This window comes from Anastrepha obliqua, chromosome 3 (genome assembly GCF_027943255.1).
Source record: "Anastrepha obliqua isolate idAnaObli1 chromosome 3, idAnaObli1_1.0, whole genome shotgun sequence".
NCBI lineage: Eukaryota > Metazoa > Arthropoda > Insecta > Diptera > Tephritidae > Anastrepha > Anastrepha obliqua.
The window spans coordinates 45,065,965-45,119,625 of record NC_072894.1 but is presented as its reverse complement, the minus strand read 5'-3'; the positions used below and the strand labels follow the sequence as shown (position 1 = coordinate 45,119,625).

General features: G+C 36.1%; 2 protein-coding genes across 2 annotated transcripts; both read left to right on the top strand.

Annotated features, from left to right (window-relative positions):
* Nucleotides 1-29,416: 29,416 nt before the first annotated feature.
* Nucleotides 29,417-40,986, top strand: LOC129242402 (uncharacterized). Its single transcript, XM_054879025.1, has 4 exons — nucleotides 29,417-29,675; nucleotides 37,916-37,987; nucleotides 38,078-40,240; nucleotides 40,349-40,986. Exons 1-4 carry the CDS (start codon nucleotides 29,673-29,675, stop codon nucleotides 40,505-40,507), a joined length of 2,397 nt encoding a protein of 798 aa, XP_054735000.1. The 5' UTR covers nucleotides 29,417-29,672; the 3' UTR covers nucleotides 40,508-40,986.
* Nucleotides 40,987-46,039: 5,053 nt separating this feature from the next.
* LOC129242401 (uncharacterized) lies at nucleotides 46,040-52,816 on the top strand. Its single transcript, XM_054879024.1, has 2 exons — nucleotides 46,040-46,171; nucleotides 50,504-52,816. The coding sequence occupies exons 1-2, from the start codon at nucleotides 46,040-46,042 to the stop codon at nucleotides 52,814-52,816; spliced, it is 2,445 nt and encodes an 814-aa protein (XP_054734999.1).
* The last annotated feature ends 845 nt before the right edge of the window (nucleotides 52,817-53,661 follow it).

Here is a 53,661-nt window from a genome sequence, read left to right as displayed (position 1 = left end):
CAGGAAAAAACGCTATATTTTTGTATATAGCTAAGACTATGTGATTGCGTGAGAAACCAGTTGATAAATTTAGAATTTTTATAATAGACTTTATAGGTGATTTAAATTTCTAATAAGTTTATTCGATCGGTTCGTTGCTTTTTTGTTTTTTGCTCAAACCTGACGTTTATTTTTTAATGCCTAAAATTTATATGCTTCGATTAAAAGTTTATAATTTTCATATACGAGCTGGTTTGTGGTGACTTTACTTTTTATAGCCTAAGAAGACATTGTATCGCGTATTATTTTATTTTTTTTACACATATTTTTCAAATACGAAAAAAATTATCTGTTGAGGTTTTAAATTGAATTTTAACCTGTCTTAGTCGATAAACAGAACCAGTCTAATGAACAGGATTTACATTTTTTTTTTAGAAAATTTAATAGGTGCAAGTTTCGTTTTAAAGATTAAAAGAGGGAATAAAAATAAATGTTCTTAGTACATCATACTGTAGTTTATTACAAAGCATAAACATTTCCATGACTCTTACGATTTCATTATGTGATTGGCTCGGATAGTTTTGAGGGCACTATTTCAAAACTGAAACTCGGCGGCTAAATTTTCCAATGTCTGATTTTTTCTTGTACCAGACGACCTTCTTCTTACTGGTTTTTAATACGATTCCGAACTCAGTGCGCAAAATACTGATTTGTTGATGGGATGTGCATTATAATGGACCAGCCTTTTGAAACCAATGGCTACCAAAACTCACGTTTCCTCTCTCACAAAGCAGCATCTCCCAAATACGTATAATTCTTTGTGTATGCACTGGATTAATTCAAAACAAATTCAGTAAAATATCTTTATATTTTGAATGGATATATGCGGTTCAGCTTATATTTTTTCAGCTGAAAATCGAAATAAAATTGTTCGGAACCTATTCAAGCAATTAGTTAGCAAAATATAATTCACACATTTTTTTCGCAGCAGAATAAAAACCAATTTTTGTTTTTAATTGTTTCTATAATCGCTTGTCCGGCAAATGGTCTTTGAAAAATCCTTCAAGCTCAAGATCTTTTCTGAAGCGTTCATGCCACTCGTAAACGACTGTTTTGTTTAAAGTATTTCAAAGATTTCTCAACATTTCCAAGGTTTTGGCGTCAGTGTATCCATTTTTAACGCAAAGTTTAATGCAAACTCGACGTTGCAAATTCAAATTAATTTTTAAAACTGTAGAAAATCGAAATCACGTGCAAAGGTAGAATTCGAATTTTGGTATGAATGCTGACCACAGATCTTGCAATCTAACAAAAAAAAAAAAACAGATCAAACGTTTTACTTTTTGCAATAGCTAAGAAAATACTTTTGCCATTAGTTCTTCCACGTGACAGGAGTCCCAAAGCTGTCTAGCTGTCTGCTTTCTTGTATTGGGTACGGCTTGTGGATGGTTTTGACCAGTTTATAAATATACCATATTTCAGAGGAGCACCTATTTGATGGCGATAAAATAAATTTGAATGAATAATAAATATTTTTGGCAAAATTTAATTCATTGTTTACCAGTGTTAAATTAATTTGCTTGATTTTGTCTATTCGTAAAAATTTAACAGTTTTGCTTGTTTCGAATTTGAAAGTAGTTATGCGCTAACATTTGATTGGATAGTATTATGAAGAGAAAACAATACAAGAATCGCATACACTTTAAATAATATATCTGTTAAAAAAAATCTTTTAAGTATTACTTAAATAAGAAAAACGGGATAGTGTGGAGGAGGTATTATCTCACTTCTTCCTCTCAGATGCTATATTGATCATCAACATTTTATAAAGTAAAAGAAAAGAAGCCATATGCAGAAGCTGGTACAAATGACAAGTAGCAAATGGCAAGCACGATTCGTTCGTTGTGTCATATGTAATACAAACATGTCGAAGCCTGCGAGCAGCACTGGGGTTGTTGCGTTGGAGCATGCGCACCGTAGGCGAGCACGGTTCGTTCAAAATTATTAAGCGGTTAAAACAAAATACTTTTAAAAAGCAAACTACTTTTCATTCTATTCCGTTATTGAGCCAGCCTTTTTTCTGACAGAATTGAAAGAAGTAGAGGATTAGTACATATGCTCCCAAATATTATTATCACAGCATTCCATTTAAAATTGTTGAAAATGTTTTTAACCTAAGAGTTAAGGGATATCACTATGGAACACTGGTGTTATGAGGCATAACGTTTGCCATTTCGTCCTAAAAAATGTCTAAGCTTATTTCAAATGCAGTGTATGGCAGATGTTATGTATTTATTGTCCTTTTTTATAGTAGGCTGTAGAACGTTTGTTACTTTTGCTTTTGGTATTGCACAATGTAAATATAGTTGTTCTTCTTTTTTTCATTTTTGTTTTTCTCTTTACTTTCTTCTTCTTCTTTTTCTTTTTCTATTTTGTTTTCCACTATTGTTTACTTTTTTTCTTTTATTTTCAGCTTTGAGTATCTATTTTTGTTTTCCCTGTTTTCTTCATGGGGTTTTTCCTTATTTATATTTGTATTCTTATTTCTATTCCTATTCCTATTCCTCTTTCCTTTTACACTTTTATTTTTCTTGTTTTCTGTCCCTTCGGTTTATTTTTGTGTGTGTTTTTTTTTGTTTTTGTCTTGTGCTTTTTTCTTATTTTTGTTTGGTTGTTTTTGTTTTTATTTGTATTCTTCGTAATTTATATTTTGTTTAATACTTTTATTTTTTATATTTATATTTTCATTTTTTGTTTTGCATTTTGTTTTCTGTTTATTTTTTAGTGCATCTATTTTTTTATATTTTCTTCTTGCGTTTTTTTCTTATTTTTTTAATTTTAGTTTTTCTTTTATTTTTATTCTTATTCTTAGGTTTTTGTTTATCTAGTGATCTTCTCGTCTATGTCGTTCTATCCAGTGATCTTATTTGTCTAGCTTCTAAGCCCGGACATTTACAGAGAAAATGATCAACAGTCTCCTTTTCTGCTTTTGCAGTGGGGGTTAAATGGTAACCCTAGCCTTTACGCGTGGATGTCGATAGTCCAGTGTCCGGTAAACACAGATATGCGTTTGGAAATTGAATGGCGAGGAGACCAAAGGACTCTTTGGGTCCTTCGTATATTCTACTGGGGCCAAAGGGTTTTCGAAATAGCACACGAAGAAATGGAGCTCCATCTTTTCTGCACTTTCCTGAGAAATAATTTATGCAGTTGCCCTTTAACAACTGTCAGGAGGGTGCCCGGGTAGGAGGTCTGTGAGGTCAATTCAGTCCCCTGGCAAGCTCATCAGCAATTTCATTTCCCCCTGTGTTCCTACGTCCTGGAACCCAGGTTAAAAAATGTTAGCTGCACACCCAAGAGATTTAATATCCTCCTTACAGGAGTTTACTAATTTCGTTTTGTACCATGGTGTCGTCAGAGCCTTGATCGCGGCTTGTGCTCCTACATTCCCTAAGTATTTTGCATGCCTGCAGCATCGCAATGACTTCTGCCTGAAAAACATGAGCAGTATTCGGCAGTTTAAAGGAGATATATGAATTGGATGATTTAGAGAAAACCCCTCCTCCGACTTCAGTTCCGATCTTGGAACCGTCAGCGAAGACAGAGGTTCAAGCTTCGGTGCAGATTTTCCCGTCGATCCAATCTTGGAAAGTTTGTCCTAGCACGACCCTCAAATTCTAGTTTGCGGATAGAGAGGTCTGTTCGAAGTTCAGAGAAATACGGTGTTAACTGCCCGAAAATTCTACCATATCCCTGGAGTGATTGCCTTAAGGGGCTAAAAAACCCAAGTCGATAGGAAGTAAGTGCAACAAGACATTCAGGGCAGCGCTGGGGCAAGTTTTACATGCTCCGGTGATGCCAATGCATCCAGTCCAGTTTAGTGATATTAGAGCCCTTCCGAAGAGCTGCCGACCAAAACAGCGTTAAAATTGGCAAAACCACTGCATTGTACATCCACAGAACGGCCTGTGGCTTGAGTTCCCATTTTTTTACCGAACATAGATTTGCATGAGTAGAAGACTATACTGGCACCATGGACGTATGATACTACCTTAACCTTACCCTTAGCATTATCAGATCTTCGCCAATAGCAAGTAGGGGCGAAAGGATATCCCTTGTGAACGAATCTAATGACTTAAGCCCCTATTGTGACCGCACTAACTTCCCTGCAAGGATATGTACATATATCTATTTCGATTTCATTTTCTACTTTTATTTATTTCATTTTGTGCTTTTTTTTAATTTTAATTTTTTTTTTTTTTTTGTTTGTATCTATTTTTTCCTTTTTTTGTGTTTTTTACTCTCATAGTTTTCTTTTATTTGCTTTAGCGACATACTTCACCTTACAATTATTTATCATTTTATAGGGACTTTCCAGCGTAGTATTATGGCTATACTTTCCTAATTTGCTTTGATGCCAATTATTACAACCTCCCACCTAAATATTCCAAGAACTAATAGACCACTGAAATTATTTAGTAATTTTGAGTAGATATGCCCATCAAATACTCCTATAAATGATGTACTAGTATATTACAACTCAAACTTTAGTGATTTACCTAAGCTTATATTACCTTTTGAGAACAAAAAAGAAAGAAACAAACAATCAAATTCTAGTCATTAATTTGAATTTTAGTGTTGGTAAATCCAATTACCGTTAACATAATTACGAGATATAAAATTGATCATAAAATACCCAATGATTCTTTCGTAGTTTCTCCAATAAATATATGTAAATAAATAAATACATACATACATATAAGAGTACTATATATGTATGCACACACATTTATTAGCACTTGAAGGCGTGCTCATCACAATTTGACTCAAGAGCGCACTTCGCATCTAATTCGACAGCACTTTAACTTCGTGTTCAACAGCACTTCGGATGCAGGTTAATTGTTAAATCATCTTAATTGAACCGACAACACTTTGAGGCGCATTTGTGCGAAGGCAAAGCGGCGTTGACACGCCGAATTGGCTTACTCTCGAACCACTTAAATAAATTCGTTAACACAATATTTGTTAATTCGAATTTGCAATTTCCCAGCAGGGAAATTTCGCTGTTTCGAGTTGTTACACTTATATGTATTTCTTGTGAACGTAACAATTTATTGAATGTTAATTTTTATCAAGGAAAATTCATCTTCGAACATTCAATATTTCGACATACGAGTATATTAGCTATGATCCCGTTCCCTTATCTACAATAGAAGACTAGAAAAAAATCAGAACAGAGGGCATTTTTTTTTGGTGAGGCCTTGAAGTTGCACAAGGGTTAGTGATAAGAGTACAAAACGAAAAATAGTTTTATGATAAACTTCACGTAAGTTATTTTTTCTTTAACTTTATTGTGGGAATAAATCTGGTTTTACAACAATTTACAGATTAAAAATGCATACAACCTAACATATCTATATCTATTAATATCTGTACTATATTATACTGTATATCTGTACTATAAATCATGCATGGGTTGAGCGTGAAGCCCAACATTCTCGCCATTGTTGGCTTTTCTATAATTGATATTTTTGCCAGCCGTTGGTCAGCATTTCTCTGCACATGGTTATATCATTATTTCCGCCTCTGTCTGCACCATCTGATACCATCTTGTATGTCGCATATTTGTTATATATATCAATTCATTGTGCATCAAGTCCCGTCGATTGAAGCTTGTTATAGCGCGGAGTGTGTGTATTTCGATTCTTGATACTGCCTGCTCGGTTGTTTTCATATTCGCTCTCATCTCAATAGCATAAACGTTTATCAGTATAGGTCTCACGTATGTTTTCTATGTTCTGACTTTGTCTTTGGTGCTTTGTTTGTTTTTTTGCAGGTATCAAATGAAAAAGAAAATTCTTTGCAAATTGAAAAAAATCGTACCTTTAATTATTTCATGAGAAAAAAAGACAAACAAGTACAAGCTCTCTTCGAAGTTTACTCGTATGAAAAAAAGATTCACTTTGTCGTCAATATTTTTATAGTTCAAGAGTCTGTCAAGAATACTGACTGCTTTTCTCTGTTTAAAAGAAGAAAAATATTTTCCCCAAGACTAGTTCATGATTTTCTGATTATTTAACCTTAAAAAAAAATCTGAATTGCTATAGGAAAACGATGTAAAGTTAGAGTTTAGAAGTTCGTAGAATTTTATATATCACACCAAAATTAAAATTTAGTCGTACCGTATAATCAACAACAAAAAAAACAATAAATGTACATATGCCCCTAATTCTATGCAGCTCTGATTTTTCTGCTGGGTACGTTTGCGGTTATGCGCGGAGTAACAAAAATCAAATGACCTTTACATTTTTTGTTGAAATTAAAATTTGTATTATACAAAAATAAAAACAAGTATTGAAAATAACAACAAGATCGTCAAACATAACAACACCTTTAATGTATTTTATACATATATTTTTCCCACACCCTAAATGACCAACATAAATAAGCACAGGCTCGCACATACACACACATATAGTATGCTTACATATTTATTTATATAGGGTGAAATGTCACGTTTCAAAACGCTATATTTGTTTTTTTATTCTTTTCGGCATACAGCTGATCAGAGATATCAATTCTAACATTTGTTTGAATCTGAACCTCAATACCTTGTGAAGTTGACTTTTCCTCTTCAAAGTAAGTGCTTTTATTTTGGACGGCATACTGTTGTTCTCGTGTTGGCAAGTCTCTGGTACCATATTGCTTCCTCTTGTTTGCATAGTTCATCGAAACTGCGACAAGCAGTATCTCTTGCGGTCAATAATCTCTTTAACTTGGTTGCTCCGTAGTTGTTTTCTGAAATTATATTACGGGGATTCGAAAGGCAGTCGAGTACTTTTCGTGAAATTACTTTTTCGTGACCCTTACGGTGTATTTGGGGTCATTACCCTTTCCATAGGAGGACCTCACTCAGATAGTGGACCACAAGGCGATACTGGTTCAAAATGTGCGCTACGCAAATTACCGTCCATTTGAACCAAATCTGAATTAGATACCAAACATAAGGCAAGGCCGTTTAAAATAAAAATAAATTATCATCAACTAGCTGACGTCAAGGGCTTATCAGATGTACAGGTGTGAGCTAAATTGCAGTTCAGCTGATTCACCCTGTAAATGTACATACGTATACAGTTAACCGTTTAATTGCATGCAAGTTTCGGCTAATCTTTAGTTTATTGCGTTTTATACCCGAGCGCACTTGCGGCAAAGGGTATTATAATTTTAATCACAAAACGGTTGTATGTAACAACTTAAGGGGGACAGCTTCTCCAGTACTTTAAAATTTTCCATTTTTTTGTCCTTTAAAAATTTATTTACAATCTAAAGAATATTTTTTCAATGTCTTAAGTTTAATAGAAAATCTAGAAAGTCCGTATAAAATCACTGAAGTGATGAGCGTCGAACGAAAACTTTAATCGCGTTTATCTCGAAATACGTTTTTTCCGAATAAAACTCAAAAAGTAATCAAAATATCACCTTAAAATTTTACAGGGATATTCTTCAATGTATTGATCTTTGCATGTATCTAACATTTTTGATACTAATTATCACTAAAAATATTGTTTTGATCAATTTGGATTAAAAAAAGAGTGTTTTTTTCCTTTCACTTGAAATTTTAATTTTTTTCGTTAAAAATATTGTAGGTAAGTGCAAATCGGAATAACTTATTTTAATAAAAAATTTTTGTCTGATTGATGTCAGTTGATTGCAGAAGGCTGTACATTCCACGGCGCAAATTAAAGGAGCCACGTTTGAGCAGCTGTAACGCCGCCATTTCGTTTTTTTCAACAAATTTTTTATATATTCATTTAAGCATGAATATTAATATGCAATTTTTTTAAGACAGTAGATAAATTCTCATAATGATGACAGCAGTCTGTTTGGTTTGGGCCGAATTTATCACTTCCTTACTTGTTTTGCCAAACTTTAATGCGCGTTTTACTTTACTGAGTCGGTTAGTTCATTTATAAATTTTTTTTTTACATTTTTATATATCAATCAAAAAAGTTGTTAATTTTGTTGTTGAAATCAAGAGTTAATTTTTTATACTTACAGTGCCGGTCGGTCATGAGTTCGATTTCTTGCTTGTCAATATTGATGTTCCTTTTAAGTATTTGACGAATAATATCGAGCGGTTTAAAGTAAGGAGGTTGCCAGTTCAGTGATTTTAGAGAACAGTTTTTGGTAGGGCATGTAGGGGTTTGCTGTTTAAACCACACTTGCGATTTCCAATTGCTCCAACAATTTGAACGTTAATTCAAGAATTTTAGCCACTGTCAAATGCTCTTGCACGGTGCATTGCAAATTTTTCACTAATTTTTTGCTTGTGCTTCAGTCTAAAAGGTTACAATAATATTCAGAATTTATTGCTTACGCCAAACAAAATTCCTTTCGTATCCTAAAAAACTGATACCAACACCTTTTTGGCCGATTTTCGGACACGAACTCGTTTCGGATCCTAAGAATCAGGTTCACACCATGCTTAAGCCTATTGCTTTGATTTGAGGTCATGGTGATATACCCAAGTCTCATCTCGAGTGATGAATCAATGCACAAAATTAATTTTATCCTTTCGAAAACGCTCTAAATATTGCTTAGAAAGTCGTATTCGAATGTGTCCATTGTTGGCGAATGCGGCACTCATTGTGCACACAGCTTTCTGAAACCCAATAAAAAAAAAAAAAAAAAAAAATAATTGGCGCGTGCACTTCTGCTAGGTGTTTGGCCGAGCTCCTCCTCCTATTTGTGGTGTGCGTCTTGATGTTGTTCCACAAATGGATTTTGCAGTCGAAATATTGCTTACACTGCCCAGTAAAATGCCTAGGGCTTCCGCTAAATGTCTTTCAGACGGTTTTCCAAAACCATATCCTGTATTTTTTCTACGCTTTCTGTTTTGTTGCTGTTTAAAATTTCAATCCCTGCACGATACTTGATTTCTTAATTGTAGAAAATATTGTGGCACGTCAAAACTAAACGGCTTGCAAACAAAGAGTGAATTGACAGATTGAAATAAAACTTCACATACGTTCATATCAAGAGTGTGCCAATTTACCAAAGAAAATTTAGACTAGTAGCAACGCCCTCTTATCGAACCGCAAATTTATACAGCAACTAGAGAGCAAAATTTCAAACACATTCCGATTTATATTCGGCGAAGGACTGCCACTTCAGCAGCATTTCCCAAATTTTTATTGGGAATGCTTTGCTGTTATAATAAGAACAACAAGAAATCAATATTGAGTGCCTTGCTATTCTTTAGATCATATTTTAAATTTCTATATCCATAAATATTTTAAGTTTTTAAACTTATGTTTGCTGCTTGTTGTTAAATGAGAAATTTTAAAATGGAAAGGAAAAAGAATTTTGTACGTACCTAAATATTATTTGTTCTGTTTGTTTTATGGGGTACTGAAATTACTATAGAATTTTTTTTAAAGTGTTTTTTAAGTGGGTATTTTGAATGTAATTCTGAAATCAACAATTACCGCTAATATGGGCATTCTTAATATAAGTACGAATCTCCGCAAAATATTTTCGGATTTGTTCTCTGATGAAATCTTGTGTAAAAATTTGAAAGATCTGAAAATATATATGTATTTACGCTTGAGGAAATATAGAAGGTTTGCGCATATTGCGGTTTTTGTCATTGATATAGCATAAACCATTCTTCCTCATACAAATTCGGGGTATGCTTCTGAAGTGTCATTTCTTGTCGGATATATAATATTACCGCCACTCGGTTCTCAGCCAAATTGACAGAATCAGCTGTTGAGCTGACGCAACTGAAGGGCCTTATTTATATTTTTTTTGTTTACAAACTACTTTTTACCGTTTATTCTCTTTCCCCTACCATCCTCCTTTACATTAATCAAACTTAATTTTAATTTTTGGTTACAAATGCTAGATGTCAAAACCCCTTCTTTTTGTACTCTCATCCACCTTATATTTGAGGACAGTAAAACTAATTAGCTGTTATTTTGAAAAAAATTTAATGTAATTTCACGCATTTTTTAGACAACATTAACTTATAACATCCATTATCTTGTGTCCCCATTGCTTTGTACGAAGGAACAGAGTCTCGCATTGCTAATCCAGGGTTTCACTACTGTATTTAGCGTCGATAAAGGAAGCGGAATTCACTCGAAAGTGAATAAAGAAGTATTGTGCCATGTAATCTCCTTTGTTGCTCAGAACCCCTAAAATCATAACAGTGGCCGGAAATTTCGTGTCCATGACAACATAAACCTCTGTAGGATTCGAACATAGTAATCTATGATTCTGGTAGTTTCTGCAACTGGTCTTTGGCCTTGGTCACAATTTTTTCATCGGAAAGAAACCATAACATCTCCGGCAATTCAGGGAGTTGAATTTTGTTTAGAAAGCGTTTGATAACAGAACTTACTGTTCTCGTTTTTGCTCCGACGATTTATTCTGAAGATCTTCATGGACAACTCAACGGACCATCAGAAACCCCTAAGACCCTCCCTCGCAAGGCCTCTCATTGATTTTGAAGGGTTCCCGACAGGGGTCTTCGACAGATCGGACCGGGCCAGAACGCTCATTGAGTTTTTTGAGTTATGCAACTTCGCTACTTGATGCTTTCAATTCACGGCGAACCTTGTGAATGTTTGAATGGGCACACTTAAGAAAATTAGAGATTTCTGAAGAGGTGTGATTTGCGCATTTAGCGACATGTCTTAAGTTGTAGTCGTCGATGCCTCCTACAGCCATATATGCTTGTTCTCAAATACCGTATGCACCCTATATATGCCTTTAATTTAGTTATGTATGGTATCCGGCGAAGTTACGTATATTTTTTTGTCATATGTTAGTTTTAAGTCTATTCAAATCTTATGAAAAGTTTGTTTAAAAATTGCAATATTTATGACTATTGTCAGAAAATACCTGGCATGTTTATTAACTATCTAAAATAAATGGTTTGGAAATGCGCAAGATGGCACTGCGGGCGATATATTCCAAAAAATTACATTTCTAGCTCAATTGTGTTCATATTCAGATATCAGAGGGTGATACACAAAATTACAATAGAATAGAGCAGAGCTCATTCTCACTTGGGCACGATGTGTGTTCGAGAAAGGGGAGCGTTGAGGGTGTTCAAATAATAAACCTTTTTGGATCAACCAAAACTGTAACGCCAAGAAGCAAGAGTGACTGAATACAAGATTGAGGCATTCCCGACCCTTGAAATCAGTACAGAAAATAAACACAGAAGAAACGAAAGTAAATGGAAAGCCAGGAATGAAAGAATACGTGAGATAAAGCATGGAAAAAACTGAACTTGCCGTCTTTATTATCAGTCGTACTTTCATAATTTAACTCGAAATGATTATCAGTCGTACTAACACATCATTTTTATTATTTTGTTTAATTTAAATATAAAAATATTCACGACTGATTTAAATTTTTTCTATACTTACCCTATGATCAGAAAGTACTGGGAATGTTTAAATAAAACAAAATAGAGTTCAATTTCAGGCAAATTTATTTTATCTCCTTCAAAATATGACCCGTCTGAAGCAACACTCATGTGTCAACTTTTAACCCAGTCCTCCATGCACCCCTGGTAGGTCGACGAAGGGATAGTCTTCAACTCCTCCGATGGTATTAACTTGGTGTTTGGTCGAATAATCCAGCACAATTTGGGCTCGGTGCGATGGCGCGTTATCATCATGCAAAATCCAAGAATTGTTTGCCCACATTTCCAGCCATTTGCGACGTACAGCATCTCTTAAACGCTTTAAAACGGATAACTGATATTCTTTATGGACTGTCTGGCCTGAAAACATAAGAAAAAAATATGGACCGGTTCCCACGTGCGCGGTTCGTTTAAATTAAACATTCCCGGTACTTTTTGATTATAGCGCACGCCAATCAATTATCAAATTCGCCAACAACAAAGTACCGGGTTGAGGAGAGCTCACCTTTATATTTTCTGGAAGTATAAATTTATGTGTAAATTCAACAGATGATCTTCATGTTAATGAAGCAAAAGACGAAGCTTCATGTAAAGGATCTTCACATTCAAATCAGTAACATCGTCATGAGTTATTCAACTGTTTTAAAGTTGGATATTATTTCTTCTTCACAAGGGTTTATCTTTGCTACTTTGTTTTGGGCATGTTATTAGTGATTTTAATGTGACTCTTAACTGTTTGGATGGTTAATTGCTACAACTATGGCTACTAGCTTTGGAAATGCTGCTATTGTTAACAGAAGCCATGGACGCCAAGTGCGTTAAATAAACAAATCTAGTTTGTTTTCTGCGTATACTCGCATACTGTCTTTTAATTGGTTTCTGAGCGATTTATGCCAGGTATGTATGTAGGTATGTAAATGAAATGAATCTGAAAACTAGTAAGAGCTCTGGTTGGAACGAATCAAAAGTGTGCATTTTAGCTAATAAAAATACAAATGATAGCATAATTTTAACAAAATAATTAACTATAGAAATAAATTAAATATTACGAAAGTCGCTCTAGTTATTTCTTCGCGCTAAAAACAATTTCCGGTTTATTTCAATAAAAATCTAATAATCAGGCAAGGATTAGTATTTAAAAATTTGAATAGGGGTTTTTATATTATTTCGCTTTTGGGTATCGTTTTCATAAATATATTCATCGGTAGGGAAACTGCATAATAAAATGTTTTGTTTTTGGTATAGACGCTCTCTTCAAAAACTCCATTTATGAAAGTGCATTCTTCTTCTTGATTGGCGCGGTAGCCGCTTTCGCGATTTTGACCGAGTTTAACAACGTTTCTTTCTCGTGCTAACTGCCGCCAGTTGGACATACCAAGTGAATCCAAGTTCTTCTGCACCTGATCTTTCTAACGTAGAGGAAGTTTTTCCTTTCCTCTGCTACCACCAGCTGGTACCACAGCAAAAACTTTCAGAGCCGGAGCGTTTCTATCCATTCGGACGACATGATTCAGCCAACGCTATGTCTATGTCGTGGAAGACTCATTCAGCTCATTATTCCTTCGACTGCGATATTCTCCATTGCCAATGTGCAAAGGTTCAAAAATCATTGACTCATAGAATATACCTTGATCATTATAACACAAAAAATTACGTGATAAGGCTGAACCCTGAAAAAGATCTGTAAATATTGTATTATCTATTAAAATCCAGCGACTGAAATCATTACGTTTTCAATAAAAAAAATTGATATTTAATCATGTTTTCAGATTTCAAAATTTGCGATCCATATTATTAATACATTTTTTGGTTTTCTTGAACTAAACCGAAAATCGAGTAATATTTGTTGATTAAAAACAGAACTTATTGTTTTTTCAACTGATTAATTTTTACCCTCGCATAATCCAAGCTAGGCATTCTACACTAATATTCCATCAAGGCAAGTGTGGGTAACATGTACCATTGCAAAGGTTCAAAGGGGACAAAGCCTGGTAAGCCCGTTCACGGATAGCTCGATGTATGACGGAAATGTTGACGGTGAAACATTCTGCAAGGAACTCCCCATCAGACTCAAGATGAGGCTACCAGACCACTACAGTGTGTGGTAGCGGCAATCAAAGAGGCAGGTGATTCGCTGCTCACTTGTTTTATAACAGGGAAGTAAATATTTAGTGCGGAAATCAAGGCCATGGGTTCGATCGCGTCACTTTTGAATTCTTTGATATTAAGAGGGAGAGAATATGAATCTCCTTAACAACTTGCGGTCTCCTCGTGAAAAGGTGGGCTTCGCCTGTCAACTCAGCGGATCGGAAAGTTCTTCAAAAGTTAACGAAATCTCAGCTCTCAGATTTCGTGTGTGTCATTGCAGGGCACTGTCCGCGAAGTATGCATGCTGTGAGACTCGACCTCACTTCCAGTCTTTTATCCATATCTGCACCTACTTCTTAGCTGTTCTGCTCTCGTAGGGATAAGAGTCATTCCTTGCTATGCCTGCAGATGTAGCAGGCCTTTATATTAAACACCTGATGAACTTTATCAGCAGCATGATAATAGATGAATAACAACTACAATACAGGCATAGTTCGGTCTGCACGCATGATGAAAATAAGTAACCTTAATTTTTGATGAAAAATTTAAAACTCAGCGAATAATGATTCTGATAAAAAACTATCAACTCACCAACTCACTATTGCAAAGTGGAAAATAGGTTTCTCTTCTGAGCGATTAAAAAAATCGAAAAGTTATTCTAAGTAATATAATATAAGTAGATATAACTTTAATATTTTTAAATCGTAAAGGATTTATAAAGAGCCTCAAAAAGTATGCGCGTACACATATTCGAAACTGTTCTACGATACCTGGAAGCTTTGGATTTTCTTCATTGATAATTTGAAAATAATCATTGTTTAGTGTTCTTCGGATCTTTGAGAATATCTAAACATTTTTATCTGAAGTGTCTTTACAAATGGCCAGTAGGTCTACTAAATTTGTAATATTCTCAAGACATATTGGACCTGGTCTATCTCACGAACAACCCCATGTAAAGTATCTTAGTGGAAGTCATAAAATTGATCATATAAATACGACATTTTATGATTGGCTTGGAGAGGCATCACCACTTTTTATGGAATCCTATGTATTCCCTCCTCTTTCATTTGCTCTCAGCAGTCCGTCAATCAATCAATGTATTTAAGTTGTGCACAATTCAGGTTAATTTGACCTTTTCAACTTTATGGCTGCCAAGTATGTATAAAAGCGGTTCTTTTTTCTGCAATTTTCTTCCTATTATATACGTAGACGTACATAAACTGCAAGTATCTAACGCTCTGTTGCCACTTCTTCACTTCACCTATGCCGAACAAGTGATTTGTAAATATTTTGGCTCACCTTCGCAGCGCTGTCGAAATTAACACTTCAAACCACGACGGACATCGATCAGCAAGTTGTTGCAGCAATGCTCAGCATGATTTGGCAAATAGTTTTAAATAAAAAATTTCGTTTTCTGGAAATGATGGATACTTAGCGTATGATGTTTCTTATGATGCAGTTGTAAGTAAAAGTTTTTTACTTGCCTTTTTGCTTTTGCAGTATTTTCCACATGTGCCCACATACAGTTGCTGACATAGCCATCTGGACAGGCAGACATAAAAAGAGTTATACAGGCATGTTCTGCAAATCGTTTTCGCATTTTCCGTTTTCAAATCGTTTGACATGTCCTGTAAATCGTTCCGTTTTCGTTTTTTTTTCGAACATCAGCAAATCGTTTTGTCACTCTGTTCTGGAAATCGAAATCGTTAAAATTTTCCAGTTAAATTTTCGGCATCTTAAACGTTAGCGGTTTGTGGCATTCTTATAAACTGTTTGTTGAAATAAATTTATCAAAATGTGAGTATTTACTCAAAATAACTGCATATATTTATGTAAATAAAAGTGTTTATTTAAAATATTTAAAACTTATTCAAAAACTTTTAGGGGACAACACAATAACTCCAAGCAAGAGCTAATTTTAGTCGAGTTTATGGAATCTCATCCAGATTTGGCGAAGAATTTTTCGAAGGGCGACAGAGTTGCTGTTGAGGAAAAGTGGAAAGAGCTAACGACGCTGCTAAATGCAGAAGGGCCGCCCCAAAAATATGTTAATGGATGGAAAAAAGTAAGTATTTAGTCAAATATTAAAATAAATATTTTTGAGTTGTCTTTTTTCAAGATATGGTCCGACTGGAAGGGGTACATTCGGAAAAAGGTTGCCCATAACAATCTAGAATCGAGGGCAACAGGAGGTGGACCCTTTAATAAGCATGTACTGAGGAGCAACGAAGAATGTGTTGCAAGAACTTGTGGAATTTTTGTAAGTAAGGAAGCGGTGGCTACCCCGAGAGCTGCAAAAGGGCCACGAGTGTCAACGCAGGACAGCCTTCAGACGTGTATGGCAACGCAATCTACTTGTATGGGGAAAATATCCACTACTGTTTCGAACTTAAATTCGAATTTAAATGAAATCGGACGAATTACAGAACACCCAAAACAAAATCGTACGAATTGCCATTTCGGATCCGAATTGAAATCGCGCGATTTTGAGAACAAGAAAAGAACACAACAATTGGCAATTGTTTGGCCAGGAAAATATTTACGTCCTAGATATACTGGGTTGTTAAAATGCTTTGAAATGACAAGAAAGAACATGCCAACAACGTAGAATTACCAAAAACATCTTCACTGGGCTAGAGTCGGTAAGATTATATGGCTGTTACTAGAGAGGAGGGCTTAAACAACGTGGAATGACATTTGGATTGGATTGGAATAGTAGCCATTTAGATTTAGTTTTTCGATTTTCAGGGGGTTTGACAGGTCCAAGCACTCAGCCAGGAAGACAATTAGACCCATTACACTACACCTGGATAGATTATAGTGAAAGAAATGTAGAGACACGATAGATATTATATGAATGGTAAGCTGAAAATTGGTTCCAGGTCATTGATGAATCTTAATAGGCCCGGAAGAGGAAGAGTATGCACTTTATCCACACTCAGTTCATCGCACCCCAATATCCAAAGCCTCATTTTAAAAACGCCCGACCGCTGCAGAGAAAATGCTTTGCAGTGTCCTCATTTTCACGGCAGGATAGACATATTGGGTCGTCAATGATTCCCATGGCAGCCATATGCTAATCAAAGGCGTTGTACCTTGTGATTACACTCGCCAGTATTCTCAGGTCCTTCCTACTAAGTTTTAGGAAAAAGGTCGCTAGTTTCCTGTTTGGTTGTTTCATAAAGCACCTGGCTACTCTGCTGGAGCCCAATTTAGACCAACGTCTTTTATGGGTAGACTTCATGAAGTCGTCAATCCATAGTTGAATCGATGAGGAATTGACACCTAGAAAGGATTCAGGGCCTATTGGCATGTTTGTAATACTACAATGTTCATACGCCCAAATAAGCCAAATTTTGTTTTGTTTTGCCACACTGTTCAGTTTTGTCTTACATTCACCGACTAATTTCGAAGTGCAGCGTAGGCTACAAGCTTGGTATTCAAATAAACGTGGTAGTGAAGTATCAGCATGCGATCAAGGAAGATGCTAGACATCTACGCCTTGTGATGATTCACCGATAAATCGCAATCAGCAGACCATTTGAAAGCCAATTTATAGGTGAACGTGTATGGGTTCATGCGGAGTTCCCCTTTCCAATAGAGTAAACAATTCAATCCTTACTTACGCTCCAAATAACATTACAGCTTTAGGTACATTTTCAATATTCAGTTAAAAAATTAAACCCAGGATTCTTACTTTGGCCCTATAGAATTTCGGAAGGAGTACTGCATAAATTTATTTTACTTAGGACCGCATAAGATCTGTTATCAAATCTAATGTTGGTTTAACCCTGCTAAGAGAAGCTGCCGAAAATATCAGTAGATTATCTAATGTTACTAAGATGTTACAATGTAATAATATATATAAGCCGGAAAAAGCTCAAAAGAGATAATTAAGCGATTTCGCTATAAAACACAAAAAAAAACATAAGTTTACGGCAGTACCAAAGCTTTTCGAGAGACTACTTGTTCACAAAGCACGAAATCTGTGTACTTCTGCGAACCCGGCTGCAGTCGTTTGATTGTTTCGTATTGGTCGTGTTTGAAGCACAGGTTAGGGTATAACCTCATAACACTAAGATTACTTTTAAATTAGGACGTCAGTGCTCTCATTTTACCAAGTGGCGTGCAAATGCTATTATTTCTATAGATCAATCAGCTTTATTTTTAAGTTCCATATTCCGGATTTACCACCACCAAAGCCGAGCGAGTTGGTTTGTGTCTACCATTAGAAAGGGCACGGGTTCGAAACCAAGGGCATGAAATATCAAATGAGAGGAAGAATTGTTTATAATAGCGGTCGCTCCTCGTCAGCAATTGCAAACTTCCAAGTGTATATCTGCCATTAAAAAGCACCTCATAAAAACCCTTTACCATTCGGAGGCGACTTAAAACTGTGGGTTCCTACATTTATGGAGGAATATCAAGACGCGCACCACAAATTGGAGGAGGATCTATGCTATGCCCAAAAAAGGGAGTAAGCGCTGGGCGTACATCACCGACTTTATGCAATTTTTTGGTTTTTGTTAAGTAAATTGTTTTTTATTAACTACTCGTATTTGAGATCAGTATTAGCTAAATGAATAAATTATGTATATAAAACAATCTTATGTAATGCAGGAAACTGAAATTTTTGGTAATCCGATTTTTATGAAAGCAACTGTTTTTTTATGTAAATATGATACAATTACATCTGAAAAATTTTTTTTCTAACAAAATCGAAATTATGGTAGAATTCCAGCTAATTGAATAAAATTTAAGACTTGAATTTGAAGTCCATTTCCGCTGCCGATGCTTAGTCATTCATCCCACATCTTCACACAATTCACACAAGTAATTTAACTAAAAGTTAATTAGACATTTAATTAAAATCGAATATATTTTATTATTGTTATTATATTACATATTATGCCTACAATAACATTAACTAGAACTGCAGATTGCAGTAATTGGGACTAGGCTTGTTTACAATTGATGAGTGACCAATAGATTGTCAAAACTTTTTCAGTAAAAAAAATCTTTTTATCATTATTTTATCTGCGCTTTTATGTTGAGTTCAAGATGCATTCAGATTTAAATACAACGCAAATAAAAAATCTGCCAGTCATGTTGCAATCATTGCGCAAGTCGTAAAGGGCATTGAACGATGATGATTTGTATTGTTTGAGAGATGCTGAATAATAAAGGTACACTTACATATATATAAGTAAGTGTATACACAGACGCCACAGAATATTAAATGTTTTTCCTATTTTCCAGCTGAAGTTAAACACGTTATCCAAGCTGGCGTTACAGCAACAGTTGCACATGCAGCTAACATGCATGAAGTCTTTCCCAATATTTTATACCCCATCCTTCTCTTTAAGGAGAAACAGATGTAATATATTAGAGGTTGAAGGCTATGCAGTTGGACCAACTTCAGTGACTCGTTGTCTAACAGTAATCTTTTAGCGAAGAGTTAAGCGAAATATCAAAGTTGCAACTGATGGCGGGCAAATTAAGGCTCATTTGGAAACAAATCGCACCAGAAAATATATAAAATATATAAATTGTTTGCCATATAAAAACACTCTCACTCTGCTTATTAAAGTAGTTAAACTATGATTTGAAAATTGTAATACCTACGGTGCAAAGCAATGAGCTTGCGGTACCGTAGAGCTTTGAATAAATATGGTACAATTTTGGTTAGTTGAATAAAAAAAGTTTTTTCAAATAGCGGTCACTCCTCGGAAGGCAATCACATACCTCCGGAATTATTTCTACCAACAAATAGCTCCTCATAAACTCTCATCTGAGGTTCGGAGTTGGCTTAAAACTGTAGGTTTCCCCATTTGTGGAAGAACATCAAGGCGGACAACACAAATAGAAGAAGGAACTCGACCAAACACCCAAAAAGAGTAAGAATATATATATGATATATATAGAAAAGCCTAGCCACTAAATAGTATCAGTGAGTACATAAAATTTTGTACGATGTTGAATGTAAATGAAATTTGTTTATGCATGTAAATATATGTATATGTACTTATAACAAATGAAAAACTTACAGTCTCGATTTTCTGTTTTGATATTGTGTATGTAAACCTACGACATAACACAGCATAACATGCCACATGTTAAAATAGCATAACAGAATGTACAAGATCTGTTAAAAAAATAAGGTAAATTTTCAAATTTCGCGGGCTATGTACATTCGACTTTCGATAATTTTTTTTATGTTGGTACAATCGTCTCGAAGACTAAATAATTAGAATATATACAATACTAAGAGTTTACACAGTGTGTATATTAGAAACAGAATTACCACAAATTCCCAAATGCGTTAGCCTTGATGTGCAGTTCAAATACTGCGAATTAATCACTTGCTGCTGCAATTGTGCACAAACCAACCAGTTTACGACAACTAATAATTAGTCTATAATCATAAAACTTATTTCAAGGAGATTCAAAGCCACCATCCCAAAATAAAGAATCCAAGTTAAGGCGATAAAATTGGAAAACCAAATACCGAAAATTAAGCATCAAATAATATACACAATAATAGCGGCCATAGCATTGCAAGAGATTAACACCTTTTTGGCAAATTACAAGGTTCGGATGAACATACACATGCGCGCGCACTGCCAGCACATGCTGTGCATGTTGTATACCGACTGAAATGCATTAAAATTGTTAATGTACAGTTGCTTAAATTAAATTTGGACTCAAGCGAATTTGTATTAGCCACTTGTTTTGGGTGTTACAACCCGTTTACTGACAAACAATTTGTGGGTGTTAATTTACAGTAGAATAAGTTTTTATTATACCTAAAGATAAAACATTGAAAATTGGTTGGTAGAGCAAACTCTCATTCCACAGATTGCGTGTATGTGTGTGTAAGTAGTTATAAGTATAAATTATTATTTCTGTTATGCGAATAATATAATTTTTGTATGACTATGCTTTATGAATAAATAAATAAATATTTATACAATAGTAAAATAACCGTTAGTGGCATTGCAAGTTTGTGTCTTCAGCTTTTCATTTTACAGCTAGCGCCGGCTGTTTGCTTTTTTATTTTTTTATTATATTTCTTTTACGTTTTTTTACTAAATTTTATTTTCAATAATTGTTGTTTCATGCGTTTAAATGCAAATACTATAATTAAAATATTTGTCAAAGAGTGCGATTAACATCAGACGCAATGACAGTACCAGTACCGATATGTAAGAAGCGCAAAGAACTTGTCTGTGTGGTTCACTTGTCACAGTAATTATTTCGCCACTAGCTGCCGCAGGCAACATTACCTACCCACATTACGATTTTTTACAAGACGATTTTTTACATTTTTTTCCTTTGCATAACTACAGTTTCTTTTGCGACTTAGACACATACATGGGTATGTTGTGCTGCGCCGACAGTTAGCCATTTGGTCGGTTAGTTGGTCAGCGACGTACTTTGCGCTCCAAAAAAAGTGAATCTTCTTATTCTCAGCAATACAGCTATTCTGACAGCACATTGCAATGTTGCTGCAAAATAGCGTCCTAGCGGTCACTCGTCACACGGCTATTAGCGTTTAAAGGTCACTTGGACGAGTTGTTGTTGAACTTCGTTGAAATGTATTCACATCGTCTTAAATGTTATCTGCAGCTACTCTAGGTATTGAAGCGGTTTTATAATATTATTTTTTTCGCTTGTTTTTCAGCTTATTTAATATTTAAAGTAAACTTTTTTTTTATTTATTTTTAATTTTTATTTTTGCCACAGTTACTGCTCACTACTCGTTTATCGTATGTGAGCAGGTATGTGCCCACCTTAACATTCAACTCGAAAGAGCACCGCAATCGTAATGGTATGTGGATGAGCGCATGTAACTGGTACCAGCAGACAGTGGCGCGGTTGCTACGCCTTCATTCGCTCGCGGTCGCTGTGCAATAAATGCCTACACACATACTTACCTTGTGTGAAAACGCATTTGCGCACACTGCTGGATTTAACATATCTATACCAATACGGGCATATCTACACACAGCAATCATCTCATCATTGGTTATATGAAACTGTAAAGCTTGTACGCGGTTGTCCACCCTGCGCTTGTCAAGTCATTATAAATATTTGTTTCTTTGTTGTTGCGTGGAGTCCGGCGTTTTTGACCGACTTCGACCGAACGTCGCGACTCATCCACGGATTAAACAACTACTCAACTACGCTGTCCGCAGAAGATTTATTTCGTCCCACTCGCTGGCTTGCTGCCTCGCCACTTTTTCATCTACTTTTGTGTTGTGTTTTATGCGCATGCGTAAAGGTAACTTACGTACAATGAATGCTTGCAATTTTATTTACTTGCTACGTTCTAATGACGCATTTTGTTAAGTTTTTTGTTTATTTTTGTTTTTGTTTTATAATTCAATAGTCTTTAGAAACATGCTTGTACATAAATAAATTTATGTTGCTGCCTTTTTAGTTTGCGTACAAGTTTTAATTATTCGTGGTAATTTAATAATTTATTGTCATTGGCTTCTTATGTGGCAACCCCAAGCAAAATTTATTTTACGAAGGCAAATTTTGTATATAATTTAATTTTTATTTTATTTTTAAATTCAAAATTATTCTGACAGACATTATTTACGTAATGTACTTTGGTATAAAATAAATCTTTTTATATTATAATTATTTTTAATTTATGTTGTTAGAGAAACCAGATGCGACCCAAACATAAGATGGCTCCAAACCATAAATGCCGGAAAATAATTACTGAAATTGATTTCTTACTAGCTAATATCCGGGTGATAGGGATGCGTATCACTTTTATTCTTGTTGGTATAGAACATAATAATACAGAGAGGCATCTTTAATACCTTGAATACGCAAACAATATCTGCCCTCTTTCACGTAAATACTCGTGCATGACTTCAGAGATTGTGGCAGTAAGGTGCTTTGCTTCACAAGCACAAAATTAATGCGTAATAGCAAAGATATCATATATCAACAACGCTGGGTGACGGGCAGAGATAAGTAACGGAGTTTCAAAATGTTGCGCTATTTTTAGCTTTTGCTGAACAAAGTATGGCAATCATCACCCATATCTTGTTGTCTTTCAAATTCGATGCCGCAAGTGGAGTTGCATCTGTCATTTTCTTCATATTTCATTTCATTGAGATTTATTCAGTCTATGACCCGGTGTATGTAGAGACTAGAGGTACACAATTTTACTTAAAACTAATAGTACAAATCGTCAATGTAAGTTCCACGAATTGGAAGATATAAATGCAAAATTTAAGTAATATACATATTTTCGAGATGAAAAAGTCAATGCTTAGATTTTTCAGATTTTATCAAACACTGAAAACGCTCTGAATATTCATAAGTGCATGAGAAAAAAAAATTAGTACACGGAGATAAAATGGATTTTGCACACGAAGAGCTTTGCTGGATATAAATATTACAACTAATTAGACGGAGAAGTTCAGAAAACTTAATGAAACCACTAATTACGTCGCAAACAAACATAAGAGATTGTATTATTTTTCTTCTTTCAAGTGTTTTCAAACTAATTAGCACACAGCGTAAACTATATAGGAGCTTCTCCCGACTAGAGGAGGGAAAATCAATGTACTCAGGTTGCATCCTGTCAATTCAAGTAGCATGACAATTACATATAAATCGAATTCCAAATTATATAGGCAAACTCGAGTTTTTAATGAACCATACTATTGTGCAGAAGTTTCCTGGTGTGCGAGTCCTTAAAATGATTTCATTCCGCGTTTTTACAATGTAAAGCAAGTCCTGGAAATTTAGTTTTTTTAAGGAGAAAATACGCAACGCTTTTAGGAAAGAAATATTATCAATAATCAACAATAATTTTGAGCTACTTCAAACTTGTCCTTTGTTACATTTAAATTAAAATTAATTAAATACCACAACACCACACTTTGGTGGGCACTCTGGAGTGGAGGGAAATGAAAAAGCGGATGGTTGTTCAAGGAAAGGCTCTGAGTTTGACCTATAGCGAGTGGTAGATGACATAAGCATTCCTCTAAACAAAACGTATACCTCAATTGACTTGAGCGTAATCGCATAAGCCACTAGAAGGAGGTCTCTGACTACTAACTGGCAAACAAGATGGAACTCGGAGTAGTACGGTAGATAGGCAGCGAGATTAGTACCGGATTTAAAAAAGTGGGTGAAAAGAAAGCGCGGTGAGGTTAACTATTACAGATTTTGTCCGGACATGCATCCTTTCGCAAGTATTTGTGGCGAATAGGGAAGGTTCTCCTACTAAATTGTATTTAAGGAGATACTGAGTATGATAATGCGGAGCAGACCTTCTTCAAATGCGAGAGGTGGAATAAAGAGAGAACAGTTCTGCAACGAGCTATTGGTGTATTTACACCTGAAGAAATAATTGAGAAAATGATGTAGGCGAAGAAAAATGGAATACCGTCGCAAATTTTGTGGAGGATATTATCCGAAAAAAGAGGCGTGAAATGTAAACTTATGCTGAGCTTATGGTTTCCGAAACAGGTGACCTTCAACACAGGGTGTGTAAGTACGTGTCCTTCTTAGGACACCGTCTTGAACCTGCGAAGGCATTTTTAACCCAACCTCACAGCCAAAAAAATAAAAAAATAAAAACAGAAAAACTTTCTGGACAAAACTTAACAAATCTTAAAAGGATAAATTGTCTGCTTGAATTCAACAGGTCGACTACCGGGGTTTTCACGGGTCACTGCACTATTGGCACCCTAGCCAGTTGAATAGGTATACCTCACAATGACTCTGTGAATGTCCTGCACTTCAAAGCCGTCGTGCCAAATATCTTGGCGATTATTTCTTTTCAGACCTGGGAAATTTGCAAAGTGTGTCCCTAGATTAGTTACCTTCTTAAAAAAATTTAAGTGGTGTAAGCAACTTAATTAGGGGAGGGAAATCAAATGCAAGTATCACAATGTGCCTTAGAGCCACAGAGTGTCTTGTATGAGAAAAGCAACCTGCCTAACCTGGCCTAACCTATTAAACATTTTGAAATTTTGATGAAAATTTTACTAATCTATTACAAAGTTTGAAACTTGGATTATAATATTATAGTATTTATTATATAATGAACTAAGTTAAAAAAAATATAATAATAATATTCCCAATGTTAAGATGCTTTATTTTTTCACGGGCTGTATACATATTTCTCACGTGCTGCTCTTTTGCGTACTTTTGCCTGAAATTTGTTGAGCTCTCTTTTTTACTTTTCTAACACAAGTCTCATAGCATTGTAGCCTTTCAGCTATTTGTCTACCTGATATATAAGGAGTTTTCCTAAGAATACTGTTTTCGCTGTTGCTAAGAATACTGCTCAACTATTCCAATTGAAAGGATTACTTATTTATGACTAGTTTTTTTGGATTAGGAATTATATATACAATATTTTTATATAAAAGGCCCTTACACCATTTTTGGGTATTTGGCTAAGCTCCTCCTCATATTTGTGGCGTGCGTCGTGATGTTAAGCTACATATGTAGGGACCTACTTTTTTGAGGAGATTTTTCATGGCAGAAATACACTCGGAGGTTTGCCATTGCCTGCCGAAGGGCAACTAAAAAAACCGTTTTGTTAATTTTGGTGTTTAACGGAGATTCGCTCTCCGAATTACTCCGAATGGCATTCACGCACCAACCCATGCGCCTATGGCGGCCGCCATTAGAAATTGGATATGTTTAGGTTTTGTATTTGAATTCAGCCAAACATTTGAGACTTATTGCTTTGGTATTGGCCTTTAGGTTAGCAAGCTTTTTATGCTATTTTTTGTTTTATTTATTCTCTCCATTAAAAATATTATTTCACTGTATTGACTTGGGCTGCCAGTAGAGTTTTATGCTTGGTACTGGCTTTGTGAATTTTTAGCTCGACTAGAACAGCAGGTGGGACAGGAGCGAGAATTTTTTTAATGAAACTCGACTCTTTTGGTGAATTTATCAACTGCTTAGTTTTCTAGTATATATTTCTGAATTGAGTCCAAAAATAGTTCGGAAGCTTGCTATGATGCAATACAGGATAAGGCAGCCAAGGAAATTAGTCAGGCCGTTTACAGCAAATTATGAAAACCATTTGCAAAATAATTTTGAAGCTTCAAATTTTTGCATAATTTTCTTGGCTGGACGAAGACATTTGCTAAAAATTAAGCTTTTTCTATTCACTCAGTCGAATGTGAATAAAATTTCCAACGTTATGTGGGTTAACGACGCCGCGAGGAGCACATTATTCAATATTCTTGGGTCATCGTTAAGCTGTGTTTTTTTTTCCTTCTCTTTCAGCAGATGAGTCTATATCTTGATGGCTTTTATTGTTTGTATAGTCGCAGAGTGATTTGATTGGCACTAAAAATTGCTTCACCTGAATACAATAATACTCGTAAAATAGCACGGATAATAAGGTGAGGCACTTAATACTCGAGAGACACAGCGAAATAAAAAAAACGAACGTGCCAGCATCGACTTAGTGGATTTTATTCAAATGGTTATAGGTGTATAAGGTGTATTACATATTTCTATTCATTTTATATGAATTTAATTGAATGCATTTTATGGAAACGAACTAAGTGTAATGCGCAGCTGTACCAATTCCAACTTCTTTAGTACGGCAAAAATAGTGTTGGTAGAAAAAATAACGGTATTACATAATGTAAACAGCACTTAAAATTAGGTGCAAAGTCATAATATTTGTATTTTCAAATACCCTACATATGAAATGTAAATTTTATATGAACTGCGGTTATGACAGTTATTTAAATTAGATACTTACATGATTTAAAAAAAATGGAAAAAATGTGAGTCTTAAATTTAAATCTCTCACACTCAACTCATGCAAAATCTGGTTTGTCTAACTATAGTTGAGACTCTTTCCAATCGATAGGAGTCATTCACATCAAAAATAATGGTTGTTTGGTACATTAGGTGAAAAATCTAAATGCAAAATTGGTGACATCAAATGACACAAATACTTGGTGATATGCAATCACAAATCTACCAAGTTTTGGGTCTTTTCGCCACAGTGAAAATATGAACTCATCACATAACAAAAGCTACAAAGGACAAATAATTACTTTGAAATACTTAAGAGATCGAAAGTCCCGATGAGAAAAGTTCACCAAAAAAAGTCAAGAGTAACATAAATCCAAATGAAAGAAAATTTTATATTACTTTTGTTAGCCGGAGCCGAAGAAGGCGAAGGTATGTCTGGCCGAGCTCCTCCTTCTATTGGAGGGATTTAAAGTTTTTAGTCATGCATGCACCCATTCGGCTATGGAGGCTAGAAGAAAATAATCAGCAGTTATACAGAAGTCGGATTGAAATGTGTTTTTGTTTTCTTTGATTGAAATGTAGAAGCGATGGTGGAATTTTGTTATATGGATTATACAATTTATGAGCTTCGTCGCAGACGTCACACCACAGGAGCGAACTCTTACCCAGCAATTTTTGATACATATCGCAGGTTAAATTTTGTAAAAAACTGAAAATTGTAGTGGCAGATAATGAAGATATAGATACTCTTATTAGATCTTACAATGTATGACCGTCGAAGTTTTCTAGCTAAATTATTTACTAGTATATACCATACATATTATATATGCATCATAATTGAACACCCGTAAATGCAAAGCCACCATAGGCAGTACTCATCAGCATCAGGCAAATAAACTAGCGTCATATCTTTATCGCCTTGGGTATGAAAAGATGAAGAACATGCGATTTTAATATGCCCTTGTTTCAGAATACTTAAGAAAACACTATAGAATAGTCCCGGCTGTAGCGTCACGCACGAGAATCTAGTGCCACTGATATTGAAGAGCAACTGAAGCATGGGGCTGCCAAAATAATGCAGCAGCTTTGGTGCAGCGAGCAGGCAAGACGAGAACGGGAACGGCGAAGAAGCCTGTGAGCCATCAAACAGAGAAGTGCTGGCAAACTGACGGCAAACATAGAAACTCTCTTTTCTATAGTATGTTCAGGAACATATTGCGCGAAGGAGTACGGATGTGACAGAGGTGGCTCTCTCATCAAATGACATAAACAGTGGCCGGTAACAAGCAGATGCCACCTTTAGCGTATTGCATCAGGACAGCAACGGATGCTGAGTCAAGTGCTAAACCACCTCCCGACACGTGGAACGGGGGATCGGTACTTTAGCGGTAGCAAGTTTTAGCTTGGGTTAAAGCCTCACACTGACAGGGTTAGACCTCTATGCTTCCTCCGTATTAAGTGAGAGCACAGAAACAAGGATGTTGACTAATTCTCAAACCCATTTTAGAAGTTCATTTAACATTTTGTGATGAAGCTGTAAACAAATTGTCTACTGAAAACAAATACTGACATTCAGAACCAATAACCAAGATTTTAACGTGTGAACTAAGCAGTCGCAGCATACCAACAGACAAGCAATGGAGCGCGTAAAGGTCAAAGTAAAAATTTCCACCACTTAAAATTTTTTTATTTAGTATAAAATTTATATAAAAACAAGCTTGTATGATTTATTTTGCGCCACCATAATTTAATAGTTATTTAATATTTTGATCTTCTTTTTTTGATTATTTTTAATTGACGTTCGAGATAAGTGAAAAAGGTTTAATTTTTTTTATCAGGCTTGAAAATATCATGTAAAATAGTGCCCATGAAAATATAAAAATTCGGTAAGTGATTCACTTTTTTAGTATAAATATAACGTTAAAACAGATGAATTAAATTTTTGTAGTAGTTTTTGAGTTAACTAATAGTTAATATTACTTAGTATAGATTTTTTTCCTTACACACTAACGCAAGATTCGTGTGGCAATTAGCACAACTACCATCCGGCCAACAACGTTGCTGCTACTGCGACATACCAGTAGTACCATTGTGGTCTGCCAGGTCGTAATAACGCACTAAAATATCATCATGCAACAATTTTGTAGTTTCGACAATTCTGCGAGCATGACAAAATATTTAGCACCAAGCGAACGACAGGCAGCCAGTCAAGAAGCGATGATTGCCTGGCTGATCCGGTCAGTGCCAGCAGCAGATGAGCCAGCACCCAAAAACGCACCAAATTAGTTGGCGTTGCTGCCAACGTCAACTACGTCAATAACATACAGCACGGAACGTCAAGACCAGATCTTCATTGCAATCTAGTTTCTTATGAAGTTGACAAAAAATGCGAAAAAAAGTATTAGTGCGTATGGGTACTTTTTTTGAATGTTTCAGCATCTCAGTTGCCGAATATTAATATTGTATACTATAAGTATAAATTTATTATAAATTCACATTATTAAAACATACTTGCATATGTATGTAGTTGTGGCCTTTGGTGGATATGTTTTTGTGAAAAGACACCCGAAAAAGACGTCATCGCAACCATTTGGCATAAAGCGATTTGTATTTTTTGATACAAAGCTAATTTTAAAATTTTCTTGATTTGTTGGCAGAGCAGCAACATCGATAATAGCAACCTGATAATGCTAAGCTTAACTGCTTGCTTAGCCGCTGAGCGGAGCGTTTGTTAGCATATATTACATGTGTGTGTGAGTGTGTGTTTGTGTTTTTCTGTTTTTGTATTTTAGAAGATTGTAGCATCTTCTTTGCTTATGTTTGCCACCAATACATACAACAACAACGCGGACCGACGACAAAACATTAACTTGCTCAGCAACAAAGCAGCCATCAAACCAAGCGACCAAACGACCAACCTGAAAGCCAACTAGCCAGTCAGCCAGCCAACCAACCAACCAACCAAGCAGCCAGGCAGCTAGCCAGCATCCAGCGCTGAATGGAGCTCTCAAGCATACCGATCTTCAATCGGTCAGAGTTTACTACCAGTTATCGCCCATGCGTTGACTTGCCGAAACATCTGCTCCGAGTATATATAGAAAATCTATAGGTTTTGATGGTTTAGTTGGTAACCCGCACTCAACCTAGAAGTGAACCAACAGAGATCGCATAGTTAGTAGCTTCTTCAACGGCATTGTGGTTGTCCGTTCATCGTTTTCCTGCCTGTATTGACAGTGTTAGATCGATCGATCGAATTCAATAGTAGCGTTGAATTCTGAATCGATACAACGAAGGGACTAATTGTCCGAAAAAAATTTTACCAAGAGACATACACACATACAAATTAAAGGATTACGCGCACACGACCGGGAGTTGTGATTGAATTGTGCTCAAAATGGTAAAGATAGAAATAAAAATGTTATAAAAGTGAAAACAATTTAGTCAATAAATAAGATTAAAATCAAATAAAATAAAATAAAACAAAATAAATCAAAAAAATAAAAACAAAAAAATAATTAAAAAAGAAATAAAATTAACTTTAACTTAACTTAAAATATTACTAGCCTTAATATAAAAAAAACGAAAGCAATTTGTGAATTTTTCATCAGCACTCATTAGAGTAGTAGATTGGTCAAAAAAGTTAAATATTGAATATTAAAACCAAGTGAATTCAAAAACTGAAAGTGAGACGAATAAACAATGCAAAAACACGACAAGACTTGTGAAATCCACATAAACTTATACAATGATCCCACAAAGACTAGATTTACGCAAAAGTAATTGCCAAAGCGCAAACTTTAATACCAAATTCAGTAAACATTTCAATAAAATTTTAATATTTACTAAATGCAATTGAGCACACTGAAGAATGCAGTCTAACATCTGCCGGGCTTGTGAGCTTTTCTAAATGGCCCAAACTAAAACAAAAAAAAACAAAAAAGGAAAAAATTAAAACAAAAATTCAACATTCATAGAAATGAGCAAACAAGCAAGCACAGCAATGTATATTGAATTATGTTGTAAATTGCGCAAAAATTGTTGTCAATTGCAAAGCACAATGCATACATATCATACAAACACACTTAGATGACGAACATGATGCGCTAGCAGAGCTGAATTAGTGATGATATGGTTGATGGTGGCTGCTTATGATGCATTCAATTGATCATTAAAGATTTTGCTGCTGTTACTGTAGCTAAAAGTAGCAATACAACACTTATTCGTGATATTTCTGTGTCGTGTGAGAAATTCTTGAAAGAATTATATTCACCTTCGGCAGCGATGTGCAAGTCCAATTGATATTCTGTGCCTTGTACATATACAGCGCTAGCCATATGATTTGTTTATACCGTATACATACATATATCTGAGTACATTAGTGACATTTTGATCGCAATATTGCTGTTGCTCCCACTGTAGCTGCTGGCATGGCATTGTAATAAAAATAAAATAGTACGATTTGTCAGCTTGCTTTGCTTACTTTGCAGAAGCTACTCAGCAAACGCCATACTATGCCACAGCACAGCCCATCACAAATCACAAATCACATATCACTTTTTGCATTAAGCGATTAAATATTGTTCGTAATGGTCAGAGTCACGTTTGCCTTCATATTGCAAAATAGCGTCAGCTCCAAAACAAAACCATCATTATCAACAGCTACTGCTGCTGCTGATGTTACTATTGATCAGCAGACAGTAGTCGTCTTTAGCGTCAACTTAGTTGATTATCGTTTTAGTGTGGGCAATTTAAAGTATATTTTATGATCGCGCTTTAGCAGCAGCCAATGGACAAATAAAGCGTTATGTGGCACATACATTTGTACTTGATTGTAATGCGCATTTTTTTCTGTGCAGCGCATCGAGTTCGTTGCTTAAGTCTTTTATTTGAATTGGTTATTTACAAAGATTTGCTTTGTTTGACTTGTCTGGATTGAAGCGAGTTTTTAAGTTGAGTTTCAGAAATGTTGCCGATTTAATTTTTGAGATATGCTTTTGTTGCACGAGTTGTTCTGTTTGTTTATTTTTACGTTAATGAAAAATTGAGTTAATTGCTACAAGCAAAATTTGACAGCAAGAATTAGAAGACAAAAAACTGAAAATTATTAAAAAAATCTAGCAAACCATTCAAGTACCCATATGCTGTTCGTTTTGTAAGCCGCAGCTATACATTATTTCTATAAATTTATACAAGTAGTTAGAGGTCAAATAAATTTATACGGGCTAAAATAAGTCTATAGGCGGCCGCCGTAGCCGAATGGGTTGGTGCGTGATTATCATTCGGAATGCACAGAGAGGTCGTTGGTTCGAATCTCGGTGAAAGCAAAATTAATAAAAAAAAATTTTCTAATGGCGGTCGCCCTCGGCAGGCAATGACAAACCTCCGAGTGTATTTCTGCCATGAAAAAGCTCCTCATAAAAATATCTGCCGTTCGGAGTCGGCTTGAAACTGTAGGTCCCTCCATTTGTGGAACAACATCAAAAGGCACACCACATATAGGAAGAGGAGCTCGGCCAAACACCTAACAGAAGTGTACGCGCCAATTATTTATTTATTTTTTTATTTTAAAGTAGGCCAGAGAAGTCAATAGCCCAGGAACTCAAACTAACAAATCTGCATATTTAATTATCAAAATTTGTAAAGTTTTAGAGAATTTTTGCATTCAAACCTTAAGTAACTAGTCTTTCCAAGCCAGTATTGGTGACGCGAACGAAAAACTACAAAAATCATATATGAAATTTCATTAGCTGTTCCTAAATTAAAAGCGAGGATAAGAACCGAATGTAGGCGCCATCATGGCTGTCGTTTTAGGGCGTTATAAAGGGCACAAATTTCAGTAACCAAAAATATATTTTTAGATTATAGGTAATGACAATAGGGACTTTTATTGAGTTGATCTGTGAACATTTTGGCCGATCAACTTAACCCTCCATCGGGCACCCAGATCTGGTTTGACTTTGGACGTCAATTTAACATATTTGTATTATAGCCAAATGTTCTAAAAAGGGTATCCAACGGAGAGTTAAAAAAATAAATACATTTTTTTTTATTTTTTCACGTAGAAAGAAAAATAATTATTTTAAATACAACAACAATTTCCAGCCGATAATCTCTTTCTCTTAAATGAGGTCCAGAAAGATCCACCATTTTAAAAAATTAATTCTGATGGGACTAGAATGATGTTTATTATAGTTCGTACAGAAATAAAATAATATGATCGGACAATTTTCTCTAAATGAAAATTTTTTATATTTATACAAAATAATTTATGTTAACTTGCCACTGTGTATTACGAAGTACAGGTATTAGCGCACAAATTAATGCAAACTTTTGTTGAATAGAATGCGAAATATCAAAATTTTAAATTGAGGAAGTCTGAAAATAAATCCTGAAATTCAAAGTTATTTACTATCCAGAATGTAACGAAGTGTTGCGTTATATTAACGTTCCCTGAGCAAGTAAAAAATATAATAATATTCATAGAATTTATATTAGAAAGGTCCTTTTAAAAATAAGAATCGGAAAATTTTATGTTTCCAGGACTTCTGTCCCTCACCTGGATTTAGCATAAAAAATGTGTCCTTTCTATTCCCGTTTCAACTGTATCCGCATCTGTGATGAATTATTCGTATTTATTTTCAGACAGTTTAAATAAACTCAGTATGTCCTTGAACTATTTACACACTCTTATAGTTGTAATGTTCAAAAGAGCATCTCGTAGTTACGCACTGTGCCGCTCATCAATCAAAATCACCATCAAAATGACATATTAAAAATTAAAATACCAATGATAATGAATATTTTGAAAATGACCTCTTAATTTATTCTTTATTGCTCTCACACATGTTTTTGGCCTTCGAAAGTGCCTGTCATATCCATACATACAAACTTATATGCGAAGCAGAAAAGGTGTAAAGAAAGTGAACAAGAGTTAAAATAAAAAAAGTAAATGACTAAATTAAATTTATTTGCATATGCTTTTAAAATTGCCCAATCATGTCAACCGCGTATATTTGATAAATATTATGTATGCATATGTAGTTTTAAAAACTATAGCCGTATACGAGTGCAAAGTAAATGCTAATATTTCTGGCTGTGATTTTTGTATTTCTCCACTTAAAACACAGGCCGGAGGCACGTGCCGATCACCTATAAAAATATTTACATAAGTATTGCAGTGATTGATATTTCTATATTTTAAACGCAATTAATTATGCTAGTTCTAGACTATAGTTATTAGGTTAGGTTAGGTTATGGTAGCAAAGGAAGGCTGATTTTAATACCGCAAAAAGGAAGAGGGAAGTTAAAATAAAAGTTTGTTAAGAGAAAAAATGAGCGGTAATAATTTGAAAATAATAATTAGTGAGCTGCTGTATACTAAAACATGAAATAGGCTGCTAATATCAAAGGATTTGATATTTGATTTTACCTTGTGGAGGTTTTCTTAAGTCGTTGCCTTCATTCTTTTATTCAGATGGGCTCAAGTCTTAAAAGTAACAGTAATCTGATCTTGATTATTTTCGAAAATAAATGTGGTAAAACAAAAAGCATTCCGCACAAAATTTTGGCGGATAAGTTTTAAAACTTAAGGGTTTGTTTAGAAAAATGTTATAATTTAAAGAAATTCGCAATTTTTCCCCCTTTCACTTATAAAATAAATAAATCATATACAAATTAAGTTTTTTTACGAAAATTTTCCGTTGATAAAGATCTGCCTATTAACTATTTAGGTACCATTTTTGAACGATTCTTTACATATATATGCTAATTAAAATTTTAGTGATCTTCCACTTGAAGTTTATGATCTAAGTGATCTAAATGTGCTCTTGGTGGTCTCAAGCAAACATTTTTGGTCCCCTCAATTAAGTAAGACCACCTGTCAAAACCTTTGTCCAAATTTTGAACTATCACAGTACTTGCGGTTCTGATAAATCTTGATAAAGTGAAAATGATAAAGTGAAAATGAAGTGGTTTGAATTTTAGCCTCGCAAAAGCAGGTAACTGAAAGGAAAATGCGCCAATCACTCCATCCATTGTTTTGCAACCAGCTCACTTCGTACAGATTATTGAGCCTCAAAGAAGTCGGTTAAAGGATATATTATAGTCCGAAAATAGCCCCATTCACCGTTACCAATTTTTTTTTTACATTCACTTACAAAGTTCTTACGATCTGCTCAAGAGCATGAAGTAGAAAACGGAAATAAGCATCATACTCTAAAACTTGCAAGGAAAGACGTTCGGTTGATGGTCGGTCAGCATATGACCACCATTGGAATCATTGAGGACCCAGTGTGCCTGTCATGCTTGGAGGAGGCGGATAGCACTGAGCACATTCTCTCTGAGTGTCCTGCTTTTGCTAGTGCACGGTTACGAGTTTTGGGTTCCGATGTCGTGAGAATGAGTAATATTCGTTCTCTAAAACTGGAGGATATTTACAGATTTGCCAAAGAATCTGGAAAATTCTCGCAAGACTAACTATCTCTATCTCTGTCTCTATTCTTTCCTATCTCTTTCTCTGATACTTTTCTCCTTCCCTTCTTGACTATCTACTCCCTTTCCCAAGCTTTAAATACAATGGTCTTTATAGCCTGAGTGCTTTAGGAGCCACCAAATCTCCTGGTGCTCCTTGGCTCGGCCTTTTCAAATTTCAATTTAAAGCATCATACTTTGTTTGTTCGAAGAAATCGCTTCAACAGAATGCTGATTTTCGCTGGATTTCGAGTTACATGCCTCGAACTACCAATATCAGCTTGATATGAAAGTGAATAAAAGTAAAATTAGGCATTCGTCGACTAAATGCGAGCCCGAGCGCACTAACACCGAATCGAAGACCTCCATTGCATTCGGTAGTAATATATAGACACACTTGGAACTTGTTTGAACAAGTTTCTTTACCAATTTTTCATTCTAAGTTATACGTGATGCGTGATGTTCTTCCACATCTGAAGTGGTTTTAAGTTGTATGACCCCTGAAAACGAAAGTTTGTTTTTCTGTGAAGAAAACTGTTTATGGCAGTAAGACATCCGGAGATCTGCTCTGTCAAGTAGCGACAGCTTTTAGAAAAACCAGCACTTGATGCGCATCGAACACAAAACATACAGCTTGTATATTACTAGACCACTGCGTACGCCGTACTGCCTTCAAGTGGTATAATTTTTATGAAAGTATTATTATAATGAAAGGGTCCAAGAGAATTGAAGAGAGTTTCATAGGAATCAGGTAAAACTATTTACTAATAGGACACTTTGTCTTAGCAACGCTCACAAAATGTACCGAATTTTAATTAAATGAAAGCCAACCAAAGAGAAAAAAGTGGTATTCCCATGAACCTTTTAATGAATAAAATATATTAACAAGCGCTGGCAATTATTGATTACACGCTTTGTTAAGAAGCTTGCTTACATACCCAGATGCAAACCAGTTTGCATTAACCGTAATAATAATTAATTAATATTTTAGCAACATTATTGCCACAATTGCCAGTAATTAATATTTGAATACCTTTCACTTTCGTTAAAACGATATTAGCCGCATAGATTCGCAACAGCATCATCACTACTGATAAATCACATTTTAATTAAAACGAAAAGGCAAACATTAATTAAGTAAGACTTGCGAGGCCATACATCAACTGATCCATTGTCGCACTGCTGGTCGCTAACAAAAAGAACAATCAATTAGCATAAATTAAAATAAATAAAAGTTTTTTTCTTTTTCTCAAAGCCAAAATTTACCACCTCCCGAGCATAGGAACAAAATTGCAGAATTAAGTATTCTAAAATATTTAAAAACTCGTCCAAGAAGTAGTCAGTCGTGTTTAACCACAGCGATTTCGTTTAATACATCTAAAGAGCAAAAACAAAAATTCCATACTTATGTCCCTCATTTCAAATAAATTTGAGCGCATTATTTTTTAACCCTAAACAGTTAAATACTTGTTCTTCGTTTTGTACGCAAATGTGGTTATTGCTTTTGTGTAGAATCTTTTTTTTTTCTGCAAATCCATTTGTGCTAAAATATGGCAGTTGCAAATTGTAAGCTAATACAGATCCGGAATACTGTATAAATTAATAAAAAAAATTATAATAATTGTTGGCTTTCGTGAATAATTTTTGTAGATTAAAATAAAATATTAACTAGTTTGGCATAGAAGAGGCTTAAAAGCTTTGGAATGGCTAATGCTGACTGGTGAGTGGTGGCGGTGTGGCATCACTTCAGTCCATCTGAATAACTACTATACAGAAACTGTGTATGTATTTGCATACTTAATGGAATTTGTGTGCAAACAATGAGATTTCAGCTTTGTTTAATATTTGATTAATTACGGTACTAATTTCAATCCGAAGATGCTTCTATTGGTAACATTGAAGGTAAAAATTGAAATGTTTTAAGCACATCTAGAAAAAAATGACTTGAAATACTTACTATGAATGCAATGCTGATGAGCTGTAGATTTTAGCCAAGGACTACTAGACTTGGACAAGGAAGACTATTCAAAGTATCACAAGGTCACTAAAGAATAGCAAGGAGTGTTTTTTTACTAATTATATGCACTTTAGGTTAAATAAAAAAATATAAGAGATGAAACAAATTGAGGAAGTTGGTTAAAATAAAATAAAAAGGAAAATTATTATAAATAAACCAACATTTATTGAAATTTCAACTAATATTATGAAATAAAGATTGAATTAATTGAATTAAATCAATTAAATAAAATACATAATATAAATTGAATATTTTTAATAAAAATAAAATAAATTAGCCCATCATAGCGTTATATCGAATTGCATAATATAAAACAACATAACATAACAAATCGATCATTTGCTACAAAAGTCAAACATTTTTTTTAGATAAGCATGCCGAAATAACCCTAGGCTCCTCCTTTTCGCTTTGCAAAAAATGTGGAGCGATATTATCATTAGATACAAATATAATTTTATTTTTATCTTGACGCCGTTATTCTCGCAATTTCGAATTTTGGATTTTGACACTGTAACAGCAAATGGGCGTTATGTAATTTAACAAAATAAAAGCAAATTTTCCGTAACTGAATAAAATACAACGTGAAGCCATATGCAACTTAACATCTCATAACATAACGTAACATAACATAAAACATAGACATAAGAAAACATAAAATGCACCCAACTTAATAGAGGAGGCATTCATTTAGATCCGTTTGTTTGTATATCACAAATACCTATTCTTATATACGTATATTAAGGAAAAACTAATACTCTATAACTTTTTGCAGACATCTGTGTTTTTAAGATACTTATAACGGTAGATTTCGCACAGAATTCAATTTTCTGAACTAATTTTTTTGTGTAAAACAATTAACGGCAATAGTCGATTGCCAACAGAGTGAAGCCAGAAATAAAAGGAAAGTCTTAGATCACAGTGCGGGGCTTGAGTTTTTCATATATTCATTACATTCACGAGTCTGTTAAATATAAAAACATAACATAAAATATAAAGCATAACATTACATGAAATAACATGACATTAAATAAAACGAAAATAGAAATGATACGAAAACGAGTGACGCTAATGCGATCTAGCAAAATATTATATAAATTACCTACAAAGAAAGTCCAAATACATTTTATAACCTAATTTCAATTTATTTACAGAGGAGCGCTTTTATCATTTTGGCGCTTTGCGTCGCCGGTATTTTTGCGAATGCCAGCACGGATACACTTGTGGTAAGTAACTTATAACAACATTGAGCTTGAACCACAAATTAAATGGATGTACGTTCTAAATAACAAACATAAAATTGTTCTTCATTTCAGAGGAAAGAACGCGCAGCTGAGGGCTATGATTATCCTCCACCAGTTATTCCATTCCCCGAACCAACCAGAAGACCACCACCACCACCAACATACTTACCACCCACTAACAAACCACAGCCACCAGCACCTAAGCCAACGACGCGTGCTCCACCACCACCGGTGACACGCCCACCACCACCACCACCACCAACTTATCTGCCACCAACCAACAAACCACAGCCACCAGCACCTAAGCCAACGACGCGACCACCACCACCGCCGGTAACACGTCCACCAGCACCCAAGACAACTCGTCCACCTCCACCAGTGACAAGGCCACCACCAACATACTTGCCACCCACCAATAAGCCACAGCCTCCAGCACCGAAACCAACCACTCGACCACCACCACCAGTAACTCGTCCACCACCAGTGGAGCGTACCACATACATTTACAACCCGCCAGAAAATCCTCTAACTTATCCTCCACCAACGAACAAACCACAACCTCCAGCGCCAAAACCAACCACTCGCCCACCTCCACCACCACCACCACCAGTGACAAGACCACCACCAACTTACTTGCCACCAACCAACAAACCTCAGCCCCCAGCACCGAAACCAACGACGCGTCCACCACCACCACCTGTAACTCGTCCACCAGCACCGAAGACAACTCGTCCTCCTCCTCCGGTAACGAGACCGCCACCAACATACTTGCCCCCCACCAATAAACCACAGCCTCCAGCACCAAAACCAACTACTCGTCCACCTCCACCAGTAACTCGTCCTCCTCCACCGAAGACAACGCGTCCCCCTCCTCCACCAGTGACAAGACCCCCACCACCACGTACTACTCCAGGACCAACTTACCTGCCACCAACTAACAAACCACAGCCTCCAGCACCAAAACCAACTACTCGTCCACCACCACCACCAGTAACTCGTCCACCAGCACCGAAGACAACTCGTCCTCCTCCTCCAGTAACGAGACCACCACCAACATACTTGCCACCAACCAATAAACCCCAACCTCCAGCACCGAAACCAACCACTCGCCCACCACCACCCGTCACCCGTCCCCCAGCACCAAAAACGACTCGTCCCCCTCCTCCAGTGACGAGGCCACCACCAACCTACTTACCACCCACAAACAAACCACAACCACCAGCGCCTAAGCCAACTACTCGTCCACCACCACCAGTGACTCGCCCTCCACCACCCAAGACTACGCGTCCACCCCCTCCACCAGTAACAAGACCACCACCCCCACGTACTACTCCAGGACCAACTTATCTGCCACCAACCAACAAACCACAACCACCAGCACCAAAACCAACTACTCGCCCACCACCACCACCAGTAACTCGTCCACCAGCACCGAAGACAACTCGTCCTCCTCCTCCGGTAACGAGACCACCACCAACTTATTTGCCACCAACCAACAAACCTCAGCCACCAGCACCAAAACCAACTACTCGTCCACCACCACCAGTCACACGTCCACCCCCACCCAGGACGACACGTCCACCAGTGCCAGTGACGAAACCACCTCCAACCTACTTACCACCCACAAACAAACCACAGCCACCAGCACCTAAGCCAACAACTCGTCCACCACCACCAGTGACTCGTCCTCCACCACCGAAGACTACGCGTCCACCTCCTCCACCAGTAACAAGACCACCACCACCACGTACTACTCCAGGACCAACTTACCTGCCACCAACCAACAAACCGCAGCCTCCAGCACCAAAACCAACTACTCGTCCACCACCACCACCAGTAACTCGTCCACCAGCACCGAAGACAACTCGTCCTCCTCCTCCAGTGACTAGGCCACCACCAACATACTTGCCTCCTACTAATAAACCCCAACCTCCAGCACCAAAACCAACTACTCGTCCACCACCACCAGTAACTCGTCCACCAGCACCGAAGACAACTCGTCCTCCTCCTCCAGTAACGAGACCACCACCAACATACTTGCCACCAACCAACAAACCACAACCACCAGCACCAAAACCAACTACTCGCCCACCACCACCACCAGTAACTCGTCCACCAGCACCGAAAACAACACGTCCTCCTCCTCCAGTAACGAGGCCACCACCAACTTACTTGCCACCCACAAACAAACCCCAACCACCAGCGCCTAAGCCAACTACTCGTCCACCTCCACCAGTGACTCGTCCACCCCCACCCAGGACGACACGTCCACCAGTGCCAGTGACGAAACCACCTCCAACCTACTTGCCACCCACCAATAAGCCACAACCACCTGCGCCTAAGCCAACTACACGTCCACCACCAGTCACTCGTCCTCCTCCACCACCAGTGACTCGTGTTCCACCCCCACCAGTGACACGTCCACCCCCACCACAGCCAAAACCAACCCCTAAGGATGAAGGCTACAAATACCCCGTGCCAAGCATTCCTTTTGAATACTAAGTGTCAACTGTAACAGTTGTCTTGCCCAATTTTATGATAAGAGAGATAGCCTGCGATTTTTAAAAGTTATACAACAAAGTCGTGAAGCTCCTTAACGCCGAAAGCTAAAAATCTAGCGATGTGGTACCAAGATTCAAACTAGGGCTAGATTTATCTAGTCAAAACATTATGAGAAGGTTATTTTTGCTTTCGACTCCAAAAGAGCTGTAGCAAGAATTCCAAATGTGTTTTCTTTTTGTTTTATGCTTAAAAATACTCTTACAGTTAGAAATACTTATTTTATAAAAAAAATTACGATTTTGTTTTGTATTTTGGATGTAACTTTTCAATTTTTGTAAGCCAAAATGTCAATGTATGAAAGAGTTTATTGAAACCAATAAATTATGTATGTACCTAAATATGTTTTTAAATGTTTGGTATCGATTGAAACTCAAAAAATTTCCTCAACTTTCTAAACTGGAAATCAAGTCTTGCCAGAAAAAAAACTACTGATGAATCAATACAACTTAAAAAAAATGTACTAAAAAGGTATGAGTTTTTATTTCAAAAATGAGAATTAGAACGGAACTTAAATCCTACTGAATAGAGTGAAAGCAAAAGTAATGAGCTAAAGTGAAAGATGCTGAAATATATGACAATATGTAAATTTTGACTTACAAACTCCACGTCGCGCCATTTAGTTTTGAGGTCAACCAAGGTATGTTTGGTTCTAGGCCAGTTAATATGTCAGTTTACAAAGACGACCACTGGGAGAATGCAAAGAAAAGTCTATTTAATTTCTCTACTTTTTCAATGAGGGCAAATACTTAGTGATAATTTAGGCTGTACGCACTAATCAATAACTAATAATATGAGGAAAAATAAGCAGTAAGAAAATATGCTTGCTTTTGAAAGTACTTATATTTTTGTTGGTGGAATAAGAGAATGCTTTAATTAGCTTCCGAATAAAGAAATCTAAATCCAGCTAAATGATCCGACATCTATACTCGTTTCTAACGCCGGCCTTGATAGCCAGAATATGTCAAAAAATATTACTAAAAACATAATTTATATTCTATACGCGCCCTGCGACCACTGTAATCCTATCACATTTAGGTGAATAATTCTATGGCATTCTATGACATTGGCTACCACGTGGGCTCTAATATTTCTCCTCCAACCCACAGAACCTAAACTCGTTTACATCAGAAGTACACCTCTAACCCAGCTGTTATCATCACTTGGAATTCCTTGAGAGATTACCAGCAAGATTTCTTAAATTCGCTCTGTTAAGTTTCAGGTGTATCTTCGGAGATCCGAATATGAATAATACGTTTTACTTTGATTGATGCAAGCATCATTCCATGAGATTCCACCATCATTTTTTCTCCCAATCAGCTATTTTGTCAAATCGTTATTGACGCAGTTTCAGAATGACTTACAAGCCTGGAATGCGCTACGTATGAGTATAAGGATTTCAAGTTGGCTTGAATAGCTTGAAACGTTTTGAGGTTTCATGTGCGAAAAACCGCCTTTGCAATATAGTTGGGTGTGCACCCATTGTCAAACTTTTGTTAGGCATAGAGTAACACGTGACTTTCATTGCTGAATTAGATTATAAGTACTTATTTATTTATAGGGCTACTTTTAGAGCAGTCCGTAATGTATTATTCGTACTATTTTGGTAAAAGGCCAGTTTGCTAATATTCGTCAAATGAATCCCAAGAAACTCAACATTGTGGTACATATAAGTGCATCCTCATTTTCCGTCGCACTACTCAAAGCACCGCTTAAACTCGATCTATGTAGATTTCCATAAATAACTGGTAGCGTTTCGATTACTTGATTTGTAAGAAACTCGTATTTTTTAAATAACTAACAATATCAGTCATCGAACGAATGATTTTAACTTATCAAAATAAAATCCAAATTATTTCCTCTCAATGAAAAAACTAACATAACTACACTAAGTTCCGGCAAGCAGTTAACTTTTTATATCCAACAAATAGTTTCCGGCGAACTTTTTTCACTTTTGTATACTCAATTAAACGTAGGCGTAGTATAACTCAAATTTCAACTTAAAGTATTTCGTTAAAATGATTCAAATGGTTTATTGGAATTACAAACTAAAAGTATACAAAAAACTATAACAATTTCGATTACATGAAAAATAAAACTACAATTAAATACGTATATCTACATGTATATGTATGTAGGTATACATTAGGGTGCCCCACACAAAACGCATAGGGCATCAGCACAAGTTTTAGCTTAATCACTTAATACCCACAACAGATATCTTGGTGTGGTACCTATGCGTACTTTTTTACTTTCGAAAATAAATAGTACGTTAACCTCCGTTGCTAGTTGGCCTTAATTGTGTAGTAGAATCACATAGTTTTCATCATCCGTCCGTAGCCGAATGGGTTGGTGCGTGACTACCATTTGTTAGTTTTTTCTAAAAGTGGTCGCCCCTCTAATAGTGTATTCCTGTCATAAAAAAGCTCCTCATAAAAAATTATCTGTTTTTTGGAGTCAGCTTATAACTGTAGGTCCCTTCATTTGTCGAACAACATCAAAGCGCACACAAGTATTGTAATTAGAAAAGGAATTCGGCAAAACTCCCAATAAATGATTATATATACTTATATATATTAGAGCGTCTCGCCCTACAGGCAAAAAAAAATCGCCCTTACCTCCCCTCATATGAAGTGTTTTTGAAAAACATTTAAAAAAAAATTATTTTTTTTTTCTGGCAACCCCAGATGTCGCCCAATTGCATTTTTCTTCATATCTTCGGCATTTATTGTCGGATTTTCAAATGTGATACACCAATTTTATATATATATAAGTATATAGATCATTTATAATTATAAAGGGTACTTAAAAAGTGATACCTAGATGTCAGTAAGGACTAATTCTTAAACAAAGTTCCGGCAAGCAGCTTATTTTTTATGCCCAAAAAATGTCTTCCGGCGAACTATTTCGATCAACTTTAGAAAGCATAGCAACAAAATATTGAATATGTGATGAGGCTTCCTTTCCTTATTTTCAACCTATTTCTTTACTTTTAAAAATCGGTTGAAAACTTATTGACGATTTTTCATGAAAACAAGCCCATATTTTCCCAAATTATTATGTATGAATAGCATCCCACAACTAGGCTACGTGCTATAATGCTAACAGTCACACAAGCATCCCTGAGTTGTATAGCCAAACATTATCTTTTTGAATGAATTTTGTTTTCGTGAATAGTTCAAAAGTTCAGCATTTTTTTAATTGACTTTTAAAATTAAATATTAATTTTACTCGCTAATACATTATTACATATTACATTTACTCATTTTGTATTGATTCAGAACTAGTATAGCTTATTCATAAAATAGTGCCTAAAAATATGGCCAAAATTGAGAAACGACAAAAAACTGAAAACATTATGTATGAAGAAAAAATTAGCTCAGATATCTTAAGTTCTCTTAATAAACGTATACACCATTTTGTATGTTTAAAATTGGTAAAAAATTGAAAATAAGTTGTTAATCAATTATCTTATAGGCTCATAGGTGCGAGGAACCGATTGTTTAACTATACGTCAAGGTTTTGGTGGCGTTTGGCAAATTTCATATTTCACTTCCAAGACCTGTGATACAAATTATACTTCTCAGATATTTTCAAGCATCGTACCACGTAATTTGTTTGCATGCCATATAATTTTTCATGTATACGCTGGTGCAAAATTAATCACAATTAAATTAATAACTAAAATGACAAAATAATGATTTCGATCACTCAAAATTATTTTTTTGGTAATTAGTTATGATTAAATTGTATAACAACATTATATTATATTAAACGTAACATTTTGGCATGATAATAGGCCGCCAAATCGTTTTTGAATATAAGCCCATTTTTTAGTATATCGCTCTTAAATCGATGGGAGCAATGCTGCCTGGTAATTAATGACATATATTATTCTAATAGCTTGCCGATCGCTAGGCAAACCTCCGAGTGTATTTTTGTCATAAAAAGCTACTTATAAAAAACCATTTGCCATTTGGGGTCGGCTTATTCGCCTATTATCTTGTTTAAGGCTACGTCGAACATACTTGGGGCTTTACCGCTCGCTGGGTTTTCCGCCCAATTATGATATCTCGTTTTAATCAGAATAGTTACATTTTTTTGTCCTTTTGACTTATGAAATATAGATGATTTGAAAGGATTATGATAACAAATTTCTGAGACTGCCATAAGCTCATAAATCTTTATGAATACCCAATATGGTGATTTATGACTTGGTTATAAAAATCAAGCTATTAACATGAGCCGGCTATATCATCTGTGTAAACGAAACCTACTATGTTGCATAGGAGTCAAAACCTAGTGATACGAGTACAAGACCAAGAAGTAGGAGACAAAGATTCGATCTGAGTTGTATGGTGATGATTTATTTTATATGATGAATTTTAGATAGCGTTACTTATTCAATATAAAATTTATTTCCTATAAACTCATAAATACATAATCATCCAATTTTGTTTTTGAATATTTTTTTTAGTAAATGAAATAATGATTTTGAGTGAAGGTAATCTTTATTTTAGCTTTTACGCGCTCCAATGTTTGTCTGCAGCTCTCTAGTACACCAGTGTCAAATATGATTGAGGTATGACGCCATTTCCAATAATTGTAAATCTTCAGATAAGGTGATTTATTTTGAACAAGCTTACAACTTGTTCCAATTTTTATATCCGTAACTGTAGGCATAATTTCCTTGGGTGTAAAATTTTCACTGTTTAGTTTTATTTATGGCTGTATTTTGTGTAAGCGTCTTTGCCATTGCTAAAAATGAAAAAGTAAATGAAGAAGCCGGTGCGAATGGGCCTTTCTGCAATTTTACGGTTTCTAATTTTTATTTCAAGTGTGCGCCAAAAAAATTAATAAATACGATCATTTACACTGTTTGCCATATGCAACAGTAGCAATGTTTTTGAGTAATTTGGTTGTTGTAACATTTTATTTACTTGTAGGAATAATTATTGCATTCGTTGATTGAGATTAACCATGAAATCAAGTTATGAATTTAAGTGTTTACTTACACATACATAGGGACATGTAGGAGTAGGTGTACATAAATACAGGCATACATATATAAAAAGAATACGTTTTATTTGTGAACAAGTGCGGAGGTAGGCACTTAACTGCTTCACAACAACACCTTCTAACTACCATTTTTCCAGCTGCAATTATAGCGATCACTATTTGACTAAACACACATGCACACACATATATGTGTATGTGCCTAAGTATTTATGCATTTATTTATGCTAGATGCGTGTCAGCAGACATTGAAACGCGAGCAGTGCCGATTTGGTGGAACTTTCCTTTTAATCGCTACAGTCTTAACGCTTTTTCAGCGCAATTTTCCACACAGTTGTGTTTTGTGTTCGCAATGTTTCAGAAGTCGTACATTTTTGGCTGTGAATTATTGAATTACGGTTGAATTAATTTTAGTGAATGAGCTGTGGTTGGGGGTATAGCAACCGGGATATTGAGAAAATGTTTTTCAAGGACCTTATACCATATGCAAAATTGGATACCTTCAAAGAGGAATTGCTGAAGCAGCGTAATTTTGTAAATGTGGGCGTATTCACGTGGATTATCGGAATGTTACTTATGTGCATAATATTTGTAAGTCTTTTATTAAAACAAAAATTAATATTTATATCCTACAATAGTTTCTGAAAAGTTTAAGCTTGAAGCAGATTAAAATAAGAAAAATTTGAGACCTATGTACTTCTAAATGAAATCCTACTTCCTCTTAAGTACTTTCGTTTTGTACTACAAGTTTCGTAGAGACATTTAACGTAGCAAAGCATTGTCTGGGACTACTTGGCTTATTTTGAGCTATCATATCAAGTGACAGCTTTGAAGAGTGTAAACAGGCTTTGCACGTCACATTCATTTAGATTTTTACACTCTTTATTTAAAGGACGTCAAACACCCATTTTTTTAGAAAATTACTTTACTAATTAAATAAAAAAATGATTTTGAGTGATGGAAACCTTTATTTTGACCTTTACTCGCTCCATTGCATGTCTGTTCGTATACTGCAGCTGTCTAATTTGCCAGTCTCAAATATGATTGACGTACGCCATTTGCAAAAATTATAAATCTTCCTAAAGTGTGATTAATTTTGCACCACTTCGTACTTGTACATACTCAAACCAAAAAATTATAGAAATTTTGAGATTGTAGAAACCTAGGTCGCCCTTGAGCTGCAAAGAAGAGGCTCATTCGGTGTTCCCGAGAACCGGAACTAGTTCGTAGTTTTAGCTGGTATACCTATACCGAGAAAGCAAATTAATGAGTACTGAGAACAAGGTTTGGGTGACCTCAACAAAAGCAAAACTTTTTGAATACTCTCTTAGTAAAAATAGATTGAACCGTCGGAGTCATGTGAAGCTCGCTCCCAAGTTATTTCAGCTCTCGTAACGAACTGCGTTCACATGTGCACCGGATGGCGAACGTTGATACGTCGCATAACATCTTGTGCGAATGACCGGCTTTGGCGGAATGTTTTTGTATAGAAAGAATATATGTTCTTCAAGTGTATAGCTGATATTGTTATGAAATGTTAGATGGGACACCCATTACTGAGTCTAAAGGACACTAGGATGATTGTGGAGTTATATTAGGATTTAAAAGATTAGAGGTTGCGCTTTCTTTTCACTTCTGTGGGATCAAAATATTTTACAGTAAATTATACCTCAGTCGGGCGTAAGTAGTTCTACCATGCAGGCCGTACCCCAGCATAATAATATATCTTTTTTATTTCAACCCAGTTATACAGGTTCTTGAGAATGTAAAAGAATTAAGAAGCTAGTAAATAGTATGGATGATGGAAAACGGTTTTTTGTAAGGCGGTCACCCCTCGCAGGCGATGTAGCCACCTCCGACTATTTTTCTGCAATGAAAAAGCCTATGAGGATAGAAAAAAATTTCCTATCGGAGTCCCCCCATTTGTGGAACAACACTAGGAAACACACAAAAAAATTGGAAAACGATGGATGTACGTTACGAGCTCATCAAAAAACTTAAATTCTCTCAATCGTTGTGTTTACTATACCTCAGACTATTTGAATTTGCTGCTTTTTGGGCTCTTTTAATTCATATGCATTAAATTACCGAATAAAGTTATAAAAAAAAATTATTAAAAGCGCCATCAATAAACTTAGAAGATTACAAGTAAAATAGTAAAAATCTTACAGGGAGCGTTTCAATTTCCAGTATTCCAAGTTATTTTTGTAAATCTGCGACTGTGTTCTAATGGTGAATGATCGAGATCCGGATAAAAATTTATCGATGTAACGGCGACAACAACGATGTGACTCCAATAGAGATCTGATTCAATTTACGATCCGTTCGGCCCATTTTGTTTCTCGTCATTAATTTAGCAGCACAGCCTTTCATAATTGGTAGCACTGACAAGTGAATATATACAAGGTGGTGCAAAACTAATCATCCTATTGGAAGGTTTATAATTTTTGGAAATGGCGCCGTACGTCAATCATATTAAACTAGACAGCTGCAGTATACAAATACACAAGAAATGGAGCGCGTAATGGTTAAAATAAAGATTTCCATCACTTAAAACATTTTTTTTTATTTATTTATATTAGTAGAAATTTATTGAAAAACCAAATTTCATGATTAATTTTGCGAACGCTTTGGACAAAGTTATATATATATTTATACATATAATTGGCGCGTACACCCTTTTTGGGTGTTTGTCCGAGCTCCTCCTCCTATTTATGGTGTGCGTCTTGATGTTGTTCCACAACCTATAGTTTCAAGCCGACTCCGGACAGCAAATATTTTTTATGAGGAGATTTTTCATGGCAGAAATACACTCGGAGGCTTGTTTTTTTTCTTAATTTTGATCTTTCGCCGAGATTTGAACCGACGTTCTTTTTCTGAATTCCGAATGGTAGTCACGCATCAAGCCATTCGAACACAAAATTATGTGAATTAAATTTGAAAAGCTTTTATTTCAGAGAAAACTTTTAATGTCGAATGAAGTCTTTTACGGCAAATTGATAACGTTTGAATTGATTAGTTCTTGAAAAACGCAAAACGTCAGTTGGGGTATAGTTTTCCTGAGAACATGCTTTATTTAGCGGCCCTTTGTCTGTTATTAATATTTCGTCTTCAATGCTGTCACGTTAAAAACAGCAAATGCTGTGTAGAATAGTCTGAGTCTGCATTTTCCTTGCAATGAAGTAACTGTCTGAATCTTGTTTTAAGTAATCCGAAGACATTTTCGACAACAATTTAATGAGAGAATTCTACAAATTGCATTTGTTTCTGCTTCTTCGTATTTATGTTTCTACTTCTATAATTGAAGTTTATGTGGATAGTTCCATTGGCAATTGGTTGTGCTATTGAGCTGGATAACACAGGAAAACACGCTTCTTCTTCTTTCGCTGCCTATTTCTAGGCGCACAATATGTAAAGGTCACCTAGATACAATTTTATGTTTTCTAAGTAATTGCTTGTTGTAGTAAATTTCATTATTATCTTTTCCATTGGGTGTTGTATGCTCCAGAAACTTAGGGATTGTATCCTCTATCGATATTTTGAAGAGTATACCCTTGCCGCATGTTTTGGATAAAAGTATTAAACGTATTGTGGCAAATGCAGTTCAAGCAATAGAGTAAAACCTTTATTCTGCAACTTATTATAGTTGAACTCTTCCAAATACTATACAACTTTAGTACTTTAATATTCAGTATTGGGTGAAATCGGACCACCTCCCAAACACGGGCAATTTTCAAAACAAAAAAAAAAATGGTATTATACATCATTATAAGGCGTTTTTCAATAAGTGTGCTTCAACTTTTTTCCGATAGGGAGGGCGAACGACGCAATATTTTTTATTTTTCGCTTGTCATTTGTAAACTTCATTAGTATACACTTTATCATGGAACGCTACACACTTGAGCAACGATTGCAAATCGTGCAAATTTTTTATGAAAATAATCGTGCAAATTTTTTATGAAAATGTTTAAATTTTCCAAAAAATCATCTTCAGTGATGAAGCTCACTTTTGGCTCAATGGCTTTGTCAACAAGCAAAATATGCGTTACTGGGCAGAAAGAAATCCACACGTGATTCATGAGGCACCGTTGCATCCCGAAAAAATCACTGTTTGGTGCGGTTTACATGCCGGCGGCGTAATTGGCTAATATTTTTTCGTTGACGAGAACGATCGCCTAGTTACTGTGAATGGAAATTGATACCGCGACATGATAAACGACTATTTTTGGCCGCAATTGAATGGTATGGACTTAGACGACATGTGGTTTTAACAGGACGGGCCCACAAGTCACACAGCACACGCTACAATTGATTTGTTGAAGAGTAAGTTCGATGAGCGCAATATTTCCAGAAATGGACCGGTCGAATGGCCGCCGCGCTCGTGTGATTTGACGCCTCTAGACTATTTTCTTTGGGGTTATGTGAAGTCATTGGTCTACAGTAAAAAGCCGGCGACGATTTGTGAGCTCAGAGCCAATATTGAACGCGAAATTGCTGGAATTTCAGCCGATCGAAAATTGGGTTCAACAATTGGACTTCGTAAAACGTGCAAGCGGTGGTCATGCAAAAGAAATCGAATTTCATACTTAAATGTATATGTTCAAACTCGATAATAAAAAAAAATTAGTTAAAAAAGTCAAACCGTTTGTGTTTTATTCAAAAAAGTTCAAAAGTTGAAGCGCTCTTACTGAAAAACGCTTTATTACAAATACATCGAATATTATAAAATTGAATTGGTCGAGCCAAGGAGCACCAAGAGATTTGATGGCTTCTAAAATATTCAGGCTAAAAAGTCCTTTGCATATAGAAAAGTTATTATACAATTTTTTTAAAAAACGTTTTTCAAGGTATACAAAAAAATTTAGATAAAGTAAAAAAAAAATATCTTAATATTTTCATGCGCATATTTTCTTCCATCCGCAGATGTCGCTAATGATAGTGAAGGTCGCATCTACAGCGGAATATTATCAGAATCAAACAGCTGCTCTGCGCACCCGAAATATACAAAGCTATAATCCCACAAGCCAAGATACGACTCTGCCAACCATTGTGCAGATTGATGGCCAAGAAGTGCAGCTGCGCACAGAGTTGCCAACAACACATGCTGTTCAACCGCGTTCGCGGCCACTGAGAACACCAAATCACATCAAAATCGACGGCTTGGAGGAGATGCGTGCACAAGCGCAATTGCAGCAGCAACAACAATTACAGCAATACCAACAACAGCAGCAGCAGCAGCTGCATCAGCAAGCCAATCAACAACAATACGAGCCAGAGGAAAAGTTGCACGCTAGCGAACGCGCTGAAACGGCGTATTTACTAGAGCGTGCCGATGGTGGTGTTGGTGGCGAGCCTGTTAGCAGCAGTAATTCGGTGTATGAGCAACCCATTTATGGAACATGGCGCACGAAAGCGAGACGACCTCAACCGCCACCGTTCGTCGGTGGTGGCGGCGGCGGGATTTTCAGCATGGGCGAAGGAAAGTCTAGCGCAACTGACAGTGATTACCAGCCAACCACAAATTTTGCAGAAGCACGTCAGCGACAATCGTTGCATCTGTATGAACAATTGCCGCGACGTTCATCGACAATGACGCCAGTGCGTACTGATCTACGTGATCAGATACCACGCCCACCGCGTCTCACGTCACGCCAACCTTCGATGATGCTCAGTAGACGTCAGTACTTGGATATACCGCTGAACTCGACATTTAGAAATGAGGAGAAACCGAAACCGTTTCACTTTCCACACGAGGGTCCGCTGCCGCAGGAATTTAAAAAAGCCGAGGAGGAGCGCGGCGATGTGAACAATATCCAAGACATACTGCACCGATTGCAATTGGGAGGTGGCGCCAGCAAAGTGCCGCCGATGGTAATGATGCCGACGGGGTTACATATAGCTGGGACTTTAAAGAATCTGAAATCTAGTGGCATCGCGAACTTCTTCCGTGGCAAAAGGAATAAGAAGCAGATGCAGTTCGCTATACCCATGTCAATGCCAATGAACCTGCAAATGTTGAAACCATATCCAGGACCCATAGTGAATATGGTGCCACATGCGCCCTATCAGCAACGCATTGCCATGGATCAGATTTATCCATTTAAGCCACGCTCACCGAACGAGGTTAATCTGCTCGCGTTACATCAGCAATTGCAAAGTAATCGCTCTAAAAGTAAATCGAAAAGCAAGCAGAATCAATCCAACCTGAATACTAATATAATGCTACAACAGTTCAGTAATCAGCGCCCATTCATAACAGACCCATTCATGGCAAGCTATCAGCCCATGCTGGATATTAGTGGGGTGCAAAAGACGAAAATGACACGCGTGCCCTTCAAAGTAAACCTCGATATCTATCCGGTAATGCCACCAACAAAAAATTTCAAGCCAACTGACTTTACCTATGATGAAGTCAAACACGCTTCATCGACACGCCGACCCCATATAGTACGTAATCCTTTTCTCGACTACTACACCATGCCCGTGATTCCTTCAACGGCAGCCTATGGCTTTCATCACACATACGATCAGTCATCTTTCGCTCCATTTAGATTCCCTACCACATCCACTCAGCCCCAATTGCAATCGCATGTACCACAATCGAGCAATATGCAAGCGGTTTTCCCCGAACAAATATCGAAGTCTCAATTCCAGACACCGTTTATGCCCCTGGATATAGCACATATCAGCAGCGCAAATAGTGTCAGTGCTAGCGGCCCACCAGGTGCCAAAGCAAATCAAAATCAAATACTAGTCCATTTAAATGTTTTCCCCAAACACAAACAGAATGCACTGCCAGCACCAACATCGAACAATCCGTTTTATAATGCGGCTCAAAATATCAATCGTCATATCATCATGGAAGAAAGGGAGTCACTATCGCCGCTTGAACCGCATCATCAGGCGCACAATTCCAATTCAACAAATTCGCCCGAACAGCCGGTCTCGCGTAGTGACAGCTCTGAGCCGGAAGGACTGGTCGATTTTGAGCATCCTATTGTAGCAGCGGAAGTCACTGATCTGCCACACGCCGCGGCTTTGGTGGGTAATAAATTGGACGCGGCGGAGAATGCTATGCGTTACGATCGCAACGAGGGATTGCCACGCAGTAACTTCCAACGTTACAATGAGTCATCCGCGAATATCGACCAGATGGCGTCGGAGGCGCAAGCTGCTTCACTCTTTCGCTTTCCTGTAGAGGATTTGATAAAATTTCAAGTAGACGACGCGTTGTAGGTGAGCAGAGGGTGGCGAGATAAGATCGTAAGGCGCTGAATGTTGGTGCTTAATAAATACTAGGGTATTTTCAACCAATATTGCCGTTAAATGGGAGATCGTTTCTATGAGTTCTACAAAAATGATTTTGATTACTCAAGTTTAATGTTTTAAAATTATAAGTATTTAAGTCTTGAAAAGAAATAACTTATTTATGACTTTGTTAGCTCTAGTTTGTAAATGATAATATTGTCGTTAAAAATTATGAAATCTATGTTTTTTATTATTATATTTCAATTACACGTTTCATATGTGTGACTTATTGAAAATAAAGAGATAAGTTAAATTAAAATTTTTAGTGTTTTTCTTAAAACAGTTTTTAATTAAGGCTTTTTCTAATTTAGACTAATATAGCTTTTGAACCGTTGGTAGTACTTCGCCCATATCCGCGAGAATAATAACAACGTTTTCTCTCAACGAACAAAAGTAACACTATAAGGCTCTCATTATACCCGTCCTTACGTATAGCGCAGAAGGTTGGACGATGAGAGTGTTTGAGAGAAAGATTATGCGGAACATTTTTGGACCTTTGCACGTTAGCGACGGCGAGTATCGAAGGCGATAGAAACATGGCGATGAGTTGTATGAGCTTTACGACGATATAGCCATAGCGCAGCGAATAAAGATCCAGCGGCTTCGTTGGCTGAGTCAGCTGTGTATGTGAAATATGAAAAATTACCTCGGGCTGTAGCTATGCAAATTGTAGAAAGTGCGTGATCTGATATCGTCTCAAGATGAAGTTAAATAATAGCTTTGCTTGGCCCAAAGTGAGGAGCTGTCGAATTTAATGCTTACCATAAGTCCCA

Bases quoted from the DNA above. Each gene is read 5' to 3' on its own strand.
- LOC129242402 (XM_054879025.1), top strand. The intron at 37,988-38,077 runs GTAAGTAACTTA...TCTTCATTTCAG, and splicing joins CCAGCACGGATACACTTGTG to AGGAAAGAACGCGCAGCTGA. The intron at 40,241-40,348 runs GTGACTCGTCCA...CCTGCGCCTAAG, and splicing joins CTACTCGTCCACCTCCACCA to CCAACTACACGTCCACCACC.
- LOC129242401 (XM_054879024.1), top strand. From the start codon at position 46,040: ATGTTTTTCAAGGACCTTATACCATATGCAAAATTGGATACCTTCAAA. The intron at 46,172-50,503 runs GTAAGTCTTTTA...TTCCATCCGCAG, and splicing joins TACTTATGTGCATAATATTT to ATGTCGCTAATGATAGTGAA.